The sequence below is a fragment of the Diadema setosum genome, chromosome 3 (genome assembly GCF_964275005.1).
Source record: "Diadema setosum chromosome 3, eeDiaSeto1, whole genome shotgun sequence".
NCBI lineage: Eukaryota > Metazoa > Echinodermata > Echinoidea > Diadematoida > Diadematidae > Diadema > Diadema setosum.
Window position 1 is genome coordinate 11,545,755 of NC_092687.1, and position 72,089 is coordinate 11,617,843.

At 37.1% G+C, this 72,089-nt stretch overlaps 1 protein-coding gene across 1 annotated transcript; it reads right to left on the reverse strand.

Moving 5' to 3' along the window:
• Nucleotides 1-48,973: 48,973 nt before the first annotated feature.
• Nucleotides 48,974-53,435, reverse strand: LOC140246544 (uncharacterized). The gene is made up of 4 exons (XM_072325886.1): nt 53,402-53,435; nt 52,714-53,013; nt 50,587-50,726; nt 48,974-49,003 (listed from the first exon to the last, which is right to left on the reverse strand). The coding sequence occupies exons 1-4, from the start codon at nt 53,433-53,435 to the stop codon at nt 48,974-48,976; spliced, it is 504 nt and encodes a 167-aa protein (XP_072181987.1).
• Nucleotides 53,436-72,089: the final 18,654 nt, after the last annotated feature.

The window sequence follows — 72,089 nt, forward strand, 5'->3', positions numbered from 1 at the left end:
AATGATAGCAATCTCCGAAGGTTAACCGAAAGGTTTATCAATTGGAACATGAAAAATTATGTTCGCTTATCCAAATGTGGAGAAACAAGTTAACAACTAAAATCCTCCAATTTCAAAACCTCATGATAACCGTTTTCACCTAAACGAATATCAGGCCCATTCCACTTTTAGAAGAACGGACCTAAAAATAATGATCCTTAATATCTATTTTTCGAAGAACATTTGTAATAACAAACCCTCTGAATTAACTACATTTTTTTTTTCATTTCGGAATAACAAACCTTTGGACATCGGAGTAACGAATTTTTGGAAGAGCGACCGTATCAAAGTGCAACCTTAAACCTATTCTTAATCATTAATTTTTTTAACATGTGTTTTCAAAGTAAGCACAAAAGCACAAACAAATTGACGATCTCTCTGTCTCTTAAATGTGAAATGAAGAAAAAAATCTTTGAAAAAATTACAAATGAATATTGCTTTTCATTGATGAGTATAAAACAACACAATGTGATGATAAGCGGAGGATTTGTGTGTTTTCATCAGACAATAATTGTATACTGCATGATTTTTGTTCGCTTGTGACGGCATTTCGATGAATAAAAAACATAAACAAACAAACAAACAACCAAAAACTTCTCCAGAGGAATTTGGTATAACGGGAGTGCACTGGCATTTCTTTTCTTTGTGTGTTAGAGCTCGATCCCTTCTCTGTTTCTCAGTCATTTTAATTCAACTGCTTCCACGTCCTTTTGAAACTTTTCCGTTTTTTATTCAACACATGCTCATTGCAGACTTCTTCCGTCATTATCCTTAATGTGATTGCGTAGCACTTTTCGGATTTGTTTTGGTTTGTTTTGTTTTGTTTTTGTTTTCTGTTTGGTCGCAGCATGTTCAGGCTGTTGAGGGAATGAGAGAAAAATCGTCATGAAGAGAAAAATAAGATTGAATTAAGGCATTTAATATCATGACAATTACAGCGAACGTCCGTTATGGAGACCAAAACTGGATGTGTTCTGTTTGAGATGGCAGCTACCATACTCAAAAGATAAACACTTAGAGCACCTGTCACTAAAAAGTGGCACTGATCCTCTTTCTCCTACTATGTAATCCACTGACTTATTCAACCAACGAACATCCGTGAAAAAAACGTTTTCATTTTGTTATTACAGGTAAATTGAGTGCTGAACGCTATTCACTTTCGGGTATGAGCGGCTCAGTGATTTGGTAATATTTTCAACTAACGTTAATCTTATGTGCAGTGATATATTTGTAATAGTCAGAAATTTCCTTTCTCGGACAGAACGTCCGTGAGCGAAACTTTCAGAACCTGTAACAGTACAAATTGTCTCCAGAACCTCATTAGAAAGAAATTTAAACGCACAGAAATTACAGATTACGCAACATTCCATTTTCCTCTAACTTTGTTTTAAGTGTTTAGCTGTTTTTTGTATAATTAGAGGGAAAACAAGCGTGAAATTGTGAGTAAATTTTCAATTGTTTGTTCATCATGATCACATAACGCCTTAAAAATTCCGAAACTACTGCTCTAAACTCATTTTCTACTTTGTAAAACTTTATTTGTCGCTATTCGAGCCAAAAGTTTTAAAGAATACAGGATACTTTCGGGACAAGTTATCCCTATCGGAGGGATTGCATACGTTACGGACGTTCTCTGGAATTATCACGGACGTTCGTTCTTCTACTAGGGTCATGTTCCAGGACGGATAACTAATCGGCAGAGAGTACCTAGCCTTCCTAACTCTTTCAAAATTTTGAAAAGGTATTTTCAATGCAAATTATAAGAAATTTGACATCCTTACAACATATGTATTGCTCAGAGGGGGATCAGGAGGTGAATTTTCAGAGAAAATATTAATTATTTGCTTGGTTTTTGGTGAATTGCATGGTCCAAAAACTGCGGACGAACCTCAGTCCGCTCCAAAAATGGCATGTAGCTCCTCGCCTAGAGAGCCAAAGGTAAAATGCACCTTCGCCATCAAAGCAAGATGGTGTCCCACTCGAAAACGTCTTAATCATCACGGACGTTCTTTTTTTCTCGGAGGTTCGTCTAAAAATATAATTTCCGTTCCTATCTGACAAAGTATGGACAGAAACTCAAAACAAGCATATTATCGTGTTGCTAGATCTTAGTTGATTACGACTCAGAACAATATCGCCAATAACGTTTCATGGGCTACGATCTTTATTAGAAAATAGCGGAAGCACGTCCGTGACGAAAACTGAGTATAATTTTGCATAAAAGAATATTACGTCCCATGTACAGCCAGCAGACGTGCAATTTTTGCAGGATATGGTCATTAGGTGGAACACCAAATTTTCGTATACGTTACAGTTGGGACAACAAAGTAGAATTTGCAGCAGCGATAGAAATAAAAGCATCACGGACGTTCGTCTGTTTAGGACTTTGATATTTTAATTGTTCTCTGTAATTTTATACGTGCTCATAAAGTTCTTATAATTTTGTGGTACATACCCATGATATGTCAAATCCAGAACATGGTCAGATATTAGATGCCACGTACCATTAAAAATGCACATCATTAGTTTGAAAAAACAAAAATTATTGTGAAAATAGCGTTTTTACCATATTTTTACGCTTTAAGTCCTTGTGAAATGAAAAAATATCAGGCAAAAGTCAAACAAACCATATATTTCCTGAAAGGAAATTTACCAATCTTTGAGATGACATAAAAAAATCTGGTTTCGTTGATTATCCTGGCGTGTTCTAAGGGAAAGAATGTCATAAGGTACGAAAATTGGCAATTGTACATCGTTCAAAATTCTCACCCATATACGAAGAGTTAGTTTGCAAAATACCGATAAGTCCATTTTTGAAGTTATGGTCAAAAGAAGCAAAGATTTTTTTTTTTATCATTCTCTTTATTTTTCTCGAACTTTAATCGCAAATATCTCCATTTGGCAAATATGGACTTATTGGTTTTTGCAAACAAACTCTTCATATATATATATATATATATATATATATACATACATGTATATCCGCATGGACCTGTTAAAGGACAACCCACTGACGGAAGTGTATCAAAATAAATTAAAGAAATGAAACAAAACAAAACAAAAGAAGAAATAGCAGAAAGTGTAATCAGCCACCACATGACTGTGAATTTTTGGATAATTACAGTTTGTAGTTAACATCCCTCTTGCAGGTAACGAGGCAAAGGGTTTACTTGACATGAACATTGGCGTTTTGGTGAACAATTCATCAGAGAAACATTCCCTTCAGATTTCAGGTAAGTTTTGTCATTTTAATTGATTTCGACATCAGAGTTAGTGCTTTAAAGGGGACGGCTAGTTACAGATCAGTGGGAATAAGTGGGAATGCTGGAGGATGATTGTTCCAATCTTTGTGGGATTCATTTAAGAATACATTATAAATCTGTTGTTGTGTGAACATTATTTATTTCAGAATGGTCTCATATTCAAGTAATGTGCAGTTTAATGTTTCAAGTTAGCATACATGTACAGTGACGGGGCCTTAAACTGCACATTACTTGAATATGAGACCACTCTGAAGCAAATAATTTTCACACAACGATAGATTATAACGTACTCTGAAATGAATCCCACAAGGATTGGAACAATCATCCTCCAGCATTCCCCCTGATTCCCACTGATCAGTCCATAGTCATCCCCTCTAAGTGACATAATGTAATTCATTGATCATTCGTTTTGTCTCCAGCATTTGACCAAGATGCATAGCCCACCCCGCTAGCACGCACCAGTCGACTGGGCAGTAGTTTTCGAAACAAACTATGCCACCTAGATTCTGTATTCAATTAGGCTATCACTGCGTATTCGTAAAATATGTTGTTCATTTTAGAAGACAAGATCAGATCAAAGATTTTGATAATATTCACTGATTTTCTTTTTTAATGCTTGGTGCACTAACGTTACTTGCAGAAGTTAGAATACACTTCCTGGCTATACTACATCATTATGACAAACATTTTTTTTTTTTTAAACAGCCTACACGACAGCTAAATAAATGTTTCTAAATGCGTTAAATTCTTATATTGTTTTTACTTCTTCAATGTTCAGGACTACATTGACCATATTATTAAATTTTGGCCTGGAACTCTGAACAGTAGAAGTTTTGGTTGTTGACACCAGGTGACGTAAATTAAGTATATACGGCTCAGAAACGCCTAGATTTGTATTCCGTTTTGTTTACTTAGTTAAGCTTGCCTGAAGTTATCGACAACCGAAAATGATAGGATGTATGGTTCTAGAAGTCAATAGGTCTAGATCTAGTCTGGACTCTTGCCTAGAATTCTAGACAAGATATAACGTTAGACAGATTCTGCCCCGCTGGCCCGAGACTCCCGAGTAAGTAAGGCAAAGGCATAAGATTTAAGATAACTGATAGGTTGCAATAATTATAGCGCCATATCTAGCTCCAGATTCTTATTCATTATTTGTATTCAATTATATCAGTTAACTTCTCAACAGTCTACACTTACTAGCAAGACGTCTACCTGCGCCTAGCCATAGTTCTCCCCCGCGGTTTTTATTTTCTTACACAAATTTGAATGTGGAGCTTACACGCGAGTACCCAAGTCATCGCAAAAGAAATAGGCCCTAGTGTCTACAAACACTCACTGATCGTACCGATATTTACCTTGAAATTCAGGTTTTGACTACAGCCGTATGTCATCTACCCATTCGCTCATAGTCGGTATAAGTTGTTTACTATATTATTTTTTTCATTAGCTAGCAGGAAAAAAAAAAGAGTAGACTCTAGTTGTCACAAATCCAGATGCGTCGATCGCTGCCAGCGCCAGAGATAGCTAGCTGGCCAGCTGGCGCCGGGTGGTAAAAGCGCTGGCTGCCGCTGGCACCCTTGCCACGCACGCAAGGCGCATGCCGACCAGGCCTGGATGGCCCCCAGTTATGGCGTCGCCGTAAGAGGGTGCACTTCCATGAACAGTCGCTTGAATCGGTCTATACCAACAGTTGTACTGAACATACATGGTGCAGTAAAGTGTACCATCGAAGGGAATCTGCATAAGAATTTAACGTATACATGTACTTGACTACGATGCAATAAAACTATTATCTTACTGCGTATAGTAACTGAACATGAACCTGTATTGTGATTATAACCAATACATTTTCTGTGGGGTTTTTTTCCTGTCTTTTTATCAACAATATCAAGCGTATCTTATTGTACTTTTCACCTAGATATATATAAACTGTCAATTAAACTTGTTATATACCAACATAATTTGTACACTTGTATTTCTTTGGGTTTTCCTGTACAATTACATGTAGCTGTGTAGCTGGATAAATAACAACGCTGTAATGGTGTAATCCCAATGAATGTTACCTTAATCTTGCATGCTGAAATAAATCATTTCAACGAAATCAACTCAACTTAAATATAAACTGGCATTATTTTGACAAAATACAATATCCAAATTTGGGTTGAATGAAGTATGAGTATGAAACATTTTAAAAAGTTCAAATAGTTTCCTTTTTAATATGTTTTTCTTTTAAATGACCAACCCAAATACATGTACTAAACGTATTGTTTAAACTGCTCCTCATGAAGACTTTAATAACACAGGTATAATATACCTGTTGGGTTATTATAATAAACATGTAAATAAAATCATATATATATATATATATATATAGATATGAATAAATAAATTTCGGTTATTATAATAAATACATGTGCAAATATGATGAATGAAATTGTTCATCTGAAAAGAATCTGCACCGGAAATAACACCTGCTTTGTGTACATGTAGCAAAACATACACTTTCATTTTGTTAGCACTTTGAAAAGAAACAAAAGAGCATACAAATGCAGGCATTTTCAAGTCAGTGTTTTTTTTTTTTTTTTGTAATTGTTTTCACTTTTGTATCTCATAGTCACCCCACACAGGTTTTTCTTTGTTTGTTTTTGGTCTGGTCACTGTTTCTTGTTGTGGCAGTGGCTGAGATACTGAATGAGCATTCCCTTTGAATAGGGCCAATTTTGATGCATTCCAAGTGCGATTATCATCTAACTGAGACGTGTAGGGACCCTTTTGTGCTACGATTTGACGTGGAGCACTGAACCTAGGCCCACTCTTTCCTGTAGACTTTACACGCAACTTATCACCTATCTGAAACTTAGGTGTTTTAGCACCTTTCTACCTGTCACTCGCGTGCGAACATCACTATCGTCGTCAAGTGTCGTTTCTGACACCCCACGGATATTGACCGAATCTACACATTCACCATATCATTTACATATATTAGGAATAAAAGCGGGCCTAAAATGGATCCCTGGGGGACGCCATTTGTTAACGGAAGCAAAAAAGATGAAAGAAAATCGTGAACAGCAGTGGCGTATCTAGAGAAAACTGCGCCCGGGGAAAGCGCGAAAAGTGGGCCCCTAATTTCTGAAAAAGCGTTCTACCCCAACCCCATCCCGGTAGGGACATAAAAAAGGTCCACATCATAATTATGTTTTATCAAGCACTTAATAGGGGTCTTTTGAGGGCGATTTAAATGTAATAGATTTTAATAGATTATGGTGACCGAGCGCAGTGAGCGAGCAGAAAGTTTCTGTATTTCAGCTTAGAAAACATGGAATTCTTGACATTTTTTGCTTATCAGATCTTACAATTCTAATCAAGATTGAGGACATAAACAAAAAATATAAATTGGTACGTGCGAGTGAGCCGAAATTTGTATATTTCCGTGTCATCATCACGTTTGGATCTTACGTTTTTCTCTCTTTTTGTTTGGATAAATTTTGGCCTGCGAGCGCAGCGAGTGGGCCGAAAATTATTGTATTTAAGGTTACCAATGGTTACAAAACATGGAATTCTTGTCATTTTTTGATGACCAATTGTTACAACAAACTGAGCACTTGGAAAAGATACTATAAAGTAGTACGCGTGAGTGAGCCAAAATTCGTATATTTCCGAGTCATTTTTTTTTTTTTTTTTTGGGGGGGGGGTCATTTTTGTTCTTATCTTGTTTGATTTGGTTTTTTTGCGCCCCCCCCCCTTATGTTCAAAACCGTTGGTGCCCTCTTTTCATCCAATCGGCGATCGCTTCCGAACGAAAGAAATTGCAGTTGCTGCTCCGTGTAATATTTTGGCTGCTAAATATAGAATGACATGTGTGAAACACAATAGACATTATAATTTTGTCCGCGTCATCATCACGTTTTGTTCTTATCTTCATTTTCTTTGATACATTTTCATATAAATATAAAATTGCGCTCGCTATAAGATTAGCGAGCGTAGCGAGCAAGCCGATTTTTTTTTTTTTTATTTCAGGTTACAAAACATGCAATTCATAATGTGAACACAATAAACATTGTCATATTGTCCGCGTCATCATCATGTTTTGTTTTTAATCTTGGTTGACTTGGTTTTCTCCCCCCCCCCCTAGTTCTCCATCCCCCCGTCTGCGGGAGTTTTTTTTTTTTCTCCTTCTTCTTCTACCCCCCTTGCAAACAACCCCCCCCCCCCCCCCCGATACGCCACTGGTGAACAGTATATTGATGTCTATTTCGTAAGTAACTAAGAAACCCCCGAACACCATAATGCTGCAATTTGGAAAGTAAGATACCATGATCTAGAGTATCGAACACCTTAGTGAGAGGTCAATAAACACGGCAATCACGTGCTTATGGTCCGCCAAGGCGTTCGATACTCTGTCGTATAGTTTCAACAGCATCAGTGGAATGTGCTTTACAGAAACCATACTGATCAGGATTAAGCAAATTATTGTGTGTGATAAAATGATAAACTATGTTATACACACATTTTTCAAGAATCTTTAAAATCTTAGGCAGAATAGAAATGGGGCGGTACTTGGATATATTTGAAGAATCATCTTTTATATGGATTGGTACCACTTTAGGTAATTGTTGAGGTAATTATTAAATGCCTGTAGATATACCCCTGTAGATAATGACAGGTTGAAACTATATGCCGGTGGTATCAAAATATATCGTATTATTTTCTTCAACAAGTATGAGCTTATTTCATAATGATCAGTAGTGGCAAAATCATCTTTCAATGATTTTTAATATCTCCCTATCACAGGATATAATAATAACGTTTTGTCAAAACTTCTATCAAAAAAAAAAAAAAAAAAATCCCGAAAATAAATTTCATTCCTATCTATTTTCTTGGCTTGATTTTGACAAATTCCGGCAAAATACTCATCAAATTTGTTTGCAGTTGTTTATGGTGCGTCATATGACATTTCTTCGAAAAACAACATATCAATCTTATTAACACAACCTTTATTCAAGATTTCTATAATAACTTTTGAAGAGGATTACAATTATTTCTAACTTTTATAAATCCATTATGAAAATATGATTTACTAGATGCCCATATTATTTCTGTCGATTTATTTTTATATCTCTAATATGTATCAAACCAATCTAAATCAAATATATTATTTATATGCAATTTGTATAACATATCCGTCTCTTTATTAACCTCAGAATACCATGCGTGATCCTTCGAGTGTTTTTGTTTTTCTGTCTAACAGCATTTATATCTTTTAAAGGCACATTCTTTTTCAAAATAATATAAAGATTCATTCAGAAAACACATTCATAGGCAGAACTAACTTCCTCACATGCAAAAACGTCTTTCCAAGTTTCTACTGCCAAATCATTTTTAATTTATCAATTGAATCAAACGTTCTTTTTCGTTTAACATATTTCGTAGATTGAGAAGATTTTTTGGAAATCACATTGGTAAAGATCAAAAAGATTGGAAGATGATCAGATATATGAAGAGCTCAGTTGCAAACGGTACTACATCCATTTTCTACCAAAATCCACTTTTTGGTCTTGATGTACTCTTTTTGGACGTCTAAGCTGAATTTCTAACCAGAAAGTGTTTTAAAATCACATTTAAAAATCGCTTCGGTTTCAAAAGGAACTATATCCATTTTAATTGGGTTCAAGAGGTACTACATTTACTTCAATGACATCAGTGGGAAACTGGTCAAACAGAGAGCAGCATTGACTTGACCCTCTACCTTTGTCTACTGACTTAATCATTAAACAATAGAATTGGCTTTTGGCTTTTGGCTTTCTGTTAAAATCACCAAATCAGATCATCAAATCTGACAAATATCTTGAAAAATTCATCACATTTTTATGAAGCATGAAGGAGATGAAGGAGAACTCATTGACAAAACAAACCATCCCAAGAAATGGACCAGGAATTACAAGCAGTAGACAAGAGCCAAGCAGAGACGGCAGAGAGACTGGAGAAATTACGCGACTTTAATGTAGGCCCACGTGATGTACTTATTGTTAGTTACGGATACTGTGCGTCACTTCTAGGGTGTAGAGTTTGAGCCATAAATTGTCCCCAGAATTAAGTACAAACACTTTGTAGATATGGACTATGTCTTATAGAAACTGATTCAGAGCCAATGCGTGACAACTAGTCTGAAAGCAAAGTTACTTTGTACTAACTTTTACTTTTAACTCTTAACGTCCCATGGTCGCCGAACGGCGACCTTAGTCCTGACGTGACATGGTCGCCGATCGGTGATAAAGAAGAGTGCGAAAAACATTGATAATTCAAGTTCTTGTGGTACCATAATTTGTTACACCAAAAAGCTGACAATGATATGTACTGGTAGCCAACTAGCATAGCCATCGTTTCAACTAAAAATATGAGTATGCTTACATTTGAAAATTTTGAGTAAATACGTGATTTTTCGGCGAGATGTATTTTTTTTTCGCGTCGGGAAAATCCACAGCGAGCGCACCCTCTGTGAGATGTGTATAGATCAAAAGTCTCATTGGTAAACCACACGTGTGTATGCTATTCAATCTGCGTGTATTGTCTATGCGGTTCCACTTGTATTTTTCCGCTTGGATGCCGTCCGGCGGGAAGCTTGCTTTGATTTCGTCCCTCAAAGGCGGTAAGCTTTCGTTCGTTGGTCAAGTCTTTCATCCTTTTGTTTTGGTGAACTTCACTAATCGTCCCCACGTTAGCATACAAAAGAAGAACACGCTTTTGTTCTTGTCTATGCACGTGTTAAGTGAACGCAAAGTAGACCTGTAAACTATGCCGCTTGGTACCACACGTAGTTCCCAGCTTGTTTTGGCGTTATTATCTTCTCCTAATACGAATCGAAATGAAATGCAAAGCAGAAATGTAGTTCACTGTATTTCGGAATTTTAGACAAAATATAGAGCGTAAAAGATGAACATTAATTTGCTTAGTTCAGTTTTACAATTCTAGGCAGCGTTCGCAAAGCGCGAAGAGAGCTGTTGTTTTGAGCGACGACATGCAAATAATACAAATACTAATCAACACTGGTTTTGACCCCTAAAGCAATTTTTCTTTTTCTCAAACTTACGAAAGTGACTGGAAATAAACCTACCAAGTATTCTCTGTGATTTTGGCGAAAACTGGCTGTATTGGTTTTACTCCACGGATGTGAAAGTACATATTATGGCGCCTGATTCTCTGTATATGACGAAGTGCGCGTGAAAAGCAGTCAAACTATATTGTTTTCCATGTACTACTTTTTGTTTCTGTGCTTGCGTCCATCGTTGCATTTGTTGTCTTTTAGGGTTTCTCTTTAACTGGTCTTCATACTGTACCTCTTTCGGCGTGCCTTCTCTCTTATTATGTTGCTTCTTTTCCCTATACATTTTGAAGAAAACTAGTTTTCAGGCATTGTGCATGTCTCCGTATCCGTATAATTTGTCATTGTGCTGCCGTATTTTGGAGGATATTTTGGTTCCTGTAGCTTTCCGGCTATAAATAGCGTGCAAACTACCTTGGCTATGGGAACAGCAACTATACCCACTCTCGAATTAGTCTGGGCTCCGTCCCCTTTTCCTTGGTGCGACCAAGAGAGGGCGCAAATTTTCTGATTGCGATAATCGAGAGACTGCGCGCCCAACGAAAAAGGGTCCGGGAAGAAAGTTTCAGTTCCGATCGGACTTTGACCGAACGCGATAAATCATTCGCTCTGACAGGTCCCGCCCACCGAGTATGGTAGTAGTCTGTTTAGCCAGTCTCAGTAAATGGAATTCGCATCTATCTGATTTCGTATGTGATCTATATTAATGACATATAGATCCATATAGGTCACAAATTGGTTTCAGAGTATTCAATTCTTCTGAAGAAAAGATACAGTACCTTTTTCTTCATAGTAGGCCTAATACGAACACATAATGCTGAATTTACTGCTGAAATTGGATTAGACTAGTCATCGACTGTTCTAGGTATTACACAGTTCAGTACCTTTCTCCCAACACCCTGCAGATCTGTCCTTGGTCTCACCATGGGCGGATGGAGTACTGCATGCATGCATTGCATAATTATGTACCTTACCCAGTGTAAGTGTTTAGTTTGGCCATGGAGCTAAAAACGAATGGCGATCTACGATCGTTTATCTCTAGTGATTTCTCTCTAATGTTTTTTTTTTTTTCAACTTTGTACAAAAAATAGGGCCCAACAGGAGCCATGACTGCTCGTATCATAGGTAGAAATGTTCTTAATTTTGCGATGTTGTTTGTGCAACAGGATTTTGTAAGAAAGAGGTATTTCAGTCGGCTGCACTGTGTCCGAGTGAATCCATAAACACTTTGAAAATCGAGGCACTGATTCTAAATATCAAATTGATATTATATGCAAATTGACTGGGTATACTACGACTGCAGTCGACTGTATGTTGTACTTGTGGGCCAATCCTATAAGATGAAGCCTTGAACTTCTGGAATCCCCCCTTTTTTAGCCAAGTATAAACGTATCAAGTAGGTTTACAATTGGATTTCTATATATGTCCGGAGAACAATAATTCACAACACAACCACAATACTATCAGCATAGGGCCTAAATACCACGCAATTTCAAATAAAAACATCCACAAATCTTTCTGAGTGTGGCTCTGACAATGAAATTACTAGTAATAAGTGATTTCATCGATGAATAGCCATCAAAGCTTTATGTGTTATGAAATATAACAGGTTAGAATACAAAAACACGCTTTGATTACGCGAGCATACAAAGGTTTACCGCGTTGAGCTTCACAAGGAATAGTATTTTATCAGTTTTGATTAAAAAAAAATAAGCTGGTATTTTCTTCAGACCTAATTTACCAAAGGAAGATAAAGATATCACATGTTTGATGGAGAATTTACGTGGCAAACCTTATACACGCTATGTATCCAAAAATTGAATAGGCATTGTTTTCCCGAAGGTTCGTTAATCTGAAAATAAGAGAAACTTTATTATTTTGAAGGTTTGATAGCTCTCCCCCCCCCCAAAAAAAAAAACAAACAAACAAACAAACACAAGCAAACATCAAACAAACAAACAAACAAATGAAACAAGGTTCGTAAATCCACAAATGGAAAAATTGCATACTTTTAACAAACCGTATTCGTAATTACTAACCAATATCGTTTTAAATTAACGAACCTTCGGTATTGCAAACTTTTTTTTTCTTTATTTTTCTTTTAGGGGCTATACAAACGAACATTCGGAAGACCAATCCTTTAGTATTTTAAACGAACCTTATTTCGTTTTGGATTACCGAACCATCGTAATAATAAACCCTGAAAATAAACCTTCAGAAAAACAAACTGTAACCAGAAATAAGAAATTTCTGACTCCAGAATTATTCAGCATTTACCAATCCCAGAGGGCAGCGGATATCATACAATTCTGATATTCACCTTGCATTATAATGATGATGCCATGTAACAATCAGGAGGTAAACTATAATCATCGAGAAGGCAAGAGAGCCTCCTTGATATAACAGGGCATATAAATCAGACACTTGCTTATGAATATATCGTAGTGCAAAATAAATTCATTAATTATTCATTTAAACTTTGATACCACAGTCTCCGGGGTTCACTCCTCAGAACAATACATATCACATGATATCAACATGGACTCCTCAATCTAGCTGCCCTATAGATTTTTAATCCTTCATTGTTGGACGATAATTAAAGATGTTCATTAACAGCATGGTTAAAGGAGAAATATCTGGTATTTCCAATGAAACATAAAAGTACGTTACCGTTAAGACAAATTGCAATATGTCGTGACCCACACTGCGCATCGTCAATTTTTATACAGATGTTCAATGCATATAAATGCAATTTTACTAATAGCTGGGTTCGAAAGTTATATCATCTGTGATGTGTAAATATTTGCTAAACTATTTACTTCGGGGTATTGCTTTCCAATAGGTGATCTTTAACCATACAGACAAGAGAAAGTCCACTCCCATTAAAAAAGAGAAGTAAAATGCATGTCTTTTCAACAGTATGGTTTTGCGGGAGGTAATTTGCTAGTCGTATCTTATTCAATTTTGCCCCCCCCCTTTTGTGTGTGTGTATCACTGAGAATGACCTGTATTTCGTACTGCATTCACATTGGTGAGCACCCATTAAAAAGAAGTGTTCGCTTTCAAAGTCATAAGACAATTTGAGTCACTGTGTACCTGCGTCTGTGAAGCATTCTCCTTCTCATCATTACAATGTCATGTTGTATTATCATCCTTCGATCAACACGGCTTAGTGTATACCATTACAAGTTTGTTTCCTTTTGCTTTGTTTTGCTTTACTGCTATAGGTTAGCACTAACACCTTTTCAGGGAAAATAGATGTGTGTAACCCTCCTGTTACTTTTAAATCCATTCAGTTAATAAAATCAAAAGAATTGACATATTGTTATCGCCACGTATCAGCACATGCCGTGTGAACATAACAGCGGGTATTGTTGTGATGGTTAAGTGTACTACAATATTTACAAGTACATAACTACAAACCCTTCTTTTAAGTTTCGGCTAATGAACATTATTTCATTGTCAGAAAAAAAAAATAGTGAGCAATACTTTATTTTCGAATAAACGAACCTTCGGAATAACAGACATAGCTTTTAACCAGCACCATATTCCTCACGAATATAGCACTATCAGCATAATCCACAAGTGTTTTGGTAAAAGGACGCAAGGAATAATGTTGCTTTTACGTTTAGATGAAGTAGTTTGACTATGAAAGTTGTTACTATGAATAAATTCCCTCAGAGCGTTTGTATAAGTTTACAATTGGATGAATCCTGCGAGTTATGTTGGCCAGGGAGTGAGTTTTCGTAACGTATACGTTTCCCACCTGCGCTTTTCCATGGAAATGAGATAATAAAGTTACTTTAATGTGTTATATAGTGAGATATGGGAGTAGTTCCTTGCAGTTGAGCTATATAAGGCTGTCATAATCCTTGAGGAGAATCTCATAGCAGGGTATCACGTATGTTTCGTTGAATCTTAAAATACCTTATGGAATTCGTCAGTAAAATCCGTCTGTATTTGACTCGATCTTTATAAAAAAAAAATAATAACAAAAACACGAACCTCTTCGTTATCCTACCCGCAGGCGCAATCCAATGAACTTCACTTGCCTTTGTTGACCATGACAATTTTTTTATTCCTATCTACAATCAGGCTTTCAAAGACAGAAATCTATTTTGGCACGATCGACTATTTGAATCTGGTTCCTACATTCGATATTTTGTAATGATAATAATAGTATTATTATTATTTCTTTTTTTTTTTTTTTTTGGGGGGGGGGTCTGGTTTTTAATATCTTTGCTAGAGTTGCTTTACCAAAAATATGTGACACGGGATCCCTTAAATCTATTGGAATATTGATCAAAAGTCATGTATATGAAGATCACATATTTTAGCGGATATAGTGGGATTGACCCTTTTACGGATGTCATTCTGTTATTCTCGGAGGAATCAATCTAAAATAAAGTCTGTAATCTGCAATAAACCTATATGTCCAATGAAACATGTTTTCATCGTACTATGAAATCGTGGTATACAGCTCCCCTATTTGGATGGAGGCTACGTTTCATGAAAAGACTTCTCTCTCATAAGACACACAGACTTTACTTCTCTTGTATACATAATATAGCTACATAATTATGAGAATCTTTGGAATTTCCTTGATTTTATGTAAAGACTTTTATATGATGACTTCATGAAATCATGGAATGGGCATCTTGTCTCTCATCATGCATAAAGAAAGCACGTAGGCCTACATAATGCAGTATGAGCTGGCGATCGAAGTACAAGTTAGTGGGCTCAACTTCAGAACAAAACCCCCTATTTTGGTGGACAATGCTGTAGTGTAGTGGATGGAGGTGGGCAGCACTACCACACACTACCAGCGGGAGTGCGATCAGCTGGTATTCTCATTAACTAGTAAAACTGTCTGATTGACTGCGAGTCATGAATATTCATGACCACTCTAGCGTGAACTCTTGACCCTGCTCGACGCGGCGAAAGTATTTTACTGGACTCTTTTTTCTCGGGTATCGCAGTTCTCGGCGTATCGCAATCCTCGGTTGTCACGCCCTCATACGGCTTGTCGCGTACAATCACGGCTACGAGTAAAAAGAGTCCAGAAGCTAGACTACTCTCGAATTAGCGACCAGAATCGTTGCGAACCTCAAGAATAAATGTTTTACTTCTTTATGCAAAAAAAAAAAAAACTAACAAAAAAGAACCATCGACATTCGATTGGTGTATCACAGAAATTGTTTACTCAACCATGCAAAATGATCAATAATTATTTATCATTTCATGATGTCAAAAATCGAAGAAGTATCGTTTATCGCCAAGCGATGATGCAGACACAATCCCTACAATACATACTCTATAAAGTAGACCAGAATTCGATCAGTAATTCGTAGACAGCCGATATCAAATTCGCAAACGTGTTTTCGTGTTTGATTTTGATTGCAATTGTTTAGGAAGCTCGAAACCTAAAATTTGATATGTTTCCATACACTCATCGCTCAGAGAGACACAGAATTAAAGTATACTAGTATTTGCGTACTTATGTTATTTGTTGAGCTTTGCTTATCGTTCTATTCCTACCTCTTATCATAGAAACATGTTATTTTCCCCGAGTCGCAGGTGAAGAGAAAATGTTCATACTCAAGTAAATCCTTCAAAATTATTGTTACGTAGAACTTAAGATGAGGGAGAGAGAGAGAGAGGGAAAGAGAGAGAGGATGCAAAGTAACATCAAACTATTTGTTAGCATGCAGATTTGGAAAACTTCAAACTCAGATGCCGCTGTTTCTCCTTGGAGTAAATCAGTGTTAGAGATCACCAAAAAAAAAAAAGAAAGAAATGTCCGATGATGCTGCTTCATGAAAACTGTGTCACAGCGCGATGAAGGTAAATGATAGGTTTGAATTCAAGTACGGAACTAACATCCATCGGCTATTATAAACCGATGAAGGAACTTCAGCAGTAGAGTGATGTTATAATTTACATGAACGATCAAAATTATTCTGATGGTTATGAAACTCGGTATGAAACCTATATTGGCAGGCGCTAGAGATTTCCGTCGCCATGAGAAAGTACGGAATGTGCCGCTGAATAATGTCATATCCAAAAAATTAATTGTGATTAGCAAATGAGACTGAAGACAATCAAAGACAGCAAACATTGCTGCATACCAGCAATGTTAAACTTGATTTCATATTGTCGTTTATACTTGGGTACCGCAAAAGTTGTGCGAGACTTGACCAAAGTCAAGAAGCCTCGCGACAGATTTATAGCGCGAAACTTCGAGGGGGGGGGGGGGCGGCGGATCCCCCCCCCCCCCGTCCTTATGTAATTGTGTAATATATATGTGCTTACATGTAGGGCCTACATAGTAGGGTACCTAAGGGGGGGGGGGGGGGTCACCGTGCACCCCCCCCCCCCCCCCAGGACTCCTCAAAACTTACTTGACTTTGTTTTTTTCAAGTCTTTCGAGACCAAATTTGCAACTTCCCCGCATAATTTTGCGAAGTCACGTCCATTTTTCTAACGGAATGTCGTCCCAAAACGGGCGCAATTTTGTGCTTTTGTGTACATTTCCTATGGAAAAAAGGTGCTCTGTCATGAAAGTCATGAAAACCTGATTATTTTTACAATTAATCACTTTCATTGATTAGTTTTGTGCTAATTATGGTAGAAAAGTGGTTAGTGACAATTTCCAATAGAAAAAAGAGAAAAAACAAAAGTTGAAAAAGTTGAAAAACAAAGAAATACATAAGAAATTATGAACAATAATAGAATACATTAAATTTCATCTAGAACAGCCACTTTTCGTTCCTGTTAACATCTTGATTATGTTTTGGTATGTCATGAGGATCCTGAAAATGTAAGTTTCGAGGAGTCCTGGGGGGATGCACGGTGACCCCCCCCCCCCCCTTTAGGTACCCGACTATTACGCACGTGTAGGCTCAATATATCACTACCTACAGTTTTGTCTTCTTGTCACCAATTTTGCTATGCAGATCAGGCCTACTGTCAGGGGGCTTTTGAATCTTTCTAAGTGTTATTCTTTACCGTAACAATTTTGTTGAATGTAATTGCATTGTTTGCCCCTTCATCATGATAATATGTGCAAGCTGCCTTTTTTTTCCACTGTTCATTTGTGTCATGTTTCAGTGTCTTGTCACAATTCGTTGTTATTTTCGCTGTTCTGATCTGGCTTTTGAACATTTCAAATCTTATTGAATCTATTCGTTTGCAAGATTCAATTACTTCACAACTCTGGCCACATAGTTCACAAGTACAGCGCTATTGAACTTTACTATTTCAAAGTGAGATGATCGTTTCGAGAATGAGAGGGCTCCGCCCAATCCGCCCAACGTAGCGCTATTTTACCGAATCATGAAATGAATAGTGAGCTTTTTCAGTTGCACGCACGTGGCTTCAAACACCAGCGCTGGGCTTGCAAGCACGTGATGTGCTGCTCCGAGTGACTGACCTCGTGGTGCTGAGATTGAACTGCAGGTTTTCTAGCCAAACCCACTTTACTTTGATTTCTCTGGATTAGCAATAAACACGTAAGTGGTATACCATCGTGAATTAACTTTGCTATAATATTTTAGTAATGTTGTGATCGGAAGGACAGTGGCTGGCGATAGGTTGATCGGATCAACAGTTTTGATTGGATACGGCCTTAGAAAAATAAAATCCGGAAGGCGTGTGCACTTTATTGATCAGTCAGATCACGGCAGCGTCTTCGCTTTCGATCACGAGTTATGTGCATCCTTCAAGCTGCCCCTAGCAACCGCTAGCGTGTATTGTACTCAATCAGTACTCGGATTATCTCCGCCGTTACCAAGGAATTGCGCGTGCACAAATACCTCGCTGACAAAGGCCTGCTGATTTCAATAGAGTACGCCCGCCCGCAGTCAGCGTAGACAAAAGAAGGATTAGTGGGTGCTTCCTTCTCAAGTGGACAAAAGACACTTTCCAGGACCCGGGACAATTACTTTAGTTTCAAATACAGGATCTGGGATTAAAGGACTCAAATTTGGGAATGAATTACTGTGGCAGAAAGAGAAATTGCTAAGACAAAATAAACCGCTTGTATCTTTGGAATCATACAATTCTAGAAGACAATTGTGCTATCATCTGAAAGGGGAGATCTAGCTCTGAAACTTTCTCACAGAGTCAAGGGAGCGTTCTATTGAAGAAAAACCACAACTGACTCTTTCTTTTCATACTACACAAAAAATTCTGATAATTTGTTGATGATGTCAATCATTTCTGCAATATTTCAAGTTCAGATAGATATTCCGGCAAACTGACTACATGGCACGTAAAAACAATCATTTCTTGACATTTGTTGTGTAGAACTCAATTCAAAACAGTCGATAGTTTCGAAGATATGGCAGTTTTAAATTACACTGTCAGTCCAGTTTCGAAGCATTGTGGCGTTAAGTAAAAACCTCTGGCACGTTAGGGGTTTTGGGCCTGGCACATTAAGAGTTAATAAGTACACAATGGCATGAAATTCTTACATTCCTACCAACAGTGCTTTACAAGTGGGTATGGTGTGCTTTTCTATACGTGCGTAACTTGAAGTACCAGGACTGGAAAGTACGAAGCATGAAGCTCTGAACATTACATTCATATATACATTCTTGTTAATGACTTTTTTTACTTATGCAATGTCACAAAGGTAATACCAATTTGTGTTTATCATAGGTGGTTATATTACTCATCGACGGTCTTGATTTTATAAGCTCTCAAATTTTCAGATTTATCTTACTTGATAAAGGACATAAGAGAATGAAATTCATGTAATTAATTTAATTATAGCACTAAGAAAATACAGCACATTCATATGCTGTTCTTCCACCTTTTCGCTTCGAAGTTCCATTCCCCCCCCCAAAAAAAAAAAAAAAACCTAGAAAAAAAAAAAACTATCGGATACAGTATTCTTGAGACACGTGAAGGAAGAATTCACAGGGAAAAAAAATACCAAAGAATTTTTACAAAATGGAAAAACAAAAGAAATCATGATATAAAGCTTGTGAGAGTAAAACAAAAGGAGAATAGAGAAAAGAAAAATCACGTGGTGAGATATTGTGACCCCTCCCCATCTATAACCGTTTATGGATCCCTCCCCCCCCCCCCATGCCCGATGGATCCAGAACATTTGAGGCATGTAAAAATTGATTGAATACGTATGACCAATGACAATCATTCATTCAAAACATTGGTCATAAAGAGAGAAGTGGGGCATTAGCCATGGACATTGGTTTGTTATTCTTCCTGCTAAATAGGGCAGGGCATTATCAATTCCCTAGGCCCCCTTGACCTCGTATCCCATCCCTATCAACACCATTGATAGAAAAAGTAAATACGCAAAACATGTCATAACACCCAACTAAATACATCTCTGGTATGTGAAACGTCGGTTTCAAAAGGTACTACATCCATTTTTCCGCTTCAAAGGGTAATACATCTAAAAAAATATAAACGTGTTTAATTCATGAAAAATACATGTATGAACCTGGATTTTCTTAGAGAGTGGTTTTAGTGTTCTATCATTTAGCAGTATAAAGGGGGGGGGGCATCTTTCCAGTCTGAGTTTCCTAAATATGATAATAAAGAAATCACTTTTTCTCAGAACTTGAAATTATTGATGTAGAACTTTGTGAAAACATGTTTATATATATATATATATATATATATATATATATATATATATATATATATATATATATAACTGTATATAAACATCACCCTGTATCGCAGAACCAACAAAATGTCCCCAGACATGGATATTTAGTTATGGACGTATTCAGAAAGTAGCAGACTGCAAGGTATAGAATAATATATTACACAATTTGAACGAACTCTCCGAACCTATCTAATTGTACGAAAGAAAACCCACGCTGTGGATAAGTGTTAGCTGAGAAAAGAGGCTCTGAAGTGCAGGGTCTTTTCAAGAGGTTAATCTCTTGCGAGCCGTGCTAGCTGTGAATTAATTGAAAAAAAAAAATCAGGATGTAAACCACCGAAACAATAACAATGGAGGGAATATCAGATTATGCTAAGATAAGGCATAATTTATTCAACAAAATTGTCAAAACAGTAGCAGTATCCTTTCGAAAGTAATTAGTGTTTTAAGTGACGAGTGTGCAAGGATTTCCTGAAGAAATGGAATGAGCCCTCTAAGACGCACCTGAGCTCACAATATACCTTACCCAAAAAAAAACAATAACAACAAACGTGTCATTGTAGACGACAAATAATTCTTTCAGAAGTTATGAAAAACTCAAGATTAAATGGGTTGACCCGTTTCACCTTAATTTGTGACCATGCATCACAACACGAACAAAACGTCGCACCCCTTGATTTCACGTGAGGATTCTAAAAAGGTGAAATGGGTCAACCCAGTCAATATCTAGTTTGTCATATTATCTGAAAGAACTGCTCTTCTTCTACATTATTCAAAAGTTTGGAATCATGAAATAAATGGGAAAGTGCACTTTTAGTAGCTTTTTTACAACCCTTTTTTTTTGTAAAGTAGTGATGTCCTAGAAGCCCCTTTTCATTTCTTCATAACCCTTTGCACACTCTTCATTTTCAAGTCTGATAACTTTTGAAGGGATATTGCTACTGCTTTGAAAGTTGGCATTAATCAAGGACAGAATGTGTTAATAGAGCATGCTCAAATTAAATCAAATCTTATAATCCCTTCATTGATGTTGCTCCGGTGGTTTACATCCTTTTTTTTTTTTTTTTTGTCCAATTCATCGCACAGCTAGCACGGTTTGGTAAAGATTAAGCGCTTGAATAAACAGATAGACCCTGTACTTCGGAGCCTCTTTCTCGGTTCACATTTTTCCAGAGTGTGCGCTTTCTTTCCAATGTTTAGATACAGTAGGTTAGGAGAGTCCATTCGAATTGAGTTATACATTTTTTTAAAGCTTAGAGTCTGCTCTTTTAGAATCTGTCCTTAACTAAAATTTCATGTCTGGCGACATTTCCTTTGTTTTGTGGTGCCGGGTCACATTTAGTCCTCACATAATATCAAGGAGTGGGATTTTTCTGTCTGTTTTGTGATGTGCAGAAATGTGTTCTGTACAAACAGCATTTCAGTCACCAATTTTCCCGTTGGTTAAATGATAGTTCCTTGTTTGTTATCCCCGCCGAACGAGTTCGAGCAGGGGACTATGAAACGGGCTCCGTACGTGTGTGTGTCCGTGTGTGTGTCCGTCCGTGTGTCCGTCCGTGTGTCCGTGTGTGCGTCCGTGTGTGATCAAAATCTTCAATATGCTACTTCTCTGTCATTTATGAGCCAATTTTGATTCTGTATGCTTTATATGATAGCACTATGTATGAGCTTTGAAACTTCTACACAGAATTTCAGTTGTGACCCTTGACCTTGACCTTTGACCTATAATGTACATTTTGCTACAAAATGCTACTCCTTCGCCATTTCTAACCCGATTTCGATTCCGTTTGCTTTGTGTGATGGCACTAGTAAGGGGTTCAAAACTTCTACACAGAATTTTGACCTTTGACTTCTTTGACCTTTGACCTTGATTTTTTTTAACTTTATTGTACATTTTGCTACAAATTGCTACTCCTTCGCCATTTCTAACCCGATTTCGATTCCGTTTGCTTTATGTGATGGCACTAGGTGAGGGCTTCAAAACTTCTACACAGAACTTTGACCTTCGACTTCTTTGACCTTTGACCTTGAATTTTTTTTAACTTTATTGGACATTGGCTACAAAATGATGTTCCTCTTTCGCCATTTCTAACCCGATTTCGATTCTGTTTGCTTTATGTGATGGCACTAGGTACGGGCTTCAAAAGTTCTACACAGAATTTTGACCTTTGACTTCTTTGACCTTTGACCTTGATTTTTTACCTGTATTGTACATTTTGCTACAAAATGCTTCTCCTTCGCTATTTCCAACCCGATTTCGATTCCGTTTGCTTTATGTGATGGCACTAGGTGAGGGCTTCAAAACTTCTACACAGAATTTTGACCTTTGACTTCTTTGACCTTTGACCTTGATTTTTGACCTATATTGTACAATGCCTACAAAATGCTACTCCTACGCCATTTCTAACCCGATTTCGCTTCCGTTTGCTTTATGTGATGGCAGCAGGTGAGGACTTCAAAACTTTCTACACAGAATGTTGACCTTTGACCTTGATTTGTGACCTGTATCTTACATTTTGCTACAAAATGCTACTTCCGGTGGGGACATATATTACGCACCGCGTAATTTCTACTTTTCCTTGTTTAGTTTGCTTTATGTTAATGCCCATATGCCTACACGTCTTTGAAAAAAAATGAATAAAAATTAATGTGTACACTTTATTTTCAGGTGAGCAAGAACTGGCTGGCTTTCCACTATTCACATACAGCTGCAGCAAGTCTCCAAGCAATATTGTCGTCCAACGCGCATGGGGAAATTTTGAAAATTGGTTATCAGGTTGCTGGGACAGGGTAAAGTACTTTCATTGAAATAAAAAAAAAAAAACATTACAAGGTTGAGATTTCGAGGACTTAAAGAGTTTCTCAGAAGGCCGTAAGATAGAGATGCATATGTGACGACTGAATTCGTGAGTTCAATTTTATTCGGCACTGGTCTGCAGCAGCTGCTGCAGCATGTCGAGTAATTTTGATCGTTTTATCGTGTTGGGGTCTTCTGACAACTTAGAGATTAGATGATAATCTATTGGCAAAGCATGCTTTGAGTAATGTTATGAAAGTAAACTGTGGAAAATGAAAATTGATACACCAAGATACAATATCACTACGTATTAGAAGAAAACACTTATTTTGTTTAGCAGCATATCGCATTTCGTGATGATGATGAAAACCCGAGGTAAATATAAGAAGAGTAAGATGAATGATAAGGCATTCAATTGTTGTACCCTGCTGCATACTTAAGGGTTAGAACCAACACTTGCTGTCGGGCGAAAGCTCGGTGGTCTAGTGGAGATGACGCCTGTCCGGTGATCAGGAGGTCGTAGGTTCGAATCCTGCTCGAGTATGTACGTCCATTATTTTTTTTTTTTTATCATGGCTACTAATAAAACACTGATCAATTCAGTGCTTATTTGCGTCGATGTAGGGCAATTTGTCAATCAGTTGTAATATTTTGTTTCTGTGAAAATTCTTCATTATCCTTTCTTTTGTCTTCTTTCTGTTAAAAATGAGGAATTTTAACTCAAAAAAACATTCGATTTTTTCATTAAAACTTATGTCTCTTGTTTCAAAGGTAACAAAAATCGTATTCTCAGTGATCTCGCAACCGCCAGGTCATAATTCAATAATCGTCCGAAATCAAACCATTGTATATATCTTCATTTCGCAATCGTAATTTCGCAATCAAAAAACCAATCATGAAACCATTTTTTTTTTCTTAAAAGATAACCAGTCGAATCAAACAGAATATAATATCAGACAAAATTCGCTTGGCATTTCAGATAATAACAATTAAACTTAAGGTATGTCAAATGTAGAGCTAAGATTTGGTTACAATTGTTGGTTTGTTATTAATAAAAACATTAAATTGTAGGCCTATGCCTCTTGGCGCCATGGTTCAATACACTTCATGTATTAGTAATATGCCAATACTATCAAGCACTGCCCCTGGTAGCAAAGAAGCTGACTGCTATCAGTAACTCCAGGATAAAAGGCAGTTCTTCATTACATCTGGTTTGGTGCTGCAACTCTTCTTTGACGACATCAACGATTCACATAAGGTCATCACCTATTAAAGGCGCTACTCTGTCGACACATCCTCAACTGTGGAGAAATCTGAGGCGAAAGATTATTCTCATCCTTTCATTCCTCTCAAGGTCTTATTTCGCAACCAACGCGGTCGTGATGGGCTGTCAAGGAGTTGATTAAGACCGTTTTTTTTTTCTTTTGATATTTTTTTCTTTTAGTTATTAGAATTTCAGTCAGAACGTAATCCATTGCTTTGATACATGACTGTGCAAAAAGGCATTTAGAAACAACCAATACAGAATTGCAATGCACTCACTGCTCAGCGTGATGGCAAGCAACATTTGTAGAGGTAAGAAATGAACAATAATATAATGATGTTCAATATGAATTTTTCGACTGGAGTTGTATAAAATGCATCTGTTCAGTACTGACTTTTTGGTAACTGTATACTCGATGGTTCGAAAATCAAAACAAGAGAGGGCATCCCACCTCCAGCGACTTCTTATCTTGAGTAATTCTTATGTTTTACGACATTATGACCAACTAAAAAAAGTGACCTTAATTGTACTCACCTTAATATACGTAGTCCATATCGCAATGTCGAAGAAAATGAAATGATTTTACATGAAAATGATATCCATACTTCTACCTTGAATGTAACACTTTAGTATAATTTTGTAAGTGACAATTTAATAATAAATTATGCATTTAACGTCACGATAAGATCCATACATATCTGAATCGTAATTGCGGAGGTGTCGCTATTTAGGTTCGTACAGTAGCTCACTTCCTTTTAAAGTGATACATTTTGATGTACTTGACTCGCTTGAACGTATTTTGATCAGAGTCCAACCAAAACTTTTTACCCCTTTTCTGTTCATGTCCTGGTATCGCCCTCCTGACAGCAAATCGAAATTAAGAATAAACGTGATTTTCTTTTAAACGTTTGTCGATACATTCAGATTAAATATTATTGTGATTGGTGATTAGAATTGTGATATACGTAAGAAATTTCAAACTAACGTTTTGAAACATTTTGAAGAAACGAAAACATTATTTTCATGGCAGCAAATAAATAACACTCAGTTCACTCGAGTCACGCATAGTACTAGGAGTTTAATAGACCATATGCTGACAAATGTGATTGACATAATACAAACTCATGGAGTAATCTATGTTTGACTGAGTAATCACACTTTGTTATTTGATTTAGTTTTTTTTTTCTTTTATTCCTGTGCAAAATCCTCGGAGTATAAGTTATCGAAACCTCTCTAATCATCATTGGCATAAAATACTAGCAGCCACAACGATAGATGAAGCAATTGCACTTTGGGAAACATATCTGATGGGATCAATTGAAAAATTTGCCCCAGATAAAGAAGAAAAAAGAGGTTCGGAAACAACCTGTCCCTTGGATAAACGCAAACATTAAAAAAGTTAATGAAGTAGGTGATCTGAAACGAACGGCCTTAAATTACAATGCTGAAGATATTGTGAATATGTATCGCAAAATCTGAAAACTCAGTGACAAAAAACAATGCAGATTTCAAAAAAGAAACCAAAAATCTATATACCTCTTGAAACAGTTACCAATGTTTTTTAAATGTTCTTCCGATGATAACGTGCGGTTAGTGCTTAACCGCTCCTTTTATAAAAAAAAAAAAAAAAAACGACGGTTAACAACGGTACTACTGATGATAGTAAGAGCTTAGTTTTGGCTACTCAGTTCAATGATTTTTTTTTCTTATTTTTTCTTTTACAAATAAAGGATATAAATTACGGTCTACTATTCCTAATACAGAAATATTTCTTTTGAAATCCCGTGCACTTATATATTTGAATTTAATTGAGTAACCTAAGGTGATGTAATGAAGACAATTATGGGATTGACTAAAAAGAAATCTGCGGCAGCAGACAATATATCTATGTTAAATTCGGAAGATCCTAAACCCCTAATGGCACGTTATTTTGTAAACTCCAGACCTCCGAACGAAGGAAATTTGTGTATGCAATGCAAGGCTACAGTGCTATATCCATAAACGTGTGGGACAATGCTACCATTGAGACACTTGACTGTGTGTGCCTGTGTGTATGTGTGTGTAGGCATCATGCCCAAATATTGTGATCGCGAGCTGCGGTGACTGAATGAGAGAGGTCAGAAGACGCGTGTATGGCGCGCCATTTTCCCAATAAATCGGAAAAACTTAGTTTATCGCCGATTTTTTTTTTTTTTTTCGAGAGAGAGAAACTCTGTTTATCGAGCGACAAACTAAGTTTTTTGATAAACTCTGTTTATCAAGCGAAAAGCTTATTTTATCGACTGATACACTAAGCGAAAAACTAAATTTATGGTGATAAACTTAGTTTTTCGCTCGATAGGAGATTCTCTTGAAAAACTTTGTTTATCGACTGATAAACTGATACGTTTTTTCGGCGATAAACCCAGTTTATTGCGATAAACTATGTTTCTCAGTCCTTAGTTTATCGATACTCAGAGTTATTCAATATTTGTCAGTAGTGGGCGCTTTTAGCTTTGAATAGTGTTGCCAGAGTAGAGCCTTACAGCTCTGCGCGTTGCCACTGCTCGTGGTCGTGCATACGACCAGTTCATAGAGGATTTACCGCAATCCTAAAGTGCACTTTGTGTTGGTTTGCGTTAACGTTTCACGTGGGATGCCGTCGTGATTACTAGGTACTGTAGTCGCAAGTCTGCGGCTAGTGCGTGTCACTGCGTGCCAAACTCCACGTCCTAATCATGCAGCTAATTTCGACCGTACTAGCGCCCCATTTCGCCAAAGCTGAAATAACCATGATTATCGACAAACTTAGTTTTTCGCTTGATAAACAGAGTTTATCGTTAAACTTAGTTTTTCGATAAACTTAGTTTATCGAAAAACTCTGTTTATCGAGCGAAAAAAATAGTTTATCGATAAACTCTGTTTATCAAGTGAAAAATTTCGTTTATCAAGCGATAAACTAGGTTTATCGAAAAACTCTGTTTATCGAGCGAAAAACTCAATTTATCGATAAACTCAGTTTATCGAGTGAAAAATCGATTTATCGCGATAAACTTAGTTTTTCAGTCGATAAGCGGAGTTTCTCTCGAAAAACTTTGTTTATCGACTGATAAACTAAGTTTTTCGGCGATAAACTCAGTTTATTGCGATAAATTATGTTTTGCAGTCGATAAGCAGAGTTTCTCTCGAAAAACTTTGTTTATCGACCGATAAACATTCGGCGAAGAACTAAGTTTATCGCCGAAAAACTTAGGTTATCGATAATCAGAGTTATTCAAGATTTGTCAGTAGTGGGGGCTTTGAGCTTTGAATAGTGTTGTCACTGCTCGTAGTCGTGCATAGGACCGGTTCATAGAGGATTTACCCATCCCATTGAGGCTTGACAGACAAAGTGCACTTTGTGTTGGTTTGCGTTAACGTTTCACGTGGGATGCCGTCGTGACTACTAGGTACTGTAGTCGCAAGTCTGCGGCTAGTGCGTGTCACTGCGTGCCAAACTCCACGTCCTAATCCTGCGGGTAATTTCGACCGTACTAGCGCTATTTGCCCAATAATTCCGATAAACTTAGTTTATCGCCGAAAAACTTTGTTTATCAGTCGATAAACTCAATTTTTCACGAGAAATTCTGCTTATCGACTGAAAAACTAAGTTTATCGCGATAAACCTAGTTTTTCACTCGATAAACAGAGGTGGTTCTCAATGTTGAGTGGAGATTTTCTAGTCGATATATGTGACCGTGCATTAAAAAACGAACAAAAAGTCCCACCCCTTTATTTCATATGAGGACTCAAGAAAGGTCAAACGGGTCAACCAAGTCACTTTTGAGTTTTCCATATTTTTTGAAAGAGCTATTCTTCTTCTACATTATTCTTGAGTTTGGGATCATAAAATGAATGGGAAAGTGCATTTTCAGTAGTTTTTCTACAACCTTTTTTGTAGAGTAGTGAGATCAGGTATGTCTTAGAGGCCAATTCATTTCTTCATAGCCCTTTGCAAACTCTTCACTTTGAAGTCTGATAACTTTTGAAAGGATAACACTACTGCTTTGAAAGCTAGCATTAATCATGGACGGAATGTTGTTTTCCCAATTTCAATTTAATATAATAATCCCTTCATTGTTGTTGCTCCATTGGTTTACATCCTGTTTTTTTTTTGTCCCATTCATGACACAGCTAGCACGGTGTGATAAAGATTAAACGCTTGAATAGACAAATAGACCCTGTACTTCAGAGCCTGTTTTCTCAGTTTACACATTCTAGAGTGAGCGCTTTCTTTCCAATATTAAGATAGGTTAAGAGTATCTATTTGAATTGAGTTACACAACATTTTAAGGCTTAGAGTCTGCCTTTTTAGAATCTGTCCTTAACAAAAATCCATGTCTGGCGACTTTGTGTTTGTTTTGTGGTGCAGGGTCACATATTATAAATGAATGTTTGAATATGGATACTCTTTCACTACGGAGAGATAGGTAGTGTTATATTTTATGTATAAGATGGTCCACGAAATGATTCCTTGTGAGTTTAGGAAATATTTTGTATTTAATTTTTTTTATGAAGATTTGATAAATATATGTAAGAATTTCGAATTTCCAAGACCACGTACATGTACATATTTTAAGAAACGGAGTTTATCAAATAAGGGAATCACACGATGGAATCAACTTCCTGTGTATATAAAAAAGATAAGTCATTGCTGGATCTAAGATAAGTGTTTAGGTATAAGACAGAAGTAGAGTTAATTTATGAAGCATATTTGTTTGACAAAGATTATATTATGATGCTATTTAGAATTATGTCATGAGTGCACGGGGAGAGGGTAAAAATTTGGCTTTTTTTACTTTTTTGTATTTGTTTATTTTTGTTATTTCAATCAATATATTAAGTTTTTTCGTTTTGCTTGTTCGTTATGTATATTATTGTATAATATATGTGATTTTAGCGTGCACGGATCAGGTGAAGAACTGCAAATGGTTGAAGCAGGTTACTTATGATTTCCTGACAGCTATAGACCACGCAGTCTTTATAGAATTACATAAAGTGTTTGATACTATTGCTCCTTCCATTCTGTAAAGAAAAAAAAAAAAAGCTTATCTGCTATAATTGTAACTGAAACTTGTTGCCATTGTTCACTAGTTATGTAACTGATCGCCAAATATATAGATTTTTCTGTTCATCAACATCAGTGGAAGCTATTACTGTGTTCACAAGGGTCGCTTTTGGGCCCGCTCTTGTTCATCATATTTATCAATAACATAATTAAACATGTAATTTTCGGTTCAATACATTTATACGATAATGTTACTGTAATGGGTGCACGCCACAAGACCGGCACCAACAAGTCATACAGCCAAACCAGTCATACAGCTCACAAGTCATACAGTCCACGAGACATACAGCTTGCAAGTCATACAGCCTATGAGTTCGACACTAAGCCAACAAGGCTCAAGAGACCGACACATTACGCGCCGTGTTGTATCTGTCGAACTCGTGTGCTGGTTTTACCTAGCGTCGAACTCATGGGCTCTATTTGCCTAGTATGGAACTTGTAGGCTGTATGACTCGTGAGCTGTATGACGCACGGACCTGTTTTCAATGTCAAACTCGTGGGCTGTATGACTCGTGGGTGTCCGTCTAGTGGGATGACTCCACTGTAATCTTGTTTTCTCATATACAGACATCACTAGGATAGAGTCTGTTTTCAATTTCCAGCTACAAAATAGATTTAGTTAGTTGTGTACATCTAAGTTCAGCAAAAATACAGATACTGTTTGTATGTTACTCTCCTGTCATATGATATTATCAATGTAATAAACTGCATCTAATGGTAAATGATAAAATTATTCGTCAGGTAATATCCACGAAATATCTTGGATGATCTTAGATCAATGTCTGAAATGAAGCCTCCATCGCGGAGTGCATTCGAATATAAAGTAATTTGGTACGGTTGTTATTGTGACTGCGACATACAATAAATGTATCCAATCTAAAAAAAGTCTTTATACTGCTATTGTCTTCCTGTTTTTGGTTATGGAGATATCCATTATGTAACCGTGCATCACAAAACGAACAAAACGTTGCTGCACACAGTGATTTTGTGTGAACACTGAAAATAGGTAAATTTGGTTAATCTAACCAATCTTGAGTTTTCCATATTTTCTGAAAGAGCAAATATTTTTCTATATTATCAAAGTTTGTGATCATAAAACAAACAGGATTTTTTTTTTCTCGAATACTTTTTGGTGGAATTGTGTGATTAGTTGTTTCTCATAGAACCCTCTTCCCATTTCTCAAAATTCCTGTCCATACACTTCACTTTAAACTGCAAAAACTTTAGAAAAAAAATGATGCTACTGCATTTAACATTGGCTTAAATCATGTGCAGAATGTGCTAGCGAATCATGCTCAATTTCAGCTCGATCTGATAATCTCTTCATTGTTGTTGCTCCGGTGGTCAACATCCTGTTGTTGTTGTTGTGTGATTTTTTTCAACTCGTCCCACAGCTAGCGTAACTTGGTAAAAAGTAAGCGTTTGAATACATCCTGCACTTCAGAACCTGGTTTCTCAGTTCACACTTTCCAGAGTGTGTCCATTCTTTCCAATATCTCGATAGGTTAGGAGAGGACATTTGAATTGACTTATACATCATTTTAAAGCTTAGAGTCTACTCTTTCAGAATCTGTTCTTTACTAAAAATCCATGTCTGGCGACTTTTTGTTTTGTTTTGTTTTGTTTTGTTTTGTTTTTGTTTTGTTTTTTTTTGGTTTTTTGTTTTTTGTTTTTTTTTTGTTTTGTGATGCAAGGTCACATATATGGTGCATGCAGTGACAGATATGCCATGTTATCACAGGAGCTTCAACACAGAGCATGTCGAATAATATAAGGAGTCCGAAATGTATAATCGGTCAGAGAGTTGCATACACGTCTAGGCTGGAAGTTATTGGCAGCTCGTTGATTTTTTTTTTCCATTTTAAGACCATTTTGTTGTATATATTTGTCCATTTCATTTATTTCCACATCCTGATAAAAAGCATGCAAAGAATACAGGAACAAGGAATACAGGAACAATGCATACACAGTGGAACATTGGAACAATACAGGAAAATGTTCAACTTAAAACAATTCCACACCAGACAAACACAACATTAAAACAGTAATTTCAGTTTGTGAGGGGAACAACATAGACCGCTGATCTTCCTATGGCTGACCCCAAGTATTACAGCTAGAATAGTTAAATTAATGGAATACAAACAAGAAAACTATACTACAGAAGGAACACAATACATTTAATAAGGCAAGAGTATTTAAAGCGGCATACATATACACTGAATAAAGCTTAAGACTTATACTTTATCTTTATGAACAAGAAAGAATTTGTAACTTCTTTTGAATATTAAAAATCTATTAGACAACTTTATGAAATTTAGCAAATCATTCCATAAAACAGGTCCCGCATATTTGAAAGTGTATCATTAAACAGAGTATTCAAAATTTGGGATATAGAATCTATTCATCTGTCTAGCAATGTAATTATTCTTATTTTGGATGAAGGAAGTATCAATAAACCTTGGCAAAATGTTTGTTATATAAGTGTAGGGATCTACATGAAAACAGGGAGAAAGAACTTTTTATAGTATTCAACCAATTCCTTCTACATTTTTTAAATATCGTCAATGTCATCACAACTATGCATTTTATACCAAATTTAAAGCTTCTACAATGCTCATTCTTTGCATTAGGGGTATGGATAATAAAGTTTGCTATCGTGGCCATTTTGAAATTGAAGATGGCAGCCTACAAATTGTTTCAAAACAATCCACAATAAAATATATACATATATATATATATATATATATATATATATGAATATACATATATATATATATATATATATATATGAATATATATATATATATATATATATATATATATATATGTATATATTTATTTATTTATTTATTTATATATACATATATATATATATCGTCGGTGTTTTCACGAACCGACGCTATTTCGATTTTGGTCAAAATTTTCAAAATCGAGGTATTGGTACCAAATGAAAGTGCTTTCAAAACTCTACCAAATCCCCAAATGTTAGATCACAAAATTAATTATTCTTAATTTTATCAAAGAAAGAAAAAAAACGACGGTACCTGAAATATCGAGAAATTGAGAAAAAGGGTTTTTACGAACCGACGCAGTAAAGATACGCCGGTTCGTGAAACCCGAATTGCTAGGGTGAAGAGCAATGCGGGTTTTACGAACCGTCGCGGTTGCATTACTTTGAGCTTTGTTCAACTTACTGGCCTAGAATTAGGTTTTGGCTGATCCCCCCAATTTTTACTGGTCCATTCCTGAAAAAAGTTACTGGTCAGTGTCCAACAGTGATTTTTCCTGGTCAGGGACCGTCGGACCAGTGCCAGTGTGCAGCGTTGGTGTAGATGTCGTCTATGACAGTATGTGGTCTAGTGATACTACCTAAACACTATACGAGTACTCTACAGGTTAGGTGGCTTTCCTGTACAGTGCAGTGTTATACTAGTATACTTGTGAATTCAGCCCTAGTACCGTACTGTGTGTAGATATGTGACATTATGTCTAACGTTAGTTCGAGTGGAGTACCTTTGAAGGACAGCGGTGGGGCTTTTTTTCCCTAAAACCTGTGAATGCGGCCCAACCAAATGGCGTTTACATATTTACGCGTGGTTGATAGTGATACAGTAGCGCTGTTGATTTCCACAGCAGCCATACATAATCTTATTGTCCTTTCTTCTTTCCTTTTTTCCCTTTGTTCTGTCACCCTTTTTAGTCTTGGAATCGAAGGACTTCTAAGAAATGTCCCTCGACTGATTTAACCAGGACTCTTGAGTCCTGGTAAACCTAACCTAACCGAGTAACCGTTAACGTTTGTTAGGCCTAACATAACAGTAACACTGACTTTAGCCCTGTATTGACTTTGTCTTTGGCCGACTTACTGAGATGGTGAGTCTAACTTTTTAACGTTAGTCTAAACGTAGTCGTTAGATCTGTCAGTGTCACCGGTTATTGTATATGGTGCCATCTCTAATGTACGTTAACAAGTTGATGTTAGTTATCTATGTCAACTTACAGATTCAGTAATAGTGGTACTGTCATCCTGTTGGATATCGCCGCAATATCATCCGTGACGTGTTAATTTCGTGTCACAAAGACAAAAGTTGCCAAGATCTAATAGTATTAGTTGTTTAGATCTAGATGTAGTCTAGATCTAAGTAATATAGATTCTGTGTAACTTAAAAGTGAAAGGTCTAGACTTCACTTAGTCTATAATTAGACCGGACATTCATGAGGCAAAGGCCTATTTAGTAGATCTATTCTTATTCTATTTCAACGTCAATTCCTACTAACTCGCCACGTGTTATTCCTGAGGCCAAGGACTTCCGGGTTAGTGATTTTTTTTTTCCATAAATACCAAACAGCAGACGTGTTTTATTTGCATTCTTGCACAGACTTCATGAAAATATGTGCAGTATCAAAGAAATATGATGCACATGACAATGCCAGTGTTTTATAGGTGAATGGTTAATACCTTTAAAAGCTGAATGATTATGTAGAGTTTAGGTCTAATTAAGATGTTGCAGTCTCTGATAAGAAACAGGTTTGATTGTCATAGACTGTTTCCCAAATGCAGGTACATGTAGTAATATTCAGCTATTTCAATGCAATGCCTTGTTTACAAGTACATGTAGATTTATATTCATGTGAATGATAATTCAATTTCTAAATAAGACTTACTAAGTGCTAAACATGATATATTGCATCAGTAAAATGTGTAAATGACGAGACAATTTGAATATGCATAAAAAACGAACAGCAGCATTGTTTTACATTTTTTGATCCTGCATAGGCCTACCATTTTGTTTTATGTTTAATATAAATAGGGCAAAATGATTTCAACTTCAGTTTTGTTGGCTGATTTTTTTTTCTTCTCAAAATTAAAGTTATATCTTGTACCATGATGTTTGATTTTAATCAAAAGTTCTTAATTTCTTTCTTTTCTTTCAGATGACTGGTGCCATGTAGTAGCGAAGAACTGGACTGTCTCAGAGAAGAAAAGGAAAAGTACAAGGTCGTGTACATCATCAACGGATGTGAATGCAATGGTAATGTAGAGTCTAGGTCTAATTGAGATGTTAAAGTTTCTGATAATAACCAAGTTTGATTGTCGTAGACTGTTTCCCAAATGCAGTTAGTAATATTCAGCTTTTTCAAAGCAATGCCTTGTTTACAAGGACATGTAGATTTATTCATGTGAATAATAATTCAATTTCTACATGAGACTTACTAAGTGCTAGAGATAAGATCTTGCATCATTAAAATATGTAAAAGGCGAGACAATTTGAATATGCATCAAAGACGAACAGCAGTATTTTTTTGACATTCTTTGATCCAGTATACCATTTTGTTTTATGTTTAATATAAATAGAGCAATATAATTACAACTACAGTTTATTTGGCTGATTTCTTTTTCTCAAAATGAAAGTTGTATCTTGTATCATGATGTTTGATTTTAATCGAAAGTTCTTAATTTCTGTCTTTTCTTTCAGATGACTGATGCCATGCAGTAGCGAAGAGCTGGACTGTTTCAGAGAAGAAGAAAAAAAGTACAGCATCGTGCCGATCATCAAGAAATGTGAATACAATGGCTTAGGAAAGAGGACAATCTACAGATAGGATAGAAGGGAGAAATTGGGATGAAGGGCGACAACATAAGGACGGTATATCTACAGTGAAATGTGATTGTAAAGTGGAAACATGAAAGGAGATTCGAAGATTGAAGGTGAAAACAATGCATTCCATTCTGTGATGTCGTAATTACAATTTTGCTACACCTTAATAACACTATAGAGAGACATTTATATCAAGGAAAGCTTCATGTGGATATGGAATGTTAGATTTTTTTAAGTGTTCATTGGTATGTATTTCATGATAATAAATCTTGAAGGTTTTGTGTGGTAATCATAACCTTGTGATAAATCTTGATAGATTTCTAAGTGCACATTGGCAATATTAGATGATGCTGTAATCAGATTAAGTTCTATTCTCCTTTATTCTTTTATTTATTATTTTGTTGTCTTCAACCTACTCTGAATGTGTCACGTATGATTCTTATTAACATGGGAACATGCACTCCATGTAACTGATAGGACTTATAACAAATTGACATGATTATTCAACCAGCACTAGACAGTTCTGTTATAAGATGTTCTTTATTTAACTAAAACTGTAAATTATGATACGTGTATGTTCCCATGCAAACTCACAACAAAATACAGAAATATGATTTCTTTTGATAATAATGTATTATGTCTCTAAATTTACAATTAAAGGAAGTGATTGCAAAAAGGATGTCAAATCTTGTCATCTGATAAGTCTCGTTTTGGAAATAGTTGCACAATTTGCTTTCACTTATTAGCAGGGGCGGGGTCGAGGATATCGCGGAGGGTAGTGTTCCAATTATTACACTGGAATCGGAATGCATTCTGTTTCATCTCAGTGAGTATCTTCTCAAGGAATGGGGATTTCCCTTCCTCATGTGACGTCACACGCCGGAAAGACATAGTGAATGCCTTGGTACAGTTCCAAGAGTAGGCTGGAGCACAAGTTGGCAGAAAACGGTACCAAAATTGTAACGTTTATTCTGAAATATCTCCAGCATGTCAAGGTGACGATTCGTTTTGCCCTGCCTGACGTAATGCGTTCATGTACATTAAAGTGTTTGAGTACCTTTGGCATTTCGAGAGCATCTATTCATATTATCTTCGTGCTCTCTAAGGATACGTATATTGAAACAGTCGATTCACAGAACTATGTGTTCGCACGCCATCTGTAATCTTAACGCCATTCAGATACCAGACAACATCGTCAGAACCCAAGACATCCCGGGCAGTACAGACAGCTGTTACTTCGTGGTTTGGTGATAGAGGACTTGGCACGTCCAGTGACAAAGTAGCTCCGCCTGCGTAAATAAAATTAAATTTAAAATACAAAAAGCAGACCAAACTGTTGTAGGTAATATTTTCGTTTTACTGGTCATTTTTTTTCCCCAAAGTCATCACTCTATAAGAGAAAATGCTTCAATTTGCAAAATTTAGTCATGTCTCCATTTTCTATTCTTACATGACATAATGTTCTTTAGTGTGAGATTTTTTTTTTCTGTATACGCATATTGAAACAGTCGATCTAATTTCTTTTTCATCTTATCTCTTGAAATGATAAAAAAATGAAAATGGAATGCTTCTTATTCGGATAAAATGTAATAAATTTAGCTGCAGAGTGAAAATGTCACAAATGGATAGAGCGTCTGTATGTGACAATAGGAATACAAAAAAAAAAAAAAATCAAAGTAGTACTTTATGATGTAGGGCCTACTTACTCGAATAGCGAATGGCGAAGAATAGCCAAAGCAGGGATGCAATCCGTTGACCAGTCATTAGGCCAAGCATCAGCCAAATCCTAAGACGAGAAATTTAAAAAAAGAAAAGAAAAAAGAGATGAACAAGTGCTTGTTAACAGGAGGAACAATTTCGGACAACACATTGAGTCTCTTGAGAAGGAGCTCTCTTCTCTAGTGTTCATCATGAGAAAACAAAATCAATCATTGAGTTTGCAATTACAATAACGTATGTAAGATATGGTAAGTATTATGTTAATTGAGGATGTTTAAAGTACAGCAGCCGTGATATCGTCTTCAGGTGTTTCAAAGTAAGTTGTTGATCACGATGCCTGACGGGAAACAGATGTCTCGCTAGAATATTATTCATTGAAACCTTTTCCACAGAGGCATATTTAGATCGCTGGAAGAGTACACGGATTTCTGAAGACGTTATCGCGATTGTGAGTGTGTATATCAAGCAGTCTGTCAGACGGCCATTCGGTTGGAAATAGATCAGTGCACGTAGACATGCATGTGCATGCGTCTTCTAGCGAAACATTCGTATATTCAACCAAACAGAACTTAGTATTAATGAGATGGACAAATGGATTCTACAGAAGGAAATGCTGTGCGTTTTGATCCCCGTGGTGTTTCCCTGGAACTATTTCTTGGCATGCGAAATGATAATCAGCCATTCGCATTTGAATCATTCCACCACACCCACCTTAGAAATAGGACAATCGTGTAAGTCCTTGTCAACGTTTAACGTTGATATAAGTGTCAACTGTACATCCTGGTTTCAGATCATAGATATGAAGTGTCTTTCCACTTTCGATCGGGTGGTGTTGTAGGGGAAAAAATTACAACTGCCGAGAGACTGTTTTTTTTTTCAGTGCACATTTAGAGTTCATAGTTTCTCACTTTATGTGGAAAACACACACACACACACACACAAACAAATATATATGTATGTATACAATGAATCCTGTATATCTTATCTGCAACGTTTACATTTTTTTTTTTTTACTCATGACGTTGCAAACCATGAATCCGATGATGCGTTTTATGTTCCTATCAATGTGTCTTTCTTAACGTGTCACGGTTATTTTCTGTTGATATGTTTGTGTGTGAAATTTGCTCACATTTGACACACTGGCACAGAAAGGGTTAATCAATTATTTCTTTCAATAAGTCTTTGTGAGTGTTTCTATCTCTGTAACATGTTTAAAAAACAATGTCAACGCGAGTGTTTTCTTTCAAAATGTAGTTTGATATGGAGATAGTCTTAAATCCAGAAATCCATATCATGCCGCTGTTATTAAAGTCGGCAGAGAATTTAGATATCGATGTCGATGATTTACACAGCGCAACATACTCCAATAATAACATCATAAAAGAGATTTTTTTTTTCTTCCTGTTTACTTAGCAAACATTAAGTGTGTCTTTTGATTGCATTGTAAGTGGACTCGCAGGGAAAGATGCGTTTCCTTCCTTAACTGAAACGTAATCGATTTGACAGATGAGACTTTATCCTTCTGAAAACACGCATTAAGGTACGTCCAGCACATACCAGTCAACGAGGGGTATGTTTCCTTGCATGTCTTAATACATGTTTTAAAGGCATGCACATACACACACACACACACACACAATGCATATTATGATAATTATATACACTGCACTTGTTATAATATCTGTAAGGCCAAGTAAAAAAAGAAAGTAGTTTCTCGTCCGGGTTTTTTGAGCAAGGCGATGAGGGAGGTCCTTACTATTTGATATCTTAATATTTTTTCGAGGATTGTCAAAATGAAAGTAATATGTGTTTCTCGTCCGGTAATTCTGAGAAAGGTAACGAGAGAGGGCTTTACTATTTTGTATATCCAATTTATGAAATGAAATATCACCCTGGTAGCTGTGTTATGAGAGACCAGGTCCCAAGTGTATGTCTTGCCTGCACTCTGTGCATTTTCAAACAAATAGATATACATGTAATACGCTATGTACCATACTTGAAATGAAACTTCATGAATGCAGAAATACATTTGCTTTTTCTTTCCACTACAGATGTCAAGGGAAAATGACCTTCTTAATACTGGTATTTAGTGTTGTAATGGCATTTCTGATACCGGTGTACTTGCAATTCTGATGTATTGTGCTATTAATTGAAACAGGTATCAAACATTCTATCAACAAATGTACGACTGAAATAAATTCCATGATATTCAAAACACTGCTTTATCATTGTGTTTGTGACTTTTTGTGTCCACACAGCTGGTATATTGTATCTGCATCTCTTCACAGTACAATTGTAGCACATTCAACTGGAAACTGGCTGTGGTACAATATTGCAGATGGATGTCAAAATGATACTGATATGGCATTATAGCATTAAACATTTAAAGATGTTTCTTCATATTCTAAAAAGACATTTGATAATCACTCATCATCTGGATGATGAATATGATTGTATCACACTACAGGTGATTACGACTCACGGCCGTGTCCGTGAATTTACATCGTAAAGAAAAGTATCCCCCAGAAATACGAGACAAACCAGAATCCGTGGAAAAGTTATTTATTTTGTAGATACACCCATTTAATAATTCTACATTTGCTGGAAAAGCGCATTCAGTTTCTCTTCAAAATAGAACAATACATCGCCGTCAGATGCAACGTTAACAGAGCAGTGTTTGGGCCTCTACACATTCGAATGTGTTCATGCGTGCGTGCAGACAGCTGACAGACCAGGGGGATGGGGACCCTGGCAGCTAGCTACAGACACGCATCGCGGCCGGCACGGCCACTGCACTGGCACCGTACCTTCCGACACTGCACACACGTGCACATAGTCACAATGACATGAAAATGTAAACTCGATACAATCCTCACAAGCATTTGTACAGTACAATTCATCCCTTTAGAATATGAGAAACGGGGAAAAATACGAACAATGCACGAAATATAAGTGGAATACCAGTATCAGCGAACGTTCGCAAAAGATGTTGCCGCTATCGCGTTCACGACGTACCGAGTGCGCTGTAACAGCCCAGCGCGCCCGCGCCCGCGCGCCCATCCAACTACAGTTCGACTGCTTTGTGGGTCATTCCTTCTTGCCGAGCTCGCAGTGTGAAATGCATGCGTTATTACATACGCACTAAGGAAGCTATAGCTGTACTCCAGCTACAGACACGCATCGCGGCCGGCACGGCCACTGCACTGGCACCGTACCTTCCGACACTGCACACACGTGCACATAGTCACAATGACATGAAAATGTAAACTCGATACAATCCTCACAAGCATTTGTACAGTACAATTTATCCCTTTAGAATATGAGAAACGGGGAAAAATACGAACAATGCACGAAATATAAGTGGAATACCAGTATCAGCGAACGTTCGCAAAAGATGTTGCCGCTATCGCGTTCACGACGTACCGAGTGCGCTGTAACAGCCCAGCGCGCCCGCGCGCCCATCCAACTACAGTTCGACTGCTTTGTGGGTCATTCCTTCTTGCCGAGCTCGCAGTGTGAAATGCATGCGTTATTACATACGCACTACGGAAGCAGGAGCTACAGCTGTACTCCAGCTAAGATAGAGGACGCGTTGTACACATCACGATTGGTAGGTGAATTGTCGATTTTGTGTTTTCGGCGGCCGAAAATATAGTAAATATCAAAAAAGTCGATGCGGCAACTGAAAATCGATGCGGGCGGAGAGCGGGCTGGGACGAGAATTATGAATTTCTTGGTATTTTCGGCGCCATTTTGAAAATAGTAAATAGTAAAAAAATCGATGCGGCGGCCAAAATCGATGCGCGCGAGGACGAGAAACTGGTTTCTTTTTTTACTTGGCCTAATATACAGGTCTCGACTTTAGTATGGTGGCACAGGGTCACGAGAAAAAGAAGTTAGTGTCCTGCCATGATATATGAAATATACACAGTATATAATATAATAATAATGATAATAATAATGAAAAAAAATAATGATATGTAATAGAGAGAGAGAGAGAGAGCGAATGTGTGTATGTGTTGCCCCACACAACTAGTCGGCGACAATTTATGATGGCAAAAAAAAAAATAAAAATGTTGCGACAAAGATTGTCGCCCCGTCAAAGATTGTCGTCCCCGGCTCGGGGTGGTTGCTCCGGTGTTATGCTTTGGTGGGGTGGGTATGACTGGTAAGTTATGCGTATGTGTGTGTGTGTGTGTGTGTGTGTGTGTGTGTGTTTGGAGTATAATAATACAATAATGTAGGAATTGTGCATGTGTGGTGGTTGTATAGTGGCAGTTGTTTGTTTGTCTGTGTGTATACGTGTGCCTGTATACGTACGTGTGTCTGTTTGTGTTTGTGTTTTGATGTTTGTTAGAACAAACTTTTTTGAGCAGCAGGCACTACTGTGGCAATGAAAATGCCTTCAACGTGTATGAGCACGTATTTATAGAGTTTACAGCAGCGTTGATTTTAAAATAGTATGGGTGTGTCAATTTCAGCGGTGAGGCGGGCGAGGAGAGAGAGACCGAGAGAAAAGGCATACGAGGGAGGTACCCTCCCTAAATGTTATCTGTCTTTGTTCACTTTTTCACTGTTGAGTAGTCATATTCTTTCATCAGTCTTAACTACAACTTCCATATCAATATTCTTTGTCATATGCACACCGCCAATACATACGCATTGTAAACAAACACCAACAAACACTCAAACAAATTCTCATAATGCAAATAAACAACCTCAACACTTTTTTTTTTGGTTTTTCCTTGATATTAATTGATTTCATTCAAATCATTCATAAATCAACCCATTCTGGGTGTAACATGAATAAAAACGTTACAAATGCAATTCGAAACACAAACAAATCCGTTTGTCAGTTTATACTACAATTAATCTCACTTCATTAACTCGATTATAAATCAACCCTACTAACAATTTCTTCGCGAGAAAGTTTTGACATGTATAAAACCTATATCCCTTGAATATATTGGTTTGGATTATGTAACACCTTCTTACTTACAAGGGCATATACATAAAAAAAAACTCACAAATAAACTCTACAAATCTAGAATGAAATCAGTCATAAAAAAAACCCGACCTACTCCCCGCCAACCGAAACAAATCTACATCTATCCTAAATATTAAATCATACCAAAATCTGTCATACCATTTATAACTAGCCTTCTTCAAATCAAATCCCCAACCCACCAACCCCCAATTAACCAAAACCTAAATCATCCCACACCCACATTCGCCAACCCACATACATACACACACCCACACACATACACACACACGGGTGCTGTTCGTTATTCCGAAGGTCCGTTATTAGTTCGTTTTTCCGAAGGTTCATTTATCAGAAACACACAATTCCCTATACCTAGAGGTTCGTTAGTCCGAAAATGAAAAAGGGTTCGTTAATCCGAACATTTGTAGCGTTATTCCAAAGGTTCGTTGATCCGAAAAAAAAAATTCGGAATAACGAACCTTCGGAATAACGAACCTTCGGACTAAAGAGCTTTCAGAATAACGAACCTTTGCAATAACGAAATCTTTCCTGATGACACGACTTCCCAATGTTGATACATATGTGGACCGTATGCATAAAAGCAGCATCCGCCCGCACGCAAGCACCACTTTGAATTCATATACAAATCCGTCAAACAAACTCATCAAACTCAAAGCTGCTGATAAAATCGATATAACGTTTTTTTTTTTTTTTTTTCCATTGCAATTTCAATTCAATAGTTTATTTATTTCCATCATCAAAAAGAAAAGAAAAGAAAAAGTTGACATAAACCAAAGTGATACAGTTCTTTTTTTTTTCATTTCTCTTACACTCGTCTGATAAAGGATTTTTTTTTAATACAATATAAAGTATATACACGAATGATGTCGTAAAAAAGAAACAATGCACTTTGCCATGGCAACAAAAAAATAGTAAATAATCACAATGATGGAAAACAGTGTTCCACTAAAAAAGCCAAGCTTGTAAGACGAGGAACACTGGAACAAAAGAACAACAGCACCAAATTGTTATATTAATAAAACATATTCATTTTGAATTCTTGTATATACTATTGTACATTTTACCCATTGATATATGATGCTGATGCTATGAACAATACTTACTGGGATTTTAGAATGCAAACGTATAAACTATGTAACATATCATATTTGTGGCACAGACACTATGGGGCCAGGTATGCCAGGAAAATTGAACGGAAAGGAAGATATGCAATCGGCCCCAAAAAACATAACGACGACAACAACAACAATAACACAAAACACAGAAATAACAGAACTTGAGGAAATGCACTCAGATAGATACTGGACAACGAAGAACGAGGAAAAAGGAGCAGGGAAGAATAGAGAAGGAAAAGGAGAGGGAAAAGGAGAGGGATGGAAACGTTTATGCCAGCGACAGCTTATCCCTCCCCACGCGCAGCCAAAACACATTACGCTGACATAATTAACACATTCTTCCATCATATACACTAACACACACACACACACACACGCGCGCGCGCGCGCGCGCACACACACACAAACGGACACTAAATTATCATGTGCGCGGGCACATACACACTTCGATCCTTGAAACCTCACCATGACTTTTTACATGGCATGTTTGCATGGATATAGCCATATAGGTTGTGTGTTGGTATTTCAATGACTATGTCAAGAACGATATTACCCAGCAAAATGTGCTTCGAGGGCGGGCGACAATCTTTGCCGCCAGCCCTCATCAAAGATTGTCGCCAGACGACAATCTTTGACGGGGCGACAATCCTTGACGCCAACTCCGTTAAAGATTGTCGCCCCCTAGCCGGGGGCGACAATCCTTGACGGGGCAACAATCCTTGTCGCAACAGTCGCCCCGTCACAAATTGTCGTCGGCCATGCACTGTGAATTGTGTGGTTGGGGTGGTTGCTGCGGTGTTAAGCTTTGGTGGGGTGGGTATGACTGGTAAGTTATGCGTATGTGTGTACGGTGGGGGGTGCATGGTATGTGCTGTGTATGATTTGTAGGTGCGTATATGTGACATGTGCATGCGTTTGCGCCTAGCTGTGTGTGTGTGGGTGTGTGTATGTGTGTGTGTGTGTGTTTGGAGTATAATAATACAGTATGTGGAAACTCTGCATGTGTGGTGGTTGTGTAGTGGTAGTGGTTTGTCTGTGTTTATACGTGTGCCTGTGTGCGTACGTGTGTCTGTTTGTGTTTTGATATTTGTGCGAACGAACTTTCTGGGCAGCAGCAGGCACTACTGTGGCAATGAAAATGACTTCAACGTGTATGAGCACGTATTTATAGAGTTCACAGCGGCGTTGATTTCAAAATAGTATGGGTGTGTCAATTTCAGGGTGAGGCGGGCTAGGAGAGAGAGACCGAGAAAAAAGCATACGAGGGAGGTACCCTCCCTAAATGTTATCTGTCTTTGTTCATTTTTTCACTGCCGTCATATTCTTCCATCAGTCTTAGCTTCAACTTCTTTCTTTGTCCCAGAATAAGTTTGGCGTGCTTAATGCATGAGCGAATGATTTCGACACGCCGTAAATAATTTCTCAATCGTTATTCTATTAAAAAATAAAAGAACTGCCATATGCACACCGCAAATACGCATTTATAAACAAACACCAACGAACACTCAAACAAATCCTCATAATGCATATAAACCACGTCAACACACATTCTTCCATAATATACCATAATTCAAACACACGCACACACTCTCACACACACGCACACACACACACTCACACGCACGAACGGACACTCAATTATCATGTGCGCGCGCACATACACGCTTCCTTGAAACCTCACCGTGACTTTTTACATGGCTTGTTTGCATGGATGTAGCCATGTAAGTTATGTGTTGGTATTTCAAAGACTATGTCAAGAATGATATTACCCCCCAAAATGTGCTTCGAGGGCAAGTGGCAATTTGTGTCGCAACAGACGTATCTGTTTAATACTTTGTGTTTCTGTCTGTCTGTCTGTCCGTGTTATCAGCAAATAAGTAGCAATTCGTCGTGATAGGCTGAAAACATTAAAAAAAAAATTTGAAAATCTCTGAATTCTCATTCATCGAATTTGGGAAGAATTTGTGTGCGAAATTAACAATCGACTCTTCAACAAAAGTCACGTTTTTTTTTGTTTGTTTTTTCTCTTTCAGTTGAAACTTGTAACATTGATTGTAGTTTTCCGGCTTTAATGAATTTTATACCTCGACAGAAAAATATGGTGATGAGTCACTTGGTGTGTATTTATGAACACATTTGGTCACTTTTTCTTTCTCTCTCTTTCTCTCTCTCTCTGTCTCTGTCTCTCGGCCCCTATCTCTCTCTCTCTCTCTGTCTCTCTCATACACGAGTATGAAGATGTTTCCTTTGCACTGAAGGGTAATGATGTTAAACTTAACGTGAGCCCGAAAGGAAATATAAATCTTGCTAAACTGTGTTGATCCATAATCAGTATAACGTTTTCGATATCAATGTCTTATTTTTGTGACATTAGGATATTACCATATTTATTATATAAATCTTACTTTCAAGCCTACACCAATCGTATTTTTGACCATCGAGAGTTGGCCATCCATTGTTCAACTTTCAAATCAGTAATTTATCGTTTATGTGTATTTTTCCGTTTGTTTGTTTTTTTTTTCATCATCGCTGCATACATCTGGAAAGTCACTTAAAACGGAAAATCACCGTCATGCATCATAGTTTGGAGACTACCTTTGTTTAGATAAAATGAAGACATGCCAAGAAATATCAACATTTAATCTAATTAAGTTACGAATAAGTTTCAAATATCAAAAATGAAATAATTGGTTTCACTCATGGAGAAAATTTCTGCTCAGTGATAGTGAAAACTATTTCTTAAGCAAAGCTTTGAAAGTGGAAAAGCATTGTTTGTTAAATATGAAAAAGACATCACTGTGTATCGTCATGTGCGTAAGTGATTTTAAGAATTGAATCGCAATGAAAATCAAAAAAAAAATCTTTAAAAAGTTATTGATAAATAATTGGAGTAAAAAATCAAACATTCATGTAACAATATCAGACACACCACAATGTGCCGTCGATTACAGAGGTGATTTATGTTCAAAATGTGCATGGGACAGTCCATGTTTTATTCTTGAAATACTTTCGTATGATCAACATATAACTTCCCTCTTGCATGCAAAAACTATACATGAAAGAAGGTGAAACGGGCATTTCTGGTTTAGGTCAGGCAACAGCAGAATATTTTCTGGTGATTCAGAACACTTGTCTGGACAACCTGTGCTCTTTTTCTTTTCTTTTTCTTTTTCAACAGTGCTTTGCATTTCCATACTGTATTTCCTTATAAAAATAAGAGCCTTTGTTAAGAAGGAACATCAGAGCAATTTCCCTTGTGACGTCGAGATTCTGATCCAAAACATGATTATATAGTTCATTTGCACAATGGTTCCATCTACCTGTCTGCGGTCAATGAAAATATCGATAGATAACGGAAAGGAAAGAGGAAAGAAGAAGCTAAAGATTGCCTCCACACTGAATGAAGGCGCCCTGCATAATACACCCCCCCCCCCCATAAAGCAGGCATAAGTACATCACTCTCTGTGTGGTTCTGAGCGTGTAACATATTTACCAGAGGTATACCCTTCCATGTACTTTGGAACTTTGAAAGCATTATTTCTGTGTGCAGCAAACTTGTAGGTTCTCAATTGTAATGAAGGTGGAATTCACGCACACTTGTACTTATTTTTTTCAATGGATGGAGCGTTAGGAACGTTCGAATTTGAGGAGCTTTGATATAGATTATATCATGATGAAGCATATCATCGTCTTTTTGCGATTTCTTCTTGACTATTGTTGAATGCAGGTCAGATTATGAAAGAAGAGCTTATTACCTTACCTGGATATTTCGCATGCTCAAAAGACATATTTCATTTCTCACAAGGCTAGCGGTGAATGTTTTCCTCTTCTTCGTCATAGCGAAGAAATGTGGATCCATGAAAACTGTATCAGATTTCGATACTTTTTTTGTCTGTGTGTGTGCATTTTTCAGTTCTCAGATTAGTACAAAAGGAATGTCATCATTTTCGAAAATGTCCTCATAATAGAAATCAATATTGATGATCGTGAAACGTGTATTTATGTGGTATTTTTTTAACTTCTAGTAACAACTACGGTGAAGTAAGAAAGAAGATCGCCTGGTCAAAACATGAATATGCACTCATAAACAGACATATTATACATACACATATATCCAGCTGTAGGGAGACACACACACACACTTACACACATTGTGATATCCAATGTATATATATATATATATATATATGTATATATATATATATCGCAAAGATTGTATTCTCTACTTATTCTTTATAATGACAAGTATAACGTGTCAACATCCATGTATAATTAAAAAAAAATACATAATATATCAGCTACTATGAGATCCATTCACATATTTTTTTTTTCAAATCACAAATGATGCGAATGGATCTTATACTAACTTTTTGCAAAAGATAAAATGTACAATGTTGTGTTTTCAAAGCATAGAATATGATTGCAAAAAGAAGAATAAGGAAATGTGGATAATATTTCCTTTTCAGGTGTTTGTATCAATAAATCTGTATTAAATTATTTCAAAAGTCAAACTCAATATCTTTGAGATCTTTATAAGCAATTGAAAAATTACGTAACAATGAGTTTATTTTGATAAATTTGATTATTTGAAACTAGAACCTTTACAGAAATGCTTTCAACTTAACATTAATATTAGCTCTTACCGCAAAAAAAAAAAATAATAAAATAAAATAAAATAAAATAAAATCTACATATTATTTCATCATCTCCTCTGCAACACTGATTTAACAAAATTATCAATTTTCTATCAAGGTATCATCTTGTGGAATACTTTCTTCCGAACGATGTGGAAAAAAAATCCTAGTCATTGCAGCAGTTTAGAAATAACTTCAGATGCATGTCCTGTAAATAGGAACTTAAGCATTGTCTTATATTCTGGAATACCTGCGCACTTTTTTTTTCTACCCCCTTATTGTTTTGTGTATCATTTGCATTCTATTTCTGTGGTACTCCTATCTCAAATTGTAAACGTTTTGTATTTACTTCGGGGCCTTTTCCCATCAAACTTGATAGCTTTCTATTGTCCCTCACAATGCGTATGATTACATTATGACTTTAAACTACATTGATTGTTGTTTGTATTGTTGAAATAAATGAAATAAAATTGATATTGCAATTGAATAGTCATGAAATTAAAATTTGTAACGACTGAATATTTTACAGAACAATATATCAGCAGACAACAAGAATGAATAATTCATAATAGCTTTACTTTCATGTTTCGTAATTCCTCCTATGGAGACGATTTTACTGAAGTGATTTAAGTCAGTATCGGTACTTTTCGTCTTTAATACAACATTCTACCTTCTATAAAACTGTTTCTTCCTGTCGATATTCAGTTTTGTTGTCTCAATTCCTTCATTTGCAGGCCCAGTTTGAATTCCCACTCCCAGTTCGTTAACAGCTTAGTAAACCAATCGAACATGAATGTGCAGAGCATTATTTTGTGAAAACAAAGTTAGTCTTTCCCATTCTATAAAACGTGAAATTAATGCAGGAGTAACATTTCAGACTGTCAACTAGCAATAATTATATGACGGACGAGGAATTTCAGCAACATCGTATCATCATTATGTTCTTTTTTAAGAGGAAAACAAAGTCATTGAGTGAAAATTCATATAAAATTCAAATTGTATAATTTGCATGAAGCAGCATGTAAAGGTACAGACACGACAAAAAGTAAAAGGTTTACATGCTGGATGTAAGTTCTTAACGCGAAAACCAGCAACATTCAAAAGAATATTTCTCAACAAGTTAACTAGAACACTATAGTCACGTGAAGTGACAATTGACAACATTGTTCAATTAAAAAAAAATAATTACAGTAATATCGTAGTTTTAGGAATTTCGTTTGTATATTAAAAAAAAATCACAATAGTTATAGTACATCGTAGATATAGGAACATTACTATCTCTGCAAGTGGATAATAACAACAACAAAATAAAATTCTTTTGCTCCTCTTTAAATCAAATATTGTACCTAAGATGTCACAACAGAGTTTTCAATCTTGAAAGAACATCAATATCATTTCTTTAATGCAAGCCCTTGTATGATTTTTTCTGGACTTATGTTTCTCTAGGTTTCTAACTTAATTTACAATTTCTGTATGATTCATCTCGCCTTATTGGTGATTCCTTGAAACTTCCTTGATTACTTGAAAGAATCATCATCATTATTCATTTCATGCAGGCCCTGGTATAGATTAATGGACTTTATTTCACTGGGTTTCTATCATAAGTTACAATGTCTATATGATTCATTCTGCGCAATTAGTGATCCCTTCTTGTGACGTACCATGCGATGATTTCCCGTTCAGGCGAGAAACTCCGAATCACGTTATTCGGTTACAATGCCGTCATTGTCTGTCTGTGGAGAACAAAATGATTCAATTATTTCCTACGTCATTTGTGAGAAATAAAATTAGGCTATAGATTATCGAAGCAACACTTAGGGAACAATTGTGAGAGAGGGCGCCCTGCTAGTTACTTATTAGGTTTAGCACTTGCACACACACAAACACACAAACACACACACACACACACAAACAAACACACACAAACAAACACACACCATGCACATGCCCACACAGTGTTTTAAACTCCTATCTGCTTTATAGTAGAAAACACTGATCGCAGAATGAGGGGTAAAGGCACTTAGCAAAATATTGCCTTCACTGATGCCGCTCTCTTCAGCGTCACGCAACAGAGCGGGGGCTCGGCAAAATAGATTAAGGTGTGCAAAAGTGAGGGTTGAGTGACTTTTACTTTTTTAACAGTCTTATGTCATACACAAACAACCAAATAATGATAGAGAAGTACGTCATGAAAATATTTATATTGTCGTTAGGATATGTTTTTATTCGTTTGTCTTTATTTCAAACTCAACATAAATCATTTTTCTTTTTTAATTCATGAGTGAAGTGGAAAAGATATAATCAAATGCCTAATTTCAGTTTGTTTGTTTTTTTTGGGAGGGGGATTATTTCTGTTGTTGTGTGTCAAACGAAATGTTTCATTAACTCTCATTTTCATACCAAAAGGTTACCTAAGTTTCAAGGCAAAATTATTTTTTCACCTTTTTTTCTACTTGAAAAGGGTAAAAAGTATAAAGATAACTGAAGAACAGCTTAAAGAAATACAAACTCAGTGCATTGTGAAATTGAAATTACAAACGATGCAGCCATGTATCTTTGTGATTATGATATTTGATTTGTTTTATGTTGAATTTGCTTAATTGAATAAATAACCCAATGATGAAAAAAAAAATTATATTAATGTGACCGCGCATCACAAAACCAACAAAAAGACGCAGTCTTGACTTATTTTACACAAAGACTCGAAAATGGTGAAATGGATCAACCAAATCAATGTTACTGTCTTTTCAGATTTTTAAAAGAGCTATTGTTTTTCTACATAGTTTTTTATTATAATATGAATGGGGAAGTGTGCTTTCAGCTGTTTTTCTATGACCCCTTATAAATCCTTTGTGCACTTTCAACTCTAATAACTTTGAACGAATAGTGCTACTGCTTTGAAAATTGGCGATAATCATGGCTAGGTTGTGTTATTCAATTTCATCTTGATGGTTTACATCCTGTTTTTCTCATTCGACGCACAACCAGCACGACTTAGTATTAAAGATTAATCGCTTGAATAGACCCTATACTTCAGAACCTCTTTTCTCAGTTCACACTTCCCCGAATGTGTGCGTTCTGTCAAATATTTATTTATGTTAGGAGTGTACATTTGAACTGATTGTACATTATTTTAAGGCTTAGAGGCTGCTCTTTCAGAATCTTCCCTTTAATGGCTGAAAATCCGTGTGTGGCGACTTTTGACTGGTTTTGTAATGCAGAGTCACATATGTCGGATGGCCTTTTGGCTTCACGAACTAGAGCGTTTTAAAATGATATTTTCATTTTCAATGTGTCTCGATTGAAGAGTTCGTACCGGTTTTACGTAAACAAATTTTCTCCTCATGACGACAGTGACACGGGTGATAACGCACATGATGACGATGACGAAGAGAAGAGCGTACGTGGTTGACGACCGTTGCAGGGCGCTACGATGAGGATTGGCTATTGGACCCCCTAATAACGAAATATGACAGATAGATAGCAAACGTTGGGTGAACTTTATGGGAATGACCTTTTTATGCATCTGATATCAGGTACATGCATTACGAACAAACACATGATGTATTCCCAATATTGAGGTAAAAAAAAAAAACAGAACAAAAAAAAAAAAACAGCGATCAGTTTACACACGTTTTCATACTTGAATACGTTCAATACACCTTGAATACCTCAGTATGGATATTTTTTTTGGCAAGCAAAGAATTCAGGTACACAGGGAAATATGAGAAAATGGCGAAAGGACAGGTGCAAATAAGATCTTGTCAGCGGAATAGATTTCTTGCATTGGAAAAAGATTTTATGGTTGAGCGGTCTACAGAAGTAAAGGAGGTAACAGATGGAGTAGACAACACCGCAGCTATTCCTTGTTGTTGGATATTTTGAACATTGAATACTACTACTAATATTAATAATAATAATGATAATAATAATGATAACAATAATAATAATAATAATAATAATAATAATAATAATAATAATAATAATAATTATTATTATTATTATTATTATTATTATTATTATTATTATAATTATTATTATTATTATTATTATAATTATTATTATTATTATTATTATCATTATTATTATTATTATTATTATTATTATTATTATTATTATTATATATTTCTAAAGCATATAATAAGCACATGCTTCTCCATGCGCTCATTTCAATTCAATTTAATTCAGGTTTTTTTTTTCATCCATCAAGGAGTGAAGCAAATATACTACAACATATAATATAAAATATATTTGCGTGACTGTCTTTTTCGAGTCTTATTTATTGCAATAGTGTTATTGTAGCCATTGTGCTAAATATCCCCATTATCATCATAATTGTTATTATCATTAATATTCAGTATGTAATATTGTTATCGTAATCATTATCACCATTACTGTATCATTACTACTTTTAAGCAGCACAGGCAACCGCATAAAAGTCTCTATCTGACATAGAAAGATGACATAGTTCATCGGTCTAGTTTACTCTAACATCGATAATCAAACCTATAGTTACCTCTGTGTTGACTGTACTTAACCCATTATTGCTATTGCCTGCTTTCGATTGTATTGCACAAGTAGGCCCTACTGATATTTTCCATCCATTAATCACTATTACGGTATATTCATCGTAATACGATTTGTAAGTCAGTAAAATGAACCAGAATCAATTTTCACGTGATTTTTTTTTAACAAATTGTAACGCATAGTTTCTGGCGTCGGCTGCTGGTTTTAATAATTATAATGTTACATGTAATACACATAAAGCATGTATAATGTATATGTATGTGTATATATATATTATATGTAATATATATGTATGTATGTGTGTGTCTGTGTCTGTGGTGCTCGCTCCTCAAACCGCCCTCTGTCTAGCCTTTTATCAAGGCCCTCTCGCTGTATGGTGAAGAGAGCCCAGCTGAGTGGGGTTGCGCGAGGGCCTTTTGAGATCTGCTTCGCATCCTTTTGTTAGCCCTTTGAATTACCGACTTTTGCTCCCCGATTTCGGGAGCAAAAGTCGACCGACCAATCAGCGTGTCTGTCTGCTCGAACCCGATTTGAATAGAGCGAATGCACGCCGCTGCCGCAGACCTCACAGAACTCTACACACAGAGTGTGTAGAGTTCCGTGGCAGACCTCCTCGGGTGGTCAGTGATGCATGCGAACAGGCATGACAACACCAAGGCCGAGGATGCGGGGAGCGCGCCATTCCATTGGTTGACCGGAAGCCATTAAAATGAGTATTCAGAAGGGTTCACGTGTCATGAATAATAATGTGTGAAGCAGATCTCGAAGGCCCTCGCGCTGGCGCGCTCGGCTGGGCTCGCTTCGCTCGCCCATTACAGCGAGAGGGCCTTGACAAAAGGCTACCCTATGTCAAACCAAGAACTATTTTGTTAACAAGTCGGAACAAAAAAAGAGAACAATGTTTTATTATGATTACCCCCAGTAGTTTCTTCGCAACAGTATTCCATCCACGTCATCGTCTCCCCGTATCCGTTGGTCGCCGAGCACGTGATGTTGACGCAACCATGGGAGAGCGGTGAGAGGATTGCCGAGGCACAGCTCGAAGTCGACAGCGTGCGGTTATGGACCGCGATATCGTAAGTGTGGAGATGAGGGAAGGGCTGATCGGAGAGGCCAACATGACAAGTGATGACCAGGGTCACACTGTCCCCCACTCCCTTGATCTCCCTGGTTCGAATTTCGAGAATATCACTCCGTGGTATTTCCGGATCAACATCTGTAATAGGTTTGAATAATTATGTTTAGATATACGAGAACACACTTAGATATACTTTTTTTTTTTCCAAACGTGTACATCTAAGTGTATGACATGACACGTATGTGCATTAACGAGTCCATAAAAGCAATCAGACATTTTCAGTGGGATAGAAAGTAAATGTATAGAATATACAAAGCCAAGCTTTAAGTTCGTTTGTTTTGTTTTTGTGTTGCTTGTTTCGCGTACGTTCTTTTCTTCTTTTGCAGGCCATAGTCTGTGTACATTGTTTATCCGGACTGTCTTCACCACATGATAACAGTCAACTTAGCCTCGAGCCAAATGAGTCCTAAAAGTCTGTGTGTGTGTGGGGGGGGGGGGGGGGAGACTAGGAGGGGCTCGATCTGACCTGATGGTCTTGGGCAGTAGCTCTTGCTCTTCATCGTTTCCCCGAAATCATTCAGACCAGTGCAGACAACATCGATACACGTCGTAGGTCGCAGGTCAATGGTCGCAGTTGGAGAAGCTGATATCGATACTAGGTTATCTTCGACGGCGATCTTGTAAGTATGTATCGGCGGGAAGGGTTGGTCGTCTGCGTCAATGTGACATGTAACAATAAGACTACGCTCTCCGTTTTCGTCCTCGCGTGATTCTACTATCACTGATAATATGTCATTTAGAGGAGGATCTGTGAAGTCAGAGCAAAAAAGGAGGAGAAAATACATAAGCGTATATAGAAAATGGAGGAACTCTTATTTAAGCAAGCCGGAACACTTCTGCTTTTTTATGTGGGTTGTTGTTGTTGTTGTTGTTTGGTTTGGTTTGGTTTGTTTGTTTGTTGTTGTTGTTGTTGTTTTTTTTTGGGGGGGGGCTTGTTTTGTTTTGTTTTGTTTTGGTGTTTGTTTGTTTTGTTCTGTTTTGTTTTTGTTTTGTTTTTTTTGGGGGGCAAAATTTCGACGGGGGCACATTTATGTGACGGTGTCAGATCCTCGGCGAGGGAGCGAAGCGTCGGAGCGGGGGAGGGTGTTGGAGGGATACCCCCTTCCACGGTAGGGACTTTTTGTAAAAACAGAGTTTAAAAGTCGCGTTTATAGAGCATTTTAAATCAAATTTCTAGGGAATTAAACATAGTAAAAAGATCACTGCGAAGGACTATGATTATAACATACGGCAGTGTACGAGAGTATACATTTATGTGACGGTGTGAGATCCTCGGCGAGGGAGCGAAGCGACCAAGCGGGAGAGGGTGTGGGAAGGGGATACCCCCTCCCAGGGTAGGGACTTTTTGTAAAAACAGAGTATGAAGTCGCGTTTATAGAGCATTTTAAATCATAGAAAGTTTGATAAAATTTGTAAAATCTTACGAGTTCAACGGTAAAAAAAAAAAAAAAAAAAATGACTGGAATCGGATGAAAAATAAGGAAGTTATGACATTTTGAAGTTTTGCTAATTTCTGCAAAACAGTTCTTGTACAGTGGAAATGAATATGCAAATGAGTGAGCTAACCATGACATACCCTTACAATTTTCTATTGATCGTGTACCAGAAAATGACGAAAATTCAATGTTTCTGTCTTTGAAGTCTGAAACATTATATTATTTCTGGTTGAATAACTTCAGAATAGTGATCAGTTAGATATACGAGGATTTGAACCCCGGCATAATTGCGTTTAAATGAAAAAAACATGATGGAAATTTTAAAAACTTTATGTACAAATTATATGGTAAATTGTGAGGAAATGACATGCTCACTTTGCCGTGTGCATATTCATATTGGCTGTTTCCCCCCAAAATAGCGAAACTTCAAGATGTCATAACTTCTTTATTATTCATCTCATTTCGATCAAAATTATACCATTGAACTCGCAATATTTTACTCTATTACTCTTTCTTTTTCAGACTAACTTATATTGGACTGGATTTCCCCTTAACAATATAAATCTCTCTCTTTCATAATTTTGACAATTTGGTGTTTTCAGCCATACGATTACCTTGTTCAATTAGATTAAAGTATAACGGAAAAACAATTTATCCAGGGATGAACTCACAAAAAGGAATCCCTACTAAAACTGCCTTGTTCTAGGCCAGAGCATTTTTTTTAAAACCCATTGTTTTCTGCGTGGAACAAATTAACAAATTACTATAGAAAAAAAAATCATAATGTATTATGACTAGCTTTGCTCATGAAAGAATATATTTAAAAAAAAAAAAAGTAATTGTCACAATATACAGAAATATAGGCCCATAAAGAAGATCATATTACCGTGCAGGAGGGTAAAGCGAAGATTGATGTTTGGTGCCTCATTAGATACACAGAAAAAAAAATAGTTTTGATAAACTATCTATACGCTTAGCTATAACAAAACAAGAAACTATTTTACAAAACAAATCCAAAATAGACATGTACACAGGTGATGCTAAAAAAGGGGGATGGCGAAATTGGAAGATAATGAGAAAAAGTAAGAGACGATGTAGTAAAAAAAAAAAAAAAAAAAGATTCCTCGTTCGCTGTACTTGTTAATACAACATGTGCTTTCACCCAGTTGCCTGGTAAAGGCTGGGTGAAGCTGCAGAACCATCCATGTACAGGAAAAGGGGTGACAATTATTCTGTGACAACTCCAAAGAACCAAAATGCTTCATATAACAAAAGAATACGTTTGGTGAATAGGTAGGTTAGGTCACTGAACTTTTGACGAAAGAACCTATGTTTAACGATTTTTTTTTTTCTCAAAAGAATCAACTGGGTCAATTGCGCGAGACTAGGATGGCAAAGAATTCCATACGTCTGAGCCGGTGTGTCTAACTGATTCTTTTCTTCTTCTTCTCCTTCTTCTTCTTCTTTTCTGTCTTTCTTTCTTTTTTCTCTCGCTCTCTTAGTTTAACGAGTTTTCGGTTATCAACCAAACGGTAGTAGCAAAAAACATTGGTGAAGAGGCTTGTTTGGTAGCTGTTCCTAACTATACCTTTCGGGCAGTGCCAGAGCGTCGATGTGGTGGAACCAACACCGTTCGTCGCGGAGCATGTGAGGTTGATGCAGTCGTTAGGGCGTGGCGAGAGGATGGATGAAGTGCGGCTTGATGAGGAGAGAGTGGTATTCCCAGCCTCAATGGTGTAGGTGTGGAGGTACGGGAACGGCTGATCGGTGAAGTTCACGTGACACGAGATGACAAGATTCACTACGTTATCTTTTCCTCTCAGCTCCACAGCATCGAGGGATAGGATGTTTGGAAGTGGAGCCTGAGTGAGTGTAGGGTTGGGTACTGCAATGTCAGGAGTGGGTTTACCACCTTAGAAAAGTTAGGGCAAAGGGAGAAAAGAAAATAAGAGGGTAATTGAAACGCATGAACTATTATCCATGGAATACGGTAACTTAACACTACTTCTTCTTGATAAGCATATGAGGAGGCAAACTTTCAATAATAACAATAAAGGACATTTATAATGCGCAGCTACTGTAATAACATACTCTACTGTGCATTACAAAATAACATACATACAAGAAATTCAAACATAAAATACATTACTTCAAGAAATGACTTTTTAACCTGACCTTAAACTCATTAATTGTAACTGCTTGTCTTACAAACAAAGGGAGATTATTCCATAGTTTTGGTGCAGCATAAAATGCCCTGTCACCAAGAGTAACTTCTGATTTCCCTGATGGATATTTCAATTATGTTTGATCCCGTGAACTTCGGAGGTGATAAGATGTTTGAAATGATGTTTTTAACTCTAAAAGTTATTGTATGTACACTGGTGCTGTACCAAGAGTAGCGCTGTATACAATCAACAGAGTTTTGAATATGATTGAAGGAGAATTGCAGACTGATCTATCACATGCATTTTGCACCCTTTGTAATTTACCTAATTATAAGGTAAGCCATAAAATAAACTGTTAAAATATTCCAATCTATACTTGTGAAAAACGCAGGGATGATTTTTTTCAGTACTTTCCCGTGTCATATGCTTTCGAATATGTGCAATATTAAACAAATGATAAAATGAATTTTTACATTATACTTCCGAGATATGTCTGTCAAAGGCTAGGCGTGAATCAAACCACACTCCCAGATTCCAAATAAACTCTATTCACAGTTGTCCGAAAATGCAAACTTCATTCAAAAACACTGAGTCGATATAACTATCTTATTCTTCAAAGTTACCCGTGCGAGGTAATTACAGAATAGAAGTAAAAAGCCTTGTGTCCCACGGGCCATCACTGTTTCTCCTTGTAAATCGTTTGATTTCGAAGACACGTTTGTGTGTGTGTGTGTGTGTGTGCGCGCGCGCGCGTTTGTTTTCGTTTTTGCCGATTATGATTTCCATACATAGGGCCTACATGAAGCTACGCATAGCTGAATTACATTTTGTAGGTACATTTTAAGCCCCGAAACACGTGACAGTCAACCACTGTATACCCGAAAATCAATCTGAGTAACATTTTAGGCAAATCTAAATACAAGACAAATATTAAGAGGGTTCTCCAATGAAAATAATGAAACACTCACCATCAAATTGAAGTGTTGCTGATCGCATAAGCCCGTACACATGGCACTGGAGAATATCACCATCATTGACGGAAGTGGGGGTGAAGGTCATTTCACTCGTCATGTCGTAGTATGTAAACCGGTCAACGTCGTACGTGAACCCGTGGGTGGAGGTCTTGTTCGCGTAGTACGCATCCACGGCACTCTGGTTTCCTAATTGCAATGCATCCCAATGCATTCATGGTATAAACCCAGTGGAAATCCGAGTAAACAGGATTGAATTGAAACAGACAAAATATTAGAAAGCGATCTATTTTCTTTGGATACAATTGAACGAGCTCCTTTGTGTGTGTGTGTGTGTGTGTGTGTGTGTGTGTGTGTGTGTGTATGTGTGTGTGTTTGTGTATTGACTACGCTCTCCTCCCGTAGTACCTCAAAATATTGACATGTTTACACGTTTATGTTGTTCTGTTCATGTACGTGTAAGATTAAAAGATCATGAGTAATCATAATTATCACTTATTTGATCACATCATTGTTAATTATCGTTGATCTATTACGTTTCTTATTTGTAAAAGTAAACAAATAAAACTGATGCTAATTAAGTCGTGATGACAGCAATAGTGATCTTGTTGTTGTTGTTGTTGTTTTTTCAGGTGTATACATTAGTGTTGTTATTGCCACTCCTTAAAGACCTGTCTATTACGCTGCACTCCGTAATCAAACAAAGGCGGGTACAAATCTTACCGCTGAACAAAAATTTAGTATTAACACAGTTTTTCGAACAGAATATGCGGATGGAAACAAAGTCTGCAAAGTACACATACTCTTAAACATTGACGCAGTAGAGTTTTCTGCTTTACTAAAGGTTTCCTTTTAATATGTAGGCCTACAAAAATGCAAAACAAAATGGTGATGATACAAAGTGTTCCAGGGAGTAAACCATTGTGAATTCAAATCGAAGGGAAAAGAAAGAACGTCATTTTTTTTTTTCTAAATCAGACTGAACTTACGTTCCCCTTCGCATCGCACCCCAACATCGTTTTCATGGCCGCACGATGAAGACACCCAGCGAGACGGGTAGCAACCCCACGGCCAGTGGTAGCACTCCAGAAGGGATTTCTCGTTTCCAGTCGGGCAATAAGTCCAATTATCAATCCAGATGGGACCAGAACCCTGCCCGAAGTGAGCATCAGGATGCACAGATGTAGCCGATGAGTAACCCAGCTGTCTGCACACAACATTTGCTTCACTCATGTCCCAGCCGTTATCACACAATGTTCCCCACTCCCCGTCACAGAACATCTCAACTCGGCCCTCATTATCGCTCGCACCTCCGACAAGTCGCACTGATAAAAAAAAAAAAAAATAATAAGATAAAACATAACAAAACACACAGAAAATGCGCAGAGTAACACGGGACATCGTGATGTATTTTGCAAATGAACCAAAAGGATTCTAAGACAGTAAGTAGGCCTATTTCCTTCTTTTTTTTGCTGTTTTTATTGTTTGTTTTGGAGGAAGAGGGCAATTTACCATCTCAGAACTGCAATTTTGAAAACGTTCTAACTCAAGTCAATAAGGTGCCGATACCGATACTTTGGGTAATATATATATATATATATATATATATATATATATATATATATATTGATATATACATATCACCTGACGTGACGTTCTTGTTGAAGGAAAAATATTTGTAGTGAAAAAATGATTGCATGTTGAAATAAAGAGTTATTGTCGAAGATGTCGCTTATTGATAAAACAACGGAATGTCAGAAAGGCGAGAGAGAGACAACTTAAAGGAGGAAATTGAAGTATATCAATATTGGTGACGTTCGAGTGATATCGATACAATGGAGAATATAAATGTACAAAATTCTTCCCTAAAGAAATAATCAGAACCTGACCCGCTTTTTGTCTTTTACATCATTTTTTCTTTTGCCAATCACTGTGTAGATGAGATGATGCAATTTTTTTTTTCAAAAACGTGAGAAAATTATTGTTTATTATTTTCTTTCAACTTCCTCCGATACAGAGAAAATGACAGAGTTATGAACTTTAAATCTTTTGTCTCCAAATATTTTCAATGTCCTCGAGAATTCGGCGCAGTTGTGTATTTCATATGATTGATCTGATCAATAAAAATTTATCGGTCTCTCTCTCTCTCTCTCTCTCTCTCTCTTTCTCTCCCTCTCTCTTCTCGTCTCCCTCTCTCTCTCTATAATTATCCTCAACCTCCCCTCCTTCTTTGATTCAAGATTAAACTAGATGTACTATCGATGCATAAAATACCATGGACATGGCCTGTAATATTTGAGGCAACTCTAAATTACTGACATTTAATACTCACCAGTCTTGCCATCACACGGCTTCGAACAATCGCTGCCTCGAAACTGGTAGAGATGCGGCGTTAGGCAGACCGCTATGGGACTGGTAAATTCTGCCTCTTCTCATATCAATACATCATGTAAAGTTTGATCTCTCCTGCCGATGCCCAAATTGAGCCTTATCCTAGAGATATGAAGAAAAAGAATCAATCGATATCTTGTAAGGATGCATTTTGGAATTGGCTGTAAATTTAAAGCAACGGACATTGATGAACATACCTCCAATCAAAATTTTCATAACATAAAACGTTTTGTTATTTTGTGACTTCCGTCATGGAGAAATGTACCGTACATGGCAACGTCTTTCCATATCAGTTTAAGAATCACTGAACATGGGATTTGATAGAATCTCAGCTGTCTGGGTAAAGGGTGAAGTTACCTCATGTAAAAGTATAAGCATTGATGTCTTAAAAAATCATTGCAATAACATCTAAAAAAAAATAATTGAAATAATCTCTAAAAATCAGTAAGTTACAGATTATGTGGCTTTAGAGTTATATCTAAAAAAGTAAAATATATCTAATTTCAAGTATTCACATAACACATTATTTTAATTAACACATTTTTAAATGTACATGCGCGAAAGGGGTACGCGCTTCAAAAATGTGTGCTTGTTACCTGTAAGAGACATATTGATTAAAATCGATATTGGGGATGATTTTCTCATTGCCTCTTAGCAGCATGATGACCAGTCATGATGGCATTGCTCATATATATTTTTGTGTAGTCGAATGAAAGTAGCCAACGGTTTGTCCTCACATGTTTATTTTCCTGTGCAACAAATTTTAGGTAAATCTGGAGTAAGATGTGTTTAGATATAACGTCAGACAATGGGAAGAAAAGGCAACACTTTTTGGAGTGGTATTTTCTGCACTACATCAACATGCGAGCATAATCCTTCTCCAAAATGTTTCATTAAACGAATTTACCTCGGTCTTATCACATCAAAGTATTTCAGGAGACCAGATTCTGGGATCCAATGATGTCAGCACCATCCCTATATACACGTCCCTAGATAGCCCACTATTGACGAAAACGATTCAGTCACTTGTCGCTGTCTCTACCTAGATTCATTAGCTCACTAAAAACACGGCGTAATGCAGCAGTAATCGCCGATAAAGAGTCAATCAAAGATATATTTGGACAGATAAACATATGTAATCTCCATTTAAATACCCTCTAGTGTGACGTAGTAATAATTTCACTGGTTTGGACAGAAAAGTTACTTGGCTAGACAATTTCTGGATTTTACTCATTTCCGTCTCGGGGTTATTCCACGTCAAATTGAGCAAAACTGATCACAACACAGACAATTGTCGAATGTTCTTGTTAAAGAAACTACTTCTTAAAGGTAAAGAGTTGACAAAAGAGATGCAGTTACAGAATTCAAGGCAAGTGCGATATCTTCGACTGTCAGAGCTAGGTAAAAACGTCTTAATAAAAAAAGTCATTTTTAATTACCAGAAAAGTCCCTAAAACTCCAAATATTAGGCCCAAAAGAAGTAGGACAAGATAGCAGGAAGAGGACAGTAGAAAAATAGGAGAAAAGTTTAAAGATCTCAGAGAGAAAGGATCAATTTCGTCACTTTTATACGTTCATTGCCTTTAGATACTGGGTTCTTCTGGTGTATGATTTCACATCGAATTGATCATGCAAACTGAATAGAGCGAAATGTACAAGCGTTTCTGTGGCATTGAAAATAACTTTATTACAAGCAGGCTGAGTGAAAAAGAGTAATAGATGAATATTCACTTACCATGTTGCTGTGCTATCGTCAGTAGAAGATCTAGACGATAGATTTTTGGATTTCCCAAATGTCATCGCTCATTCTATATAGATAGGGTGTTCTTTATGAAGCCAGCGGATTTCTGCCAAAAGCAGTTACACTCTGGAGAGATCAGAAACGCAAAATTATCCAGCATTTGTCATTTCCAAGAGACTTACTATCCATATATTTTTACTTAGGTCGTTTAATGAATATGTCCTGCGAGTGTTATGCATAGCACTTTTGTAGGATCTTGAAAGATAGAGTGTTAGGAAAAAGATTAGAGAGTGATGTACAATGTCTAGGGCAGAGTTCGTTTCCGTCCCATGCCAGGGTACAATATTATCATCCGGAAGAGTCTGGGACCTTGGGAGGGTATTGATCATATCCGGTTCGTTGCCTTCCCCCCTCTTCAGTCAACTTAATACCTCCCAAATAGTGTGTATTCTCACTATTTGAAGATTGAACAGCCGATGAACCTGTGATAATAATTTCATGTGTGTGATTGTGCATCATTCTATAAAGTTGCATCACTTAATGTCGGGAATCTATTGCATGGCCTCTACAATGTGGAGGAAATCAAATAAACATTCAAGGGAAAAATACTTTGTGTGTGTGTATGTGTGTGTGAGTGTGTGTGTGTGTGTGCGTGTGTGCATTGTAATCAATTATTTTCTCCGATTGCAAGAAGCATACATCGTGCAATAGTTCATAGAAAAGGCTATGGTAGCACTGCAAGACTTTGTATTATTGTGGCATTGCATGATTCTCTCGATTGAAGGTGACATTTTGATGATAATGCAAATTCGCAGCATTACTTTTAATGTCTCATAGCATTGGCAGTATAATAGTACTATACTTGCGATCCCTCTTCCCACCTCAAGGGGTCTTTATTTTTCTGCCAAATTTGCCACACTTGTCCTCTAAAAAGTATGTTATTAAAAAAAGTTTGAAAAAGTCTTTTTTAATCATCAGTATTCATAGGGAGGGGGAGAAGGATAGGGCGATTCCAACTACATGTATTAGAATTGAATCGGGATACATTCTAATAATTGCATTTCAGTGTCATCATAGAGATAGCGTGTCCCTTCTTCAAGTGATGTCACCAACCGTAAAGACACAGCGAATGTCTTGGTACAGTTCCAAGAATAGACTGGGGCGCAAGTAGGCAGAAAATGGTACCAAAAATGTGACATTCATTCTTGAATATCTCCAGTATTCAAAGATGACCATTGAATTTGCCTTGCCTGACGGAATATGCTCATGTTAGTTAAAATACATGCGTATATTTGACATCTTTAGAGAGTCTGTTTAATTTATTCTCAACCTCTCTAGGATATACATGTACTGATACAGTCGATTCACAGAGCTATTTGTTTGCACGCCATCTGTAATCTTAACGCCATTCAGATACCAGACAACATCGTCAGAACCCAAGACATCCCGGGCAGTACAGAGAGCTGTTACTTCCTGGTTTGGTGATAGAAGACTTGGCACGTCTAATGACAAAGTAGCTCCGCCTACGTGAATGAAATCAGACAGAAATGTGAAATACAGAAAGCAGAGAAATCTCTTCTTTATACATGTTTACACATCTTCTGTTTTTCTTGAAAGGCAACTCATATTGTAGAAAGTGTTAAAATACTGATTTTCTTTAAAGTTTGTTGACCTTCTTGTCTCCATATCATATTCCTACGTAACACAATGCATTTTAAATATTAATTTTGTCTGTACGAGTAGTTACAATAAGAGCCAGATGTAACCCGAGATGATTCTTTTTCTTGTTAAAATTATCTAGCATACATTTAGTTGCAGAATGAATTTACAGGAATAAATAAAGAATTTGTTTTCTGTTTCAAACAATAGAATAAAAACGAGACAAAAAACAACAACAATACAACATGATGTAAGGTCTGCTTACCCGAATAGCTAATGGCGAAGGAGAAAAGCCCAGCGAGGAATAGAATCCGTTGACCAGGCATCACGTCAAGCATCAGTCAAATCCTGAGAGTAGAAATTAAGAAAAGAGTTAATGAACAATTGCTTGTCTACAGGAGTGACAATTTTTACGACAATCTATAAGACGCCTTCAGTTTCTCTAAAAGGAACTCTTAGAGCCGTCCATTTATTGTGAGAAAGATTCTACTCGTCATTTTGTATCAATTCGTTAAAATATTGTGAGCATCATCTTAAATCTCTTGCATTGATATCACCTTCAAGTACTTCAAGGTAGGTTCTGTTGACAACAATGCCTGACTGAAAAGGATATATCCCTCTAAAACAGCTGCTGAAGGCTTTTGCACCGAGGCCTATTTGCATCTGTGGAGTGGCACGGATTTTTCTGAAGTCGCACACGCCTTTGTGAATGTGTATGCGCGCAGACGGTCATTCGTTCGTTTGAAGACCGATAAATCCGCGTTTGGGTTTTCTTGCAAAACATTCGTTTTCAACTGACCAAAGCAAACTGTCAAACTTGACCAATGAATTTACAGCAGGATATAATGCATAGAAGGAACTGCATTGTTTAATCCCCGTCGTATCGTACAGACAACAGAACTATATTTCTTACGAACGCGGAATGATAATGAGCCATTATGATTTGCATTTCAGTCACTCCGCCACACCCACCTGATAGAGATAGGACCATTGTGTAAGTCCTTGTCAACATAAGTGTCCTAAGTATCAACAGTACATCCTGGTTTCAGGTCTGATGTGTACATCCACTTTCGTAACGTGCTATTGTAGGAGGGTTGATGTGCTACAGGAGGGTTGATTACAACTCCTCCTGAGGGATCTGATTTTTCAGCATATATTTAAAGCTCATAGTTCTTCATAGTATTGGAGATTTTGTTTGTAAAAGATATACTATGTATCCTGTAAATCTTATCTTCAACAGCATTCGTTCACTTGTGAAGTTGCAAACCATCGTACTTGGTGATCCGTTTTATGTTCTGTTTGACGTATCTTCAATAAGTCTTTATTAGTGTATGTATTGGTGTGATATCTTCTAATAATAGTGTATATAATACGAGCGTTTTCTTTAATATGCATCGTGCTTTCTTGGTAGTCTTGTATGCAAGACTTTGTATCATGCTATTCTTCTTTGGTTGGCAGAGTATTCTGATATCGACGTTAATATGCACATCGCAAGTCCAATAACATCATAAAATGGAGACATTTTTTTCTTCCTGTTTATATAGGAAACAATTGTTTGTGACTCTTGGCATTGTAAGCCGACTCGCAGGGAAGGATATGACTATACTTCCTCAAATGAAACCTAATTGATATGATAGATGACACTTTATCCATTCGAAACCACACATTAAGGTACATTTCACACATCCAAGTCAAAGAGGGAATATGTTTCATTAAGTACATGAAATAAACGCGTTTGCATGTATACACACACAAGTAGCATATATGCTATATACACTATAATGTGTATATGATTGTATATTTATATGAAGAGTTCCTTTCCAAAAGGTGCTAAATCCACTTTTTGACTGGAAGGAGAATTGTTTTCACATGCTTTTAAGTGTTTATATTAAATGACTTTATGCACATGAAAATGTGCCTTAGAAAAATGTACTTGTCTACACTGATTTCTTTAAGAATTTATATTTCGGGGCTTTTGTGAATTTAACACTTGTAGGAACAATTCTTTTAGCATGATGGTGATATTCAAGACGTAAATTTTGTTTTTGTTATCGATTTTTGTTACTTGATGTATTTTCCTTTGATAATTTGTTGTCTCTACACATTCTCAACTTGATCTCTCCATAAGATAGAAATGAAAAATTTCACAGGCAATAATCAAGTAATATGTGGGTCGTATCTCACTGTCGAGTCAAAGCACGGTTAAGCATGCAAGCGGGTTTCTGATTGGATTGTGCTGGATTTAGCATCTTTTGCAACAAAATTCCTTTTTCATCACCTGATTTCTTCATTTTCGCACTATAATTTCATTGCATTTACTTTCAAAAGGTTACTATGTGGGACTGCTAAAAATGAGTACATTTTTATCAAAAAGCCCAATGTGATGAAAACTGTTCATAGACACACTCACACACACACACACACACACACATATATATATATATATATATATATATATATATATACATATATATAGACATATATATATATATATATGTATATATATAAAGAGAGAGAGAAAGAGAGAGTGAGGGAAAGAAGACATTGATTTGAGTAACAGACACTCATGTGATGATCGAATATTTTTGGTTATAGGAGAAAACATTTTTGATTGAGCTCCCCAAAATTTCTCAAAATTTCCGCAACATACAAATTCAAGATCAAAACTGAAAAAAAAAAAGTACTATAATCTACTTTATCCATGTCCTACCTGTATCTCTGTGTATTGTTTAATGACTTTTCTGTTACTGTGTATCATGTCATGTTTAGTTAAATGTCTAAATCAAAGCGCCGCGAGCGTCTGAAGGCGAACCTGTGCGCTATACAGTAGTCGTCACCATTATTATAATCAATAGCCGGGTTCACACGTACACCAATTAGCGGGATACAAATCTCGAGATTTGCATCGCGATCGTCATCCCGAGTTTTTTGCACGTGTGGACAGAAAAAAACCCGAAAATTAGCGGGATAAGCATCGCGATGCTAATCCCAAGAAATCTTGCGCTGGTTCGTCAATTAGCGGGATAATTGGCCCCGCGCTGGTACGTGTGAACGGTCGGGATTAGAATCTCGAGTTTTTATATCCCATCATGCAATGCGCACATCACAACAGCGAGGTCTCTGCGAAGGACAAAGGGAAGTGCGCGCAGGTAGTGATAGAGAAGGGCGCTGTGTGACCCAGTTTGAAGGCTTTGCTGTTATCTCTATCGGCAATTAGCGGGATAATTCGGTACGTGTGGACGCTCGCCAAAGCGGGATACCGATCGCGATCGCTATCCCGCTAATTTGGTACGTGTGGACGCTCGCAAAAAAACTCGGGATGAGCATCGCGATCGTCATCCCGCTAATTTGTATGTGTGAACCCGGCTAATGTTATTATTATCACTATTATATTGCGGTAAACTTCAAAACAGCACACATTGGGCATTAGCCATGGCAATGGGACATGCCGAGAAATCAAATTACCGTGAGTACAGAGTACAAGGGTTTTGTCAGTCAAAATAATACAGTAGATGGCATTGGTATTTCATGACCTGATGACAGTTATAATTATTTCCATTGATGTCATGGGTATAGCTGCTACTTTTTCATTGTTTATTGTTTCCTAGTTGCTGAAGCGTACTGCATTGTACGTTGTTGTTGTTGCTGTGCTTTTACTCGATGAAGTTAAACTAGCTATCAGAAAGTCCCCAGGATACTTTGCTCAGTGTGTTCTGCAGGCTTTTCGTTTCGAATCTCACGATATCACGATCCAGGGGAGTCACTTGAACATTGGTTTTGTATCACGCCTTTCACTGTCTACAATTCGTTTTTACACGCTCCTTGACGTATTATTGGAATTTGGACCTCGTCAGATATTTCCCGCTAAAGCGTCAAGAGAATCACTATAATGAGGTTGACGCCGTGCGAAGATATCCTCACCATCAAGTATGTGCTGGCGCTATTTTGGCAAACTTGTTTCACGAACGGAGTTGTGAAATGCCTTGGAATCTGCCTACCGGACATCACCGTGGCACTGGACCTGACAGCCATGGACACGGGGATCATGTTCGGACTCTACAGTGCTGCACGTTCCTGTCCAGGTTGGAATTGCAAGTTTCAATAAACAAGAACATGTATACATCAAAGGTGTGGTCTTGATAGCAATACCATATTCATAATGGTTTTGATCATTAACTAAAATTTGTAGAGACCATAGGAATTTATTATGTGCAATCTTTTATTTGGAAACAATTTATGATTTATTCCCATTTTGATAGAGTGTTTGTTGCTGACATCAAACAACAACAGTACTGCTCCTTGTCAGTGTGCCCTATCTTAACACAAAAATATACGGATCCCTTACATGATCACCTATAAATTACACTTTCGAATTAGCTCCCCTTACAATTAGAAGACTGTCTACCCTTGATTTTTTTTCATTGCTCTAAGAGCCTTCTTCTTAAGACATTATTGATTGCATCTTTCCAGTTAATACAGAGTTAATTCTAATTATCATGCACCTTATAATTGCGCATTAATGGTATTAATGTTGATAATAATGGTAACATACTAATGACGAATTTTAAGGCGCCATGTCTATCACAAAGTGGCACTCTTGGCGCAGAAAGATGAGACCTCTTCTTACATTTTTCATTTGGAAAGAAACTCCAGACTCCAGACTTGAAAAACTTTGCAAATCATGCAAAGTGAATGTCGATGGGTTATGTAATGACTATAATCATAATCATAATACACTAAGGTTAAACATGACAATAGATGCATGAGAATATATGTATCTGTGTTTGTATATTTGGGTGTTTTATATCTTTACATAATTATCTTTACGCGATAGATATTCTGGGAACTATCTACATCGATGTAACGTTGAAACGTCCCAAATCCCAGCACATGGTTAAACCGTTTTAAACTATGAAATGATAAAAAAATGAGAAATACGAAAGAACTACAGATATTGTAGGGACTGTCGGATTAACAATCTGAGAACAGAGACGGTATCATGACCAGAAGAAAATACCAGGAGATTCCACAACAAGGCAAGCACACGCATGTCACATATACCAGGAGATTCCACAACAGCACACAAATACACTAACACAGCTTAATGCCTGGCAGATGGTAGATGGTAGAAGTGTACATCAGTATATTATTCACGTTCAATCGGTGAACACACTGGAATAGACAACATATAATATGCTATAAACACAATATCTCAAACGTTATGGAAGATGGATGAATACAATTTATATCAGTTTTTGAACCATAACATGAAGAATACAAACACTATTATACGCCACGTTTTAATCCAGTGCCAAACGGTTGATCGGGTTTGCATAGAAATGGAGGTGAATTTCGGCAACGTCTCTCTTGTCCAACTCCCACCAACGACCCACTGAGCTTTGTTATCGTTTCGACGAGTATATGATACAGAGCGTTTCGATTTTTTTTTTTTCAATCTCCTAGATAATGGGGTTTAGCACGTATGAGGTATCGGTCCCGATTTTGCATCTTTGACGCGTAGGGTATTTTGGAAGCATCCTCTTGATATAGTAAGGTGCGGTCAAACTGGTAAAAGATCGCGAAGTGAATTACACCTGTACATCAAGCTCTCCAGGTCAGAGGTAAGAAAGGAGGGCTAAAGATGTCTTTAGGCGTGGTCAGACTGGCAAAAGATCGCGAGCTTTAAGATCACGAAGTCTCCCCGATCTTTTGTCGTGCGGTTACACTGGCAAAACTTCGAGATCTTAAAGCTCGCGATCTTTTGCCAGTCTGACCACGCCTAAAGACATCTTTAGCCCTCCTTTCTTACCTCTGACCTGGAGAGCTTGATGTACAGGTGTAATTCACCATTAAGTCTCTAACAAAAAGACAGATATTTAATTACTCAAGTCGTTAATTTTGGACTTACCTACGGTGCGTGTAATGTGAATGGAGCTTCTGCTTTATTGACCTCAGGCTTTACATGGTTTGGGACTCTTAAAAAGGAGAATGGTACACACACAATGGTTATCATGTCTATCACACACACGCACGCACACTCACGCACAAAATGTACACATAAACCAGTTTTAAAGTCTCAGATGTTTTCGCCTCAAGAATCGCCAGCACATATTGTATCCAAATTAGCTAAAATGATGACGCTATAATGATTTAAGTCACTTTCAGTGATTGAAAAACTTTAAGAGTTACTTACTTGGTCATCTAGCCTTACCAACGTGAGGTTCATCATGTATAGGCTCTATAATACACTCTCGCACACACACATACATCCACATGCACACATACACACACACGCACACATACACACCCAACACACACACACACACACACACACAATTATATGTGTTTATGCAAACAGAATATTTTTGAGGCGATTGCAGCTGCACCTTCCTCCTTTCTGCATATAAATCATCATACTATCTGTAGTGTGTGTGTGTGTGTGTGTGTGCACGCATGATTGTCCAGGTGAACTTGCCAGCGTCCATTGTGTGTCTGTGTGTGTGAGTGATGCGGTTTGGCTTCTTTTCTGTGGACCTTCCCCCGCAAGCATCTGCTTTTCTGGGGATGTTCCCCGCACATCATCATAATTATTGAATATGAATGTTACATACTCTAGACTGACGTAGATCCATTCTGTATCATTATTCTATATCATACTATGAATTTTCAAATATTTGTTGCTATGCACTGATCTCTAGATGTATGTTACACGTATAAATCGTGTGGAAACTTAATACATGAAGTGAAATGAAACGATATCAGTGTTTCTTACATACATGAGAAACTACAAAATTCCACAATATTCTAGTTTAGGATCTGATTTTGGTGATGCCGATCTTATACATCGCGTTTGATTGATTTCACTCCAATTATGAACGTCACCTTGACCATGGTATCGAATTTATGAATTGAGGAATTAAAGGTGAACACTTTAACAGTTCTGAATCGATCCCCACAATACAGGTCCAGTCGTCGCTTATCTGTACCACTACAACATCGGTCGAAGGGTTCTTGTGGTTTCTGGAGCAGTTTTCTCGTCGATTGGCATTATTTTCTCTTCTCTGTCAGCAAGTAGCTCCTTTTTCATTGCCTCTGTAACTTTGTCAGGTAAGAAACGGCAGATAACTTTATAAAAGTTAACATTATGGAGCAAGATGTGTTCGTTGTCACATCCAGCATTCATCTCTAAAGCTAGAGATTATAATGAAATTTGTTAGTTTAGACGATTTTTGTAGTCAATATGTTCCGTCCGTCATTGTGGTATGGTTTAAAAAAAAAAATCATATCAACATTTCATACTGAATTCATGCAGACAATCATTTGTTGGGACCTACATTGAAAAGACCCCCGCTCCTTTGTAGTATTTCCATGTTTCATTTAACATTATCATGATGGTATACATTGCATGTTTGTACATGCAATCGCTCTCTGTCTTCTGTTTGTTATGTGCAAAATGATATATGATTTTTAAATGAAACAGAATAAAGTTCAAGTTCAATTCCAAGAAACAATTCCCGCTACCTATCAAAGGAGTATGATATACATAATATATATATATATATATATATATATATATATATATATAGTACATCAATATGAAAGTATTTGAATCTATTTCCACACATCGTGATGGTAACTTTAAAGGTTTTGTTGACGTTCAAATTGCTGACATTTATAGCACAAAATAGGTAAAATCTATGACTGTTATTGATTATTTGCCTTGATTTTTGCGATGCCCTGCAAAATAACCTTCCGTTCATCTTACGTAAAACTTCATTAAGTACGCTCATTTCCTGGAAAAGGCGTATATCAAAGGTTCTTGAATGACGAAGGTGTGAAAACAAGGTGAACTGCTCTAAAAAAAAAAAAATGTCCTTCAACCCTTCTTTCAGGACTTGGAAGTGGTATCATTTCGACGGTTGTTATCATTGGACTGAGCAACGTACAACCAAGTCGTTTCAGCACGAACTTTGGTATTGGAAAATCTGGCTATGCCGTCGGCATGGCGGTGATTCCTCTACTGGCTGATTTCCTACTGAAAGTCTACGGATGGAGGGGTGCACTAGGCATCATAGGTGCTCTTATCGGGAACATCGTGCCGTTGGTCTTTTCACTGGACGTTGACCTTAAGCCTGAAGAGGAGAAAGGCGACGGATACAACCATTGCCCTTCGCAGGATCAAGGGGCCGAGACTGCCCGGGAGCGTCCGTCCTCCGGCGAGTCAGCTAAGTCCAACAACTCATCCAGCTCTAGGACTTTAATAGCATCTTTTGGGGGCACTAAAGACAAAGACCCTGGGGATATTAAGAAGTATTCCTTTACGTCGTATATCTTTGGACTTTGGAAAAAGACCTTATTTTATCAAGACCCGTGTCAAAATGTCGTGATGGTATGTTCTTGTGTGTTCTCGATGATAAGCGGGTCTTGGTATGCCTTCCTTATTCCAAGGGCCATGGATCGAGGGATCTCATCTTCAAGCGCATTATATCTAGGCTTCTCAGCAGCCTTCGCCTCGTTTTTGGGCCGAGCTTTCAGCGGGCCTGCATCCCAACATATTTCACCAGTCGACGTTTTCCTGGCCATGACAGTTGTGTGCATCCTGTCTCTACTTCTCGACCTACTCGTATTCAGTTACCTGGTGATGTTATTTTCAGCATTCTTCACCACTCTGTCCCTATCAATGAACGCCAATTTGATGACCGTCGTAAGCAGAGCACGTTCTCCGCTGTCTCACTTCCCATTGCTACTTGCGATATCAAACATCGTAGAGATCATTGGCTACTTTCTTGGA

What these genes read in the sequence shown, in the direction of transcription:
- LOC140246544 (XM_072325886.1), bottom strand. Translation starts at nt 53,435, where the DNA reads ATGAAGAGCAAGAGCTACTGCCCAAGACCATCAG. An exon ending in CTACTGCCCAAGACCATCAG is followed by an intron (nt 53,014 to 53,401) that starts GTCAGATCGAGC and finishes AACCTATTACAG; the next exon opens with ATGTTGATCCGGAAATACCA. An exon ending in TTGCGAAGAAACTACTGGGG is followed by an intron (nt 50,727 to 52,713) that starts GTAATCATAATA and finishes TTTCGTTATTAG; the next exon opens with GGGGTCCAATAGCCAATCCT.